The 72,089-nt window shown below is 42.2% G+C and overlaps 1 protein-coding gene across 1 annotated transcript; it reads right to left on the reverse strand.

Moving 5' to 3' along the window:
- Window positions 1–28,185: 28,185 nt before the first annotated feature.
- LOC123946690 (phytanoyl-CoA dioxygenase, peroxisomal-like) lies at window positions 28,186–48,493 on the reverse strand. The gene is made up of 9 exons (XM_046012338.1): window positions 48,419–48,493; window positions 45,238–45,296; window positions 43,416–43,526; window positions 42,614–42,782; window positions 39,790–39,871; window positions 38,209–38,390; window positions 35,258–35,407; window positions 31,893–32,027; window positions 28,186–28,389 (listed from the first exon to the last, which is right to left on the reverse strand). The coding sequence occupies exons 1-9, from the start codon at window positions 48,491–48,493 to the stop codon at window positions 28,336–28,338; spliced, it is 1,017 nt and encodes a 338-aa protein (XP_045868294.1). The 3' UTR covers window positions 28,186–28,335.
- Window positions 48,494–72,089: the final 23,596 nt, after the last annotated feature.

The following is a 72,089-nucleotide window of genomic DNA, read 5'->3' on the forward strand; positions in this document are numbered from 1 at the left end:
GAAGGTAGATGCGTAACTGCCTGAGCCACCCAGGAATCCTAAATAGCTACTTTTAAAATCCTCTGATCTTGGGGCACATGGCTGGTTCAGTCTAAGGAGCATGTGACTCTTTGTCTCGGGCTCATGAGTTCAAGCCCACGTAGGGTGTAGAGATTATTTACATAAACTTCAAAAAAAATCCTCAAATCTTACTAGCTAGGGTATGGATGTACAATATCGAGATTTTCAACATTCCAAAGATTAGTACTGAACAAAACTTAAGGTGAATGGACTGGAGACATTTGGGAATATCTTCAGTATTTATCTATATTTCAGCAACTGAGTATCCTGCAGCCATACAATGGAAAACCACAGGGGCGTCGGGGTGGCTGAGTGGGTTAAAGCCTCTGCCTTTGGCTCATGTCATGATCTCAGCGTCCTGGGATTGAGCCCCGCATCAGACTCTCTGCTCAGCGTGGAGCCTGCTTTCCTTCCTCTCTCTCTGCCTGCCTCTCTGTCTACCTGTGAGATCTGTCTGTCAAATAAGTAAATCAATCTATGATTGGGAATTATGATAGAAAATGATAGGAAGTTATGTCTAGGACATAGTAACTGAGAAGAAACACTTTGCACAAGTATATATGTATATATTATGTAAAACTAACTATATATGTGACTATATATATATATATACATAAGTATATGCCAATTTTTTAAAAAAGATTATTTTAGAAAGACAGATAACACAAGTGTGTGAGGGGAAGAGGGGGAGGGAGGGGAAAAGCAGACCTCCTACTGAGCACGGACCAGACTCAGGGCTCCATCTCAGGATCCTGAGATCAGGAGCTGAGCTGAAGTCTTAGATGCCCAACCGAATGACCCAACCAGGGGTTCCTATGCTAATTTTCTGAAAGTTGCTCCTCTCATTTGGTATTTCTCTTAGTTTAGCTCACCTCAGTGATTTTTTTTAAATACTTTATTTATTTATTTGACCGACAGAGATCAAAGTATGCAGAGAAGCAGGCAGAGAGAGAGGAGGAAGTAGGTGCGCCACCAAGCAGAGAGCCTGACAGCGGGCTTGATCCTAGGACCCTGGGATTATGACCTGAGCCAAAGGCAGATGCTTTAACCCACTTAGCCCCCCAGGCACTCCTTACCTCAATGATTTTATAGCTGGAAGTTCTTGCATACTATAAAATCTGCCATGGTAATGCTGTGGCTAGATTCACGGCACTCTGATCACCTGAAATAATTGATTGTCTGGGGATGTCCCCACCCGCCACTTGACAGTGTCACAATGTCTGCAGTTTACTTATGACAGTGACCCTACCAAAACAACAAAGGAATGTTTACGTCTATGTCCGTGTGTGTGCGTGTCTGTGTGCATATGTTCTACATACGCAGGTGTGGTAGGATATCAGCAACTTAACATTTCTAGAGGCATCTGTTCTACTATTTTGTTAGTTCTTGCTTAAACTTGCTCAAAATAAAAAGTTGGGAAACAGAAAGAAATGTCATCTGGATTTTAAGCACCCCACAAACTTACTGGAAGTCGATTTACTAGACTGATTTGACTCTCTGAGGTGGAGGATGGCTATTTAATTTAATTTTAAAATTTTTAAAGATTTCTTCATTTCTTAGAGAGAGACTCTCATGCACCTGTGCAGGGGAGTAGGGGAGGGGTAGAATGAGAGAATCCAAATAGACTTCCCGCTAAGTTCTGAGCCCAATGTGGGACTTGAACCCATGACCCTGAGGTCACAACCTAAATGGAAACCAAGAGTCAGACGCCCAACCAACAGAGCCACCAGGGTGCCCCTTTATTGATAACTTTCTAATGTCCTGGTTAACAGTCTCATATTAATACTTGAGAAATCCGTTATAGATATATCTGATTCGTGTGTGTGTGTGTGTGTGTGTTTTAGATTTTATTTATTTATTTGACAGACAGAGATCACAAGTAGGCAGCGATGCAGACAGAGAGAGGGGAGGAAGCAGGCTCCCTGCTGAGCCGAGAGCCCGACACAGGGGCTGGATCCCAGGACCCTGAGACCATGACCTGAGCTGAAGGCAGAGGCTTAATCCACTGGGCCACCCAGGTGCCCTTGGACCTCATTTTTTAAGATCTTCTTTGCTAAAGTGAAATCTGAGTAGATGTCTCAACAAACAATAAGAACAGGAAAAAATGTAGCCAATGCTCTTATTTCACTCCCTAACTACCCCCATGAGGCTCCATCTTGTAAATGAAGGAACTGAGGTCTAAGATGTGGAGGGACAGGCACAGCAAGTAAATAACACAGCTGGGATATCACCTCTGGCCTGTCTGAGGAGGATTCCTAAGGGAATCTCCAAGGAAAGCTGAGGACTGTTCTGGTTTTGCTTTGGCTTCTTTGGTGCTGTCACTGGTCTGGGACATCACCAGGAAATGCAGGTTTTAGACCATGAGGAGAGACTCCCAGGCACCTGGTGAGGAGAAAAGTGTTTCTTCAGACGGTAAGCCACCCCTGAAGGACTGAATCCCAAAGCACCCGGAGTCTGTGCTGAACTGTGTGCAGAACGGACTGTTCTGCCTCTACTCAGGACTGACTGGCACCACATGGCCCTGAAGGCAGGAGCACCCAGCTGTGGGCGGACTTCCTACGTGACCCCTTTCAAAATCTTTGCAAGTGGGGAGAAGCCTTTGCCATCAGATTATTAGGGTGGGGTGTTGCAACGGTCCCTCAAACAACGGATTACTTAAAATAGAACCCATGGGAAATTTTACTCTTACCAAGTATATTTAGATATAGCCTTAAGAAAAACACATACTGGGGCACCTGGGTGGCACAGTGGGTTAAAGCCTCTGCCTTCCACTCAGGGCATTAGCCCAGAGTCCTGGGATTGAGTCCCGTATTGGGCTCTCTGTTCAGTGGGGAGCTGCTTCCTCCTCTCTCTCTCTCTCTCTCTCTCTCTCTTTCTGTCAGCCTCTGCCTGCTTGTCATCATTGTCAAATAAATAAATAACATCTTTCTATTAAAAAAATAAGAAAAACACATACTGGCCTTTGGGAGAGACGATGATATACGGCCTTGAACCTGAGCAGCGGGGGATGCTTCATTTTCTCGGTATCTCCCCTTGCTCCAACGGAGAGCACCTGTGGCTATTTAGATAAGCCCTTTGAATGTGCTTGTTCAACTATAAACTTTCTACTGCTTGACCAGAAATATTTTGCCTTCCTTCTTGTTTATCTACAAGGCTAATGTTTGGCCTTTTTCGGCTCTTCTGTGGGTTACTGTTTCTATCTAATAAAAGAGGGACTGAAGAGTTGTTCAGGACAAAAGTCTTTTCTATTGCTGTCCCCTGCTCCCTTTCTTTGTAGCTGACTTGTTTGTGCCTCATTCTTCTCCCGTGCACCATCAGGAAGTAGAAAGGAGTGTATACTCCTTTCTAGTATCTTAGGACATTTGAGTGTTTTCTTTTTTCTGTATTAAAATTTTTTTATTTTGTTTTTTAAGATTTTGGTAAAATGCACATAATGGAGGAGTTACCATTACATTACCATTAAGGAAAAGTTACTATGAACGCCTCAACTGTTAGACTTAGCCCTTTCTACACCCATCACCCCATTCACGTAGGCCTCTCTCCATTTTCCCAAACTGAAACTCTGTCCCTATGAAACAATAACTCCCCATCCTCCCTGCCTCCAGCCCCTGGCCATTCTGCTGTCTCTATGAACGTGACTGCTCTAGCTACCTCATAGAGATGGACTCATGCACTGTTTTTGCTTGTGAATGGCGTTCTTTCTTTGGCATAACGTCCTCATGGTGCATCCATGTGGTCGCATGAGTCAGAATTTCCTCCCTTTTTAAGGCTGAATAATATTCCACGGTGTGTGTACCCACTGGTTTACCACTCACCTCTTGATATACAGTTGCTCCTGCCTTTTGGCTACTCTAAGTAATGCTGCTGTGAACACAGGCATACAGACATCTCTTGGAGACTTTGTTTTCAGTTCCTTTAGATATCCACTCAGAAATGGAGCTGCTAGATGGGATCAGTGCCTTTCTTTTTTTTTTTAGGATTTTATTTATTGATTTGAACATGAGAGCGAGAACACAAATGCAAGCATGAGTGGGGGGAGGGGCAGAGGCAGAGGGAGAAGCAGGCTCCCCGCTGACCAGGGAGTGTGCCGTGGGACTCGATCCCAAGACCCCAGGATCATGACCTTAGCTGAAGGCAGAAACCACTGACTGAGCCACTAGGTACCTCCAGTGCATTATTTAAGACTTTTTTAAAAAGATTTTATTTACTTGAGAGAGATCACAAGTAGGCAGAGAGACAGGAAGAGAGAGAGGGGGAAACTAGCTTCCCGCTGAGTAGAGAGCCCAATGCGTAGATCAATCCCCAGACCCTGAGATCATGACCTGGGCCAATAATGGAGACTTAACCCACTGAGACTCCCAGGCACCCCGCATTAGTTTTTAATGCAAGTTTCTTTCTTTCTTTCCTTTTTTAAAAAATTCAGTTAGTTAGTTCATTTGCTTTTAGTAGTCTCTAAACCCAATATAGGGCTCAAAATCCCAACCCCAAGATCAAGAGTTGAATGATCTTCCGATTGAGCTAGCCAGGTACAGCTGTATCAGTGCATTTTTTTTTCTTATCAGTGCATTTTTAATAGAGATGTGTTTCCTAGTGTACAGACTGTCCTAGCCACAGCTACATCGTCTGGTCAGCTTTTCTCCCTGCCTTTGCTTCACCTAACGCATACCTCTTGTTCCTCAACCTTCATCCCCCACATCCTGACATGCTTGACTGGGACTACTATCTATTGGTAACATTATTTAAGGGAGAAGCTGATCATGCTAAGAAATCATTGGATCAGGGCAGGGCACCTGATCTAAAATGAGCCAGTGAGATTCTTTACTAGGATCCTGGAATGTGTTTTATCTTAATTTATGTTCTTTTTCATTTATTTTACATTATTTTCATTCCAGTAGAATTAATATATAGTATATTAGTTCCAGGTGCACAATACAGTGATTCAGCTATTCTGTACGTCACTCGTGATGATCACAACAAGTGCATTACTTAACCCCTTCACCTATTTTACCCATCCCCACCCCACCCCCCAGTAAGCAGCAGTTTGTTTTCTATAGCTAAGAATCTGTGTCCTGGTTTGTCTCTCTTTTTTTACCTTTTGGTGTTTGTTACATTTCCTAAATTCCACATTTGAGTGAGATCCTATGGTATTTATTTTTCCCCGATGGACTGACTTTCTTAGCATTATACTCTCTAGCTCCATCCATGTCATTGCAAATGGCAAGATTTCATTCTTTTTTATAGATGGTTAATATTCCATTGTGTATACATATCGCCTCTTCTTTATCCCTTGATCAATTGATGGACACTTGGGCTCTTTCCATCCTTTGGCTGCTGTAAATAATGCTGCTATAAACAGGGGTGCACGTAACCCTTTTGAATTTGTGTTTCTGTATTTGGGGGGTAAATGCCCCAGTAGTGTGATTGCTGGATCTTAGGGTAGTTCTATTTTTAAAGTTTTGAGAAACTTCCATACTGTTTTCCAGAGTGGCTGTACCAGTTTTCATTCTCACCAATACTTGTTTTTCCATGCATTTTTTTTATGTTAGCCATTCTGAAAGGTGTGAGGTGATGTCTCATTGCCGTTTTGATTTGCATATCCCTGAGGATAAGTGATGTCCAGCATCTTTTTTTTTTAAAAAAAAGATTTTATTTTTATTTACTTGACAGACAGATATCACAAGTAGGCAGAGAGGCAGGCATGGGGGCGGGGTGGGGAGAAACAGGCTCCCTGCTGAGCAGGGAGCCCCATGTGGGGCTGGATCCCAGGACCCTGGGATGATGACCTGAGCCAAAAGCAGAGGCTTTAACACACTGAGTCAGCCAGGCACCCTGTTGATTATCTTTTCATTCGTCTTATTGGCCATCTGTATGTCCTTGGAGAGATTTCTCTTCATTTCTTCCCCCGTTTTTTTAGTTGGAGCATTTGTTTTGGGGCTATTGAGTTGCAGAAGTTCTTCATAGATTCAGGATACTAAACCTTAGTCGGATATGTCATTTGCAGATACCTTCTCCCATGCCATGTGGTACCTTTTAGTTTTGTTGTGTTTCCTTTGCAATGCAGGAGCTTTTTATTTTGATGTAGTCACAATACTTTATTTTTGCTTTTATTTCCCTCGCCTCAGGAGATGTATGTAGAAAAATGTTGCTATGGCTAATGTCAGAGAAGTTACTGCCTGTGCACTATGCTAGGATTTTAATGGTTTCCTGTCTCACATTTAGGTCTTTAATCCATTTCAAATTGACTTTTATAAATGATGTAAGAAAGTGGTCCAGTTTCATTTTTTTTGCATATAGCTGCTCAGATTTCACAGCACCATTTGTGCTGGAAAAAGAGACTTTTTCCCATTGGATATTTGTTCGTGCCTTATCCAAGATTAATTGACCATATAATTGTGGGCTTATTTCTGGGGTCTTTATTCTGTTCCATTGATCAGTGTGTCTTTTTTTTAATTTTTATTTATTTGACAGACAGAGATCACAGGTAGGCAGAGAGGCAGACAGAGAGAGAGGAAGGGAAGCAGGCTCCCTGCTGAGCAGAGAGCCCCATGCGGGGCTCGATCCCAGGACCCTGGGATCATGACCTGAGCTGAAGGCAGAGGCTTTAACCCACTGAGCCACCCAGGCGCCCCAATCAGTGTGTCTTTTTTATGCTGTACTATACTATTTTGACTACAGCTTTGTCATAAAATGTAAACTCTGGAATTGTGATACGCCCAGTTTTGTTTTTCTTTTTCAAAATTGTTTTGGCTACTTGTGGTCTTTTGTGATTCCATATAAATTTTAGGATGGTTCAAGGTTGGTGAAAAATGCTCTTGGTTTTGATAGGGATGGCAAGGAATCTGAAATTTAAACAGAGGTTTTTACTGTCTGACTACTCTGTTGGACTGGAGAGACATCAACTCAGCACTGTGGTGAAAGCCCATTTCTAGCATCAGCTGGGACCCAGGAGAAGCTAGTTTGTGGGGAGAGAGGTTGAAGCAGCTGCTGGAGAAGGGGTGACTTGGATTCCCTGAAGCACTATGTCCCTGGCCAGGGGGCCTGCGCTCCAACTCTCTCCATGTCATGGAGTGACCCAGGATCCTCATCATAAAGGTCCCCCTGTGTTCATACTGGTTCTGCAACCAAGGTCTGAACTTGTCCAACTCAAACAGATTCAGACTTAATGACTTGCTTCTGTACTGGTATCTGCTATTATTTGTAGGACAAAATAAAACAAAACAAAACAAAACAAAATTCCTCAAACCCCCTGGCTTATTAGCCAAGTGCAATAACACATTGTGGTTTTACCACCAAGAGTCCATTTGCATGAACTTTTAAAAATTAATTTTTAACTATTGGAATATATGAACACATTCTCTCTATAGAAATTAAATTATTATAGAAATTTCTATAGAACGGTTTATATATAACAGTAAAGTGCCATTTGGTGTTTTTAGTTCTGCTTTCTTTTCATTACCAATCAGTACATTGCAGACACATGTATAAGCCCAGAGACAACCCCCCCCCACCACCCTTTGAGTTGAGGATCTCATAGGCCAGAGGTGAGTTCCTTGAAGTCAGAAAGCCTGTCCTAATCATCTTTATGTGATTCACGTGCAGTGTATGCCTGAACACAGAGTGTGGATAATTGAATGAATGAATGAAATCAGGAGATTGGACTACATGATCCTTAAGACCTTCTCTGTTATGTCTTATGTATTCTGATTCTATAAACTATTCATTCCCCACTATTTATCAATGGATTGCTTGACACAGTTTCTGTGCATTCAATAGGATCCCTTTACAATGCCGACTACCATAAACATGATCAATATCTATATTAAGATTACTCTTACTGTTTGCCACTGTTGCATTTCATGAAATACAAGTTGAATTGTAGAATAGCTGAAATTTTGGAAAAATTTGAGGTTCTTAACATTGTATAGAGTAAAAGCATTCACTGAAATTGTATAAATGATCATTTAATGCGTTATTCCAATGACCAAGTGGCAAGGACTCTGCAGCCCAGTTGTTGGGGTTCCAATCATGGCCCCACCACTTGCTAGCCATGTGACTTTAGGAATGTTACTTAACCTTTCTGTGCTGAGTTGTCTCCTTTATAAAATAGGGATAATGATTGTGTTTCAACTGTAGAGTTGTTGCAAGAATTAAAAGCATCAATATGGGAAACATAGGTGGCTCAATCAGTTCAGTGCCCAAATCTTGACTTTGGGTCAGGTTAAGATTTCAAGGTTATGAAATCAAGCCCTGCATCAGGCTGTGCACTGGGCATGGAGCCTGTTTAAGATTCTCTCTCTCCTTCCTCAACCCCTCCTTCTGATCTCTCTTGTATATATATATATATATATATATATATATATATATATAATATGTATGTATATTAATAAATACATGTATATAGTTTTAAGCATCAATACAAGTTCAGGGCTTACAACAGTGCTTGGTGCATAGTAAGTCATAATACAGGTGTTAGCTGCTGCTGCATTTAGTTAAAGGAGAAATTGAAATTATACAAACATAATCAACTGCCAAGGCACCCCATACTTGGTACAGACTGGCCTCAGAGGAACCTCAGAGGTTTACTTCCTTAGCAGTGCTTGGAGGGCCAGAAACACAACCCAAAACACAGTGCGTCTGTACACTGATAGAAGGGGAAGACTCAGTAGTTCAATTGCTAAACTGCCTCCTCACTCTTTCTCCCACAGTAGTGATTCCATGAAGCCTCTGTGTAAATGCCCTAGGATAAAGGAGCAGACTGTTTGTGGTGACACACTGGCCATTTTCATGCACTCCCTGCCCTTTCCTGCCTGGTGTCCCTGTCCCTCTTTCTGGTCTCCTGGGGCAGCATTCCCCACTTAAGTGTTGGGACATTTGCACGTGCCTGTGGGGTTCGGTTGGCTAAGCATCTGCCTTTGGCTCAGGTCATGTTCCCATGGTCCTGGTATCAAGTCCACAGCGCGGGACTCTCTGCTCATTGGAGAGCCTACTTCTCCCTCCTCCCTCTGCCTGATGTTCCCTCTGCTTGTGGGTATCCCAACTCTTGTTAAAGATAAATAAATAAAATCTTTAACAAGAGTTGGGATATCCACTTCTGCCTGCAGCCCTGATGTTTAAGGAATTGCGACTAAGAGAGACATTTCCCACTGCATATCCTCCAAGCTTCACCAAGGAAAATAAACCACACCCCATGGTTTTCTTTGGAATTTTGAGTAAAGAGCATCTGTAAGGGGACGCCTGGGTGGCTTAGTAGGTTAAGCGTCCACCTTTCTCTCAGGTCATGATCCTAGGGTCGGTGGATCAAGTCCTGCATCCGGTCCCTGCTCAGCTGGGAGCCTGCTTCTCCCTCTGCCTGTTGCTCCCCTGCTTGTGCTCTCTCTGCGTCTCTCTCTTTGACAAATAAATAAAATCTTCTAAGAAAATAAAACAGAAAACATTGCTTTCCTTACCTTAAGTGGTGCTGTCTGATTTCTTCTCTGTCTTCTCTTCTTCATTCTGTTTTATTTTAAAGATTGTTTTCATTTGACAGACAGAGATCACAAGCAGGCAGAGAGTGAAGCAGGGAAAGCAGGCTCTCTGCTGAGCAGAGAGCCCGATGTGGGGCTCAATCCCAGGACCCTGGGATCATGACCTGAGCCAAAGGCAGAGGCATTAACACACTGAGCCACACAGGTGCCCCTCATTCTATTTGATTTTATAATTTTATTTAAAATTGAGGTTATGGGGCACCTGAATGGTGCAGTCAGTTGAGCCTCTGACTGTTGATTTCAGCTCAGGTCACAGTCTCAGGGTTGTGAGATCCAGCCAGCATTGGGCTCTGCACTGGGCATGGAACCTGCTTGAGTCTCTCCCCTTCTCCCTCCCCTCTCTATGCTTTCTTTCCCTCTCAAAGGAAAGAAAAACCAAAAAACTGGCGGTGTGACCTACTGCAGTATTGGCAGTGACTCCATACTTATTCATCACCGCAGCCCTATTCTATTGCACCAGGCCAGAGCGCCCAAGGGCCATGGTGTGCTTCCCACATGATCAGCGATGAGCCTTTCTCACTCTAGGACTGAGACAGGCACCTAAGACAGGCCTGAGAGAGCCAGTAGAGACATAGCCCTTCCCTTCATCAAGTTCACAGTGGGTTTTACTGTTCCCTGGCAGGCAGACTATGAAATCCAGATGTGTGGCTGTTGTAGCAGATGAAAACATTTTGTCCGTCTTCTTTCTTTTTGCTACCTGATCTTGCTTTGAGGCAATCCCACCCCACCATGAAGTGTGGTCTTAGGGAAGGTGGCAAACAGAACCAGGAAGACCCTTGCTCTGATTCTACCTCTGTGGCAGTCAGGCATGGCATGTAGCTCGGACTCTGTACCTGGGGCTTTGACTCCAAAGCAGGGGCCCCAAGGACAGGGCAGTGGATGGTGGGGGAGGACATCCATCACTGTAGCCACTGTGCTGTGCTCCTGTCCATGGAACACCTGTCCACATAGCATTTCTCTAAGTCCTAGAGAGCCTGCTAACACAGTCTGATTTCTGTTTCCCACACTTAGGGTCAGCCTCTGTCGTTTGCACCAAGCTTTCTGGTGGATACCAATGTGCATATTTAAGCAGTGTCCTGGAGTAATGTGTATCACCCACCCCATCTCAGAGCATCCTCCTTCTGGGCTACATGTTACACCAGAGGACTTGGGATAATTCTACACAGGGTGTCCCTAAAGTTACTCTACATCAACAATTGGTCACATCAGGGAAGAAAAAACAAACAGTTATGCATCACATAAGGAAGCAAGCTGTGCCTTGCATGGGGCAGGGCCAGGCTCCCAACACCTTCCTGTTCATCTCAAAAAAACAGGGAAGTGCTCTGAAGCATTGTTCCCTCACTGCCAGGTAGAGCTTTTTGTCAAGGACCATGACAATTGTTTGCTTTCCTAAATACACAGACTCATCCAGTTCAGGGTAGGCATAAAAGAACCCCAGGGTCAAGTCTGGCAGATATCTTGTTTCTGTGAATGGAGTTTTATTGGATCCTAGCCACACCTCTTTACTTAGCTGTTGTCCCTGACTGCCCTCCTGCTGTACAAGCAGAGCTGAGTCCATGCGACACAGAGAGTATAGCTTGTGAAGCAGAAAATATTTACTATCTGGCTCTTGATAGTAAAGAGCCAGATCCTTCACAGAAAAGGATCACCAGCTCCCAAGCAATGGCAGAAATACCTAAAATAACCAAGAGAAAGGATGTATTTCTGAGTGTCTAGTTTCTAGGTTGTTAACAGTTTCTTCCTGTTCTTTTTGTTGTTGTTAAGATTTTATTTATTGATTTGAGAGAGAGAGAGAGAGCACAAACTGGAGGAGGGCCAGAGAGAGAGGGAGAAGCAGACTTCCCACTGAGCAGGGAGTATGAGGTGGGGACTTGATCCCAGGACCCTGAGATCATGACCTGAGCTGAAGGCAGATGCTTCGTGGAATATTACACAGCCACAGAAAAGAATGAAATCTTACCATTTACGACAACATGGGTGGAATGTGAGAGTATAACGTTAAGTAAAATACGTTGGAAAAAGACAAATACTATATTTCATAATACTTTATTTCACAAGTACTATATTCCTATTTGAAATCTACAAAAAAAAAATAAAACAAAATAAAAACCCAAGAAACCCAAACCAAGAAAATTAATCTCAAAGATACAGAGAATACATTAGTGGTTACCAGAGGAGAAGGGGTAAATGGTATGAGGGAGGCAACTGTATGGTGATGCTTGGTAACTAGACTTGTAATGGTGATCACACTGTAGTGTATACGGATGTAGAATTACAGAGATGTACATCTGGACCTTACACACACATAGATATCTATATACATATGTATATATGTATATAAGTGAATAGGGGGACATCTTAGTGATGTCAAGCATCTTTTCAAGTGCCTTTGGCCACCTGTCTCCTTTGGAGAAATGTCTGTTAGGTTTCCACACATTTTTTAATCAGGTTGTTTGTCTCTTTGTTATTGAGTTGTATGAGTGCCTTATGTATTTTGGATATTAACCCATTATCAGATATACGGTTTGCAAATGTCGTCTCCCAATTGGTAGGTTGCCTTTTCATTTCGATGACGTTTTCTTTGCTGGGCAGAAGATTTTTGGTTTGATGGAGTTCCATTTGTTTATTTTTGATTTTGTTTTGCTTGCCTTTGGAGTCATACCCACAATGATGTCACTAAAGCACATGTCAAGGGGTTTACTGCCTTGGTTTCCTCCTAGGAATTTTATGGTTTCAGGACTTACATTCAAGTCTTGATTCATTTTGAGTTACTTTTTGTGTGTGGTGTAAGACAGTGTTCCACTTTCATTCTTTTTTTTTTTTCCTTTTATTTATTTATTTTATTTTTTTTAACATTTTTTTATTTTGTTTATTTTCAGCGTAACAGTGTTCACTGTTTTTGCACCACACCCACTGCTCCATGCAGTACGTGCCCTCCCTATTACCCACCACCTGGTTCCTCAACCTCCCCCCCCCCGCCCCTTCAAACCCCTCTGGTTGTTTTTCAGAGTCCATAGTCTCTCATGGTTCATCTCCCCTTCCAGTTTCCCTCAACTCCCTCTCCTCTCCATCTCACCATGTCCACCGTGTTCTTTGTTATGCTCCACAAATAAGTGAGACCATATGATACTTGACTCTCTCTGCTTGACTTATTTCCCTCAGCATAATCTCTTCCAGTCTCGTCCATGTTGCTACAAAATTTGCGTATTCATCCTTTCTGATGGAGACAAAATTCTCCATTGTGTATATGTACCACATCTTCCTTATCCATTCATCCGTTGAAGGGCATCTTGTTTCTTTCACAGTTTGGCAACTGTGGCCATTTCTGCTATAAACATTGGGGTATGGATGGCTCTTCTTTTCACTACATCTGTATCTTTGGGGTAAATACCCAGCAGTGCAATTGCAGGGTCATCAGGAAGCTCTATTCTTAATTTCTTGAGGAATCTCCACACTGTTCTCCAAAGCGGCTGCACCAACTTGCATTCCTACCAACAGTGTAAGGGGGTTCCCCTTTCTCCACATCCTCTCCAACACACGTTGTTTCCTGTCTTGCTAATTTTGGCCATTCTAACTGGTGTCAGGTGGTATTTCAATGTAGTTTTAATTTGAATCTCCCTGATGGCTAGTGATGATCAACATTTTTTCATGTGTCTGATAGCCATTTGTATGTCTTCATTGGAGAAGTGTCTGTTCATATCTTCTGCCCATTTTTTGATATGATTATCTGTTTTGTGTATGTTAACTTTGAGGAGTTCTTTATAGATCCTGGATATCAACCTTTTGTCTGTAGTGTCATTTGCAAATATCTTCTCCCATTCCGTGGGTTGCCTTTTTGTTTTGTTGACTGTTTCCTTTGCTGTGCAGAAACTTTGATCTTGATGAAGTCCCAAAAGTTCAGTTTCGCTTTTGTTTCCTTTGCCTTTGGAGACATATCTTGAAAGCAGTTGCTGTGGCTGATATCGAAGAGGTTACTGCCTATGTTCTCCTCTAGGATTCTGATGGATTCCTGTCTCACGTTGAGGTCTTTTATCCATTTCGAGTTTATCTTTGTGTATGGTGAAAGAGAATGGTCGAGTTTCATTCTTCTACATATTGCTGTCCAGTTTTCCCAGCACCATTTATTGAAGAGACTGTCTTTTTTCCATTATATATTTTTTCCTGTTTTGTCAAAATTATTTGACCATAGAGTTGAGGGTCCATATCTGGGCTCTCCACTCTGTTCCACTGGTCAATGTGTCTGTTTTTATGCCAGTACCACGCTGTCTTGGTGATCACAGATTTGTAGTAAAGCTTGAAATCAGGTAACGTGATGCCGCCAGTTTTGTTTTTGTTTTTCAACATTTCCTTAGCAATTCGGGGTCTCTTCTGATCCCAAACAAATTTTAGGATTATTTGCTCCAGCGCTTTGAAAAATACTGGTGGAATTTTGATCGGAATGGCATTAAAAGTATAGATTGCTTTAGGCAGTATAGACATTTTAGCAATGTTTATTCTTCTAATCAAGATCATGGAACGGTCTTCCATCTTTTTGTGTCTTCTTCAGTTTCTTTCATGAGTGTTCTGTAGTTCCTTGAGTACAGGTCCTTTACCTCCTTGGTTAGGTTTATTCCCAGGTATCTTATGGTTCTTGGTACTATAGTAAATGGAATCGATTTTCTAATTTCCCTTTCTGTATTTTCATTATTAGTGTATAAGAAAGCCACTGATTCTGTGCATTGACTTTGTATCCTGCCACGTTACTGAATTGCTGTATGAGTTCTAGTAGTTTGGGGGTGGAGTCTTTGGGGTTTTCCATATAAAGAATCATGTCATCTGCGAAGAGAGAGAGTTTGACTTCTTCCTTGCCAATTTGGATACCTTTTATTTCTCTTTGTTGCCTGATTGCCGTTGCTAGGATTTCTAATACTATGTTGAACAAGAGTGGTGAGAGTGGGCATCCTTGTCGTGTTCCTGATCTCAACGGGAAGGCTGCAAGCTTTTTCCCATTGAGGATGATATTTGCTGTGGGTCTTTCATAGATAGATTTTATGAAGTTCAGGAATGTTCCCTCTATCCCTATACTTTGAAGCGTTTTCATCAGGAACGGATGCTGGATTTTATCAAATGCTTTTTCTGCATCAATTGAGAGGACCATGTGGTTCTTCTCTCTTCTTTATTGATTTGTTCTATCACATTGATTGATTTGCTTATGTTGAACCAACCTTGTAACCCAGGGATGAATCCCACCTGGTCATGGTGGATAATCTTTTGAATGTGCTGCTGGATCCTGTTTGCTAGGATCTTGTTGAGAATCTTAGCATCCGTATTCATCAGCGATATTGGTCTGAAATTCTCCTTTTTGGTAGGGTCTTTGCCTGGTTTGGGGATCAGGGTAATGCTGGCTTCATAAAAAGAGTCTGGAAGTTTTCCTTCTGCTTCAATTTTTTGGAACAGCTTCAGGAGAATTGGTGTTATTTCTTCTTTGAAAGTTTGGTAGAATTCCCTAGGGAATCTGTCAGGTCCTGGGCTCTTGTTTTTTGGGAGGTTTTTGATCACTGCTTCAATCTCATGACTAGATATCAATCTATTCAGGTTGTCAATTTCTTCCTGGTTCAATTTTGGGAGTTTGTAGTTTTCCAGGAATGCATCCATTTCATCTAGGTTGCTGAGCTTATTGGCATATAACTGTTGGTAATAATTTCTGATGATTGTTTCTATTTCCTTGGTGTTAGTTGTGATCTCTCCCTTTTCATTCATAATTTTATTAATTTGGGCTTTCTCTCTTTTCTTTTGGATTCGTGTGGCCAGTGGTTTATCGATCTTATTGATTCTTTCAAAAAACCAGCTTCTACTTTCACTGATACGTTCTATTGTATCCCTGGGTTCTACCTCATTGATCTCTGCTCTAATCTTGATTATTTCCCTTCTTGCATGTGGAGTTGGTTTGATTTGTTGTTGATTCTCCAGTTCTTTAAGGTGTAGAGACAGCTGGTGTATTCTGGATTTTTCAGTGTTTTTGAGGGAGGCATGGATGGCTATGTATTTCCCCCTTAGAACCGCCTTTGCTGTATCCCATGGGTTTTGGACCGAAGTGTCTTCATTCTCATTGGTTTCCATGAATTGTTTAAGTTCATCTTTGATCTCCTGGTTGATCCAAGCACTCTTAAGCAAGGTGGTCTTTAGCTTCCAGGTGTTTGAGTTCCTTCTGAACGTTTCCTTGTGATTGAGTTCCAGTTTCAAAGCATTGTGATCGGAGAATATGCAGGGAATAATGTCAGTCTTTTGGTATCGGTTGAGTCCTGCTTTGTGACCCAGTATGTGGTCTATTCTGGAGAAGGTTCCATGTGCATTTGAGAAGAATGAGTATTCTGTTGTTTTAGGGTGGAATGTTCTGTATATGTCCATGAGGTCCATCTGGTCCAATGTTTCATTCAATGCTCTTATTTCTTTATTAATTTTCTGCTTCGATGACCTGTCTTTTTCTGAGAGAGGTGTATTAAGATCTCCTACTATTATTGTATTCATATCAATATGACTCTTTATCTTGATTAATAGTTTTCTTATGTAATTGGGTGCTCCCATACTGGGGACATAGATATTTACAATTGTTAGATCATCTTGGTGGATTGTCCCTTTAAGAATTATGTAGTGTCCTTCTGTATCTCTGACTACAGTCTTGAGTTTAAAATCTAATTTATCTGATATGAGGATCGCTTTCCTGGCCTTCTTTTGAGGGCCATTGGCATGAAAGATGCTTCTCCATCCCTTCACTTTCAGTCTGGGTTTATCCTTAGGTTCAAAATGGGTCTCTTGTAGACAATATATGCATGGGTCCTGTTGTTTTATCCAATCTGCTACCCTGTGTCATTTTATGGGTGCATTTAGGCCATTCACATTGTGAGTGATTATTGAGAGATAGTTTTATGTTGACATCGTGTTACCTTTGAAGTCTTTCTGTCTGTAGAATGTTTCTATATTTCTTTTTTTTAAGATTTTATTTATTTATTTGACAGAGAGAGAGATCACAAGTAGGCAGAGAGGCAGGCAGAGAGAGAGGAGGAATCAGGCTCCCCGCGGAGCAGAGAGCCCAATGCGGGGCTCGATCCCAGGACCCTGAGATCATGGCCCGAGCCGAAGGCAGTGGCTTAATACACTGAGCCACCCAGGTGCCCCAGAATGTTTCTATATTTCTGTTCAATGATATTCTTAGGATTTTTTCTCTTTTATAGGACCCGCCTGAATATTTCCTGCAGTGTCAGCTTGGTGGTTGCATAGTCTTTTAAGCCTTGCCAGCCTTGGACTTTTTATCTCTCCATCAATTTTAAATGTTAGTCTTGCTGGATAGAGTATTTTTGGCTGCATGTTCTTCTTATTTAGTTCTCTGAATATATTTTGCCAACCCTTCCTGGCTTGCCAAGGTCTCTGTGGAAAGGTCTGACGTTATTCTAATGGGCTTTCCTCTGTATGTAAGGAGCTTCTTTGTCCTAGCTGCTTTTAAGAGGGTCTGTCTTGAAACATAGTTCCTCATTTTAGCTATAAGGTGTCGTGAGGACTTTCGAGAATCTAAAATCTTGGGAGGAAATCTTTCTGCCTCTAGTACATGAACGTTGTTTCCATTCGTGAGATTGGGAAAATTTTCATAGACAACTTCTTCCACTATATCTTTTAGACTTCTTTCTTTTTCCTCCCCTTCAGGGATTCCAATAATTCTGATGTTGGAATGTTTCATGGCATCACTTATTTTCCTGATTCTGTTTTCATGGCTTCTGAGCTGTTTGTTCCAGGCTTCTTCCTGATCCTTTCTCTCTATCTGTTTGTCCTCCAGATCACTAATTCTATCTTCTTTCTCACTTACCCTAGCTTTTAGAGAGTTTAGATTAGATTGAACTAATGGAGAGCATTGAACATCATCCCTGGTGGCTTTCAGTTCTGCCCTAATCAATTCTGTTTGGTCATCCATGGCTTTCTCCAACCTAGCTATTGCCTGGATAATTGTTAGTCTGAATTCCTTTTCTGACATATTGTCTATGTCGATAGCCATTAGCTCTGTTGCAGAAGGCCCATCCTCTGTATTTTTCTTCTGTTGGGTATTCCTCCTCCTAGTCATTTTGGTAAGAGATGACTGAACAGATGCAGCTGGATTTATCGATTGTGGTGCAGTCAAGGTGCACCCTGGAACGCTTCTGTGCAATCAGGGTTCCCCACCCAAATGAGAGAAAAAAGAAAAGAAAAAGAAATAGAGAAGAAGAAAGAAAAGAAAAGGAAAAGAATAAAGGAAAAAAAAAAGAGAGAGAGAGAGAGAGAGGAAGAAAAAAAAAAAGGGAAGATAAAAGAGAAGGCTCAGCCCACATGGGCCCCAAGGTAAGATTTATGAAGTATACAAACAAAAACAAAGAAAAACTGATAAAAGTATATGACAATAGAAAAAATATATATATAAGCAAAAAAAGGGAAGAAACTCATCAGAAAGAACCCCAAGTATAAGATTTATATATTATCAGGACAAACACAAATTCACAGAAACACTGGCAGAGGGAAAAATTGGGAGAGTGGTTATAAATTCTCAGTGTGGGTGAGGAAGGTTATTTTGATTCTTCCTGGATGGATCTTGATGTTTTTGTTAAGGGACTCAACTTTCCTAAGTTACAGGGGGATTAGAAACTTGTTTGCGTATAGGGGTAGCATTGATTGGGGAAAGGGGATTACCTTGAAGTTTAACTCTATATGTATAGTAGAAAATAAAAATTAAAAAAGAATAAACTAGACTAAACTAAGTTAAAAATTTAAAAAGAATTAAAAAAATAGAAAAGCAAAAGAAAAACATGGGTGTATGTATCAAAAAATTCATGTTAGAAGGTTATTAAGGAATTTGATGTACTGGACATCTCAGTGTGATGGTAAAGAGGTTAAAAAATTTTCTGTATGGGAGGGAGGAGTCAAGATGGTGCAGAGGTAGCAGGCTGAGACTGCATCAGGTAGCAGGAGATCAGCTTGATAGCTTATCTAAACATTGCAAACACCTACAAATCCAACGGGAGATCGAAGAGAAGAAGAACAGTAATTCTAGAAATAGAAAATCAACCACTTTCTGAAAGGTAGGAGTGGCGGAGAACTGAATCTAAAATGATGGGAAGATAGACCCCGGGGGGAGGGGCCGGCTCCCGGCAAGCGGCGGAGGAAGGGAGCAGAAAATCAGGACTTTTAAAAGTCTGTTCCACTGAGGGAAATTGCTCCAGAGGCTAAACCAGGGTGAAGCCCATGCGGGGTTAGCATGACCCCAGGACCCGCAGGGTCACAGAAGGATAGGGGGTGTCGGGGTGTCACAGAGCTCGCAGGTCTTAGAACAGAGAAGCCGGCTACAGAGACAGAGCCGAGGACTGAACTCTCAGCTCGGGGTTACCTTGAACTGATCATGCACTGGGTGAGCTCGGAGCGGGGCTAGAGACTGGGGATACGGGAGTGATTGGGTGCTGTCCTCTGGGGGTGCACTGAGGAGTGGGGCACTAGGCTCTCGGCTCCTACAGGCTGGAGACTAGGAGGCCGCCATTTTCATTCCCATCCTCCAGAACTCTAAGGAAAGCATTCAGGGAACAGAAGCTCCCAAAAGCGAACCCGAGCCGATTATTTAGTCCGGCCCCCCGTAAGGGCGGTGCAATCCCGCCTCGGGCAAAGACTCTTGAGAATCACTACAACAGACCCCTCCCACAGAAGATCAACAAAATATCCAGCCAGGTCGAAGTTCTTCTATCAAGGAAAGCAGGTTCAATTCCTAAGACAGCAGCGCAATTCTAGAGGAGGAGAAAGCAAAGCACGGAACTCATGGCTTTCTCCCCATGATTCTTTAGTCTTGCGGCTAATTCAATTTTTTTTTCTCTTTTTTCAATTTTTTTTTCTTTTTTTCTTTTTTCTTCTTCTGCTAATTTTTTTAAAACTTTTACCCTTTTCTTTTTTAACGTTTTTTGACTAGTTTATCTAAATATATATATATTTTTCTTTCTTTTTAATATTTTTTCTTTATTTGTTTTTTTTTAACTTTTTTTTCTTTTTTTTTCTGAACCTCTTTTTATCCCATTTCTCCCCCCCACAATTTGGGGTCTCTTCTGATTTGGTTACAGAGCATTTTTCTGGGGTCTTTGCCACCCTTTTAGTATTTTATTTGATCCTTCATATCCTCTTAGCTGGACAATATGACAAGGCGGAAAAAATCACAACAAACAAAAGAACAAGAGACAGTACCAAAGGCTAGAGACCTAATCAACACTGACTTTGGTAATATGTCAGATCAAGAGTTCAGAATGATGATTCTGAACCTTCTAGCCGGGCTTGAAAAAGGCATGGAAGATATTAGAGAAACCCTCTCTGGAGATATAAAAGCCATTTCTGGAGAAATTAAAGAACTAAAATCTAACCAAGTTGAAATCAAAAAGCTATTAATGAGGTGCAATCAAAAATGGAGGCTCTCACTGCTAGGATCAATGAGGCAGAAGAAAGAATTAGTGATATAGAAGACCAAATGACAGAGAATAAAGAAGCCAAGCAAAAGAGGGACAAACAGCTATTGGACCATGAGGGGAGAATTCGAGAGATAAGTGACACCATAAGATGAAACAACATTAGAATAATTGGGATTCCAGAAGAAGAAGAAAGAGAGAGGGGAGCAGAAGGTCTATTGGAGAGAATTATTGGAGAGAATTTCCCTAATATGGCAAAGGGAACAAGCATCAAAATCCAGGAGATGCAGAGAACCCCCCTCAAAGTCAACAAGAATAGGTCCACACCCTGTCACCTAACAGTAAAATTTACAAGTCTTAGTGACAAAGAGAAAATCCTGAAAGCAGCCCGGGAAAAGAAGTCTATAACATACAGTGGTAAAAATATTAGATTGGCAGCAGACTTATCCACAGAGACCTGGCAGGCCAGAAAGAGCTGGCATGATATATTCAGAGCACTAAACGAGAAAAACATGCAGCCAAGAATACTCTATCCAGCTAGGCTATCATTGAAAATAGAAGGAGAGATCAAAAGCTTCCAGGACAAACAAAAACTGAAAGAATTTGCAAACACCAAACCAGCTCTCCAGGAAATATTGAAAGGGGTCCTCTAAGCAAAGAGAGAGCCTAAAAGGAGTAGATCAGAGAGGTACAGAGACAATATACAGTAACAGTCACCTTACGGACTAATAATGGCACTAAATTCATATCTCTCAATAGTTACCCTGAATGTTAATGGGCTAAATGCCCCAATCAAAAGACACAGGGTATCAGAATGGATAAAAAAACAAAACCCATCAGTATGTTGCCTACAAGAAACTCATTTTAGACGCGAAGACACCTCCAGATTTAAAGTGAGGGGATGGAAGAAAATTTACCATGCTAATGGGCATCAGAAGAAAGCTGGGGTGGCAATCCTTATATCAGATCAATTAGATTTTAAGCCAAAGGCTATAATAAGAGATGAGGAAGGATACTATATCCTACTCAAAGGGTCTGTCCAACAAGAAGATCTAACAATTTTAAATATCTATGCCCCTAACGTGGGAGCAGCCAACTATATCAACCAATTAATAACAAAATCAAAGAAACACATCAACAATAATACAATAATAGTAGGGGACTTTAACACTCCTCTCACTGAAATGGACAGATCATCCAAGCAAAAGATCAACAAGGAAATGAAGGCCTTAAATGACACACTGGACCAGATGGACATCACAGATATATTCAGAACATTTCATCCCAAAGCAACAGAATATATATTCTTCTCTAGTGCACATGGAACCTTCTCCAGAATAGATCACATCCTGGGTCACAAATCAGGTCTCAACTGGTATCAAAAGATTGGGATCATTCCCTGTATATTTTCAGACCACAATGCACTGAAGCTAGAACTCAATCAAAAGAGGAAAGCTGGAAAGAACCCAAATACATGGAAACTAAACAGCATCCTACTAAGGAATGAATGGGTCAACCAGGAAATGAAAGAAGAATTGAAAAAATTCATGGAAACAAATGATAATGAAAACACAACAGTTCAAAATCTGTGGGACACAGCAAAGGCAGTCCTGAGAGGAAAATATATAGCGGTACAAGCCTTTCTCAAGAAACAAGAAAGGTCTCAGGTACACAACCTAAGCCTACACGTGGAGGAGCTGGAGAAAGAACAAGAAAGAAACCCTAAACCCAGCAGGAGAAGAGAAATCGTAAAGATCGAGCAGAAATCAATGAAATAGAAACCAAAAAAACAATAAAAAAAATCAATGATACTAGGAGATGGTTCTTTGAAAGAATCAATAAGATTGATAAACCCCTGGCCAGACTCATCAAAAAGAAAAGAGAAAGGACCCAAATAAATAAAATCATGAATGAAAGAGGAGAGATCACTACTAACACCAAAAAATACGGACAATTATAAGAACATACTATGAGCAACTCTATGCCAACTAATTTGACAATCTGGAGGAAATGGATGCATTCCTAGAGACATATAAACTACCACAGCTGAACCAGAAAGAAATAAAAAACCTGAACAGACCCATAACCAGTAAGGAGATTGAAAGTGTCATCAAAAATCTCCAAACAAACAAAAGTCCAGGGCCAGATGGCCTCCCAGGGGAATTCTACCAAACATTTAAAGAAGAACTAATTCCTATTCTCCTGAAACTGTTCCAAAAAATAGACATGGAAGGAAAACTTCCAAACTCATTTTATGAGGCCAGCATCACCTTGATCCCAAAACCAGACAAGGATCCCACCAAAAAAGAGAACTACAGACCAATATCCTTGATGAACACAGATGCAAAAATTCTCGCCAAAATACTAGCCAATAGGATTCAACAGTACATTAAAAGGATTATTCACCACGATCAAGTGGGATTTATTCCAGGGCTGCAGGGTTGGTTCAACATCCGCAAATCAATCAATGTGATAGAACACATTAATAAAAGAAAGAACAAGAACCATATGATACTCTCCATAAATGCTGAAAAAGCATTTGACAAAGTACAGCATCCCTTCCTGATCAAAACTCTTCAAAGTGGAGGGACAGAGGGCACATACCTCAATATTATCAAAGCCATCTATGAAAAACCCCCCGCAAATATCATTCTCAATGGAGAAAAACTGAAAGCTTTTCCGTTAAGGTCAGGAACACGGCAGGGATGTCCATTATCACCACTGCTATTCAACATAGTACTAGAAGTCCTAGCCTCAGCAATCAGACAACAAAAAGAAATTAAAGGCATCCAAATTGGCAAAGAAGTAGTCAAACTATCACTCTTCGCAGATGATATACTATATGTGGAAAACCCAAAAGACTCCACTCCAAAACTGCTAGAACTTGTACAAGAATTCAGTAAAGTGTCAGGATATAAAATCAATGCACAGAAATCAGTTGCATTTCTGTACACCAACAACAAGACAGAAGAAAGAGAAATTCAGGAGTCAATCCCATTTACAATTGCACCCAAAACTATAAGATACCTAGGAATAAACCTAACCAAAGAGACTAAGAATCTATACACAGAAAATTATAAAGTACTCATGAAAGAAATTGAGGAAGACACAAAAAAATGGAAAAATGTTCCATACTCCTGGATTGGAAGAATAAATATTGTGAAAATGTCTATGCTACCTAAAGCAATCTACACATTTAATGCAATCCCTATCAAAATACCATCCATCTTTTTCAAAGAAATGCAACAAATAATCCTAAAATTTATATGGAACCAGAAAAGACCTCGAATAGCCAAAGGAATATTGAAAAAGAAAGCCAAAGTTGGTGGCATCACAATTCCCTACTTCAAGCTCTATTACAAAGCTGTCATCATCAAGACAGCATGGTACTGGCACAAAAACAGACACATAGATCAGTGGAACAGAATAGAGAGCCCAGAAATCGACCCTCAACTCTATGGTCAACTAATCTTCGACAAAGCAGGAAAGAATATCCAATAGAAAAAAGACAGCCTCTTCAAGAAATGGTGCTGGGAAAATTGGACAGCCACATGAAGAAAAATGAAATTGGACCACTTCCTTACACCACACACGCAAATAGATTCCAAATGGATGAAGGACCTCAATGTGAGAAAGGAATCCATCAAAATCCTTGAGGAGAACGCAGGCAGCAACCTCTTCGACCTCAGCCGCAGCAACATCTTCCTAGGAACAACGGCAAAGGTAAGGGAAGCAAGGGCAAAAATGAACTATTGGGATTTCATCAAGATCAAAAGCTTTTGCACAGCAAAGGAAACAGTTAACAAAACCAAAAGACAACTGACAGAATGGGAGAAAATATTTGCAAAGGACACATCACATAAAGGGCTAGTATCCAAAATCTATAAGGAACTTAGCAAACTCAACACCCAAAGAACAAACAATCCAATCAAGAAATGGGCAGAGGACATGAACAGACATTTCTGCAAAGAAGACATCCAGATGGCCAACAGACACATGAAAAAGTGCTCCACGTCACTCGGCATCAGGGAAATACAAATCAAAACCACAATGAGATATCACCTCACACCAGTCAGAATGGCTAAAATTAACAAGTCGGGAAATGACAGATGCTGGCGAGGATGTGGAGAAAGGGGAACCCTCCTACACTGTTGGTGGGAATGAAAGCTGGTGCAATCCTCTGGGAAACAGCATGGAAGTTCCTCAAAATGTTGAAAATAGAACTACCCTATGACCCAGCAATTGCACTATTGAGTATTTACCCTAAAGATACAAACATAGTGATCCGAAGGGGCACGTGTACCCGAATGTTTATAGCAGCAATGTCTACAATAGCCAAACTATGGAAAGAACCTAGATGTCCATCAACAGATGAATGGATAAAGAAGATGTGGTATATATACACATTGGAATACTATGCAGCCATCAAAAGAAATGAAATCTTGCCATTTGCAACGACGTGGATGGAACTAGAGGGTATCATGCTTAGTGAAATAAGTCAATCGGAGAAAGACAACTATCATATGATCTCCCTGATATGAGGACGTGGAGATGCAACATGGGGGGTTAGGGGAATAGGAGAAGAACAAATGAAACAAGATGGGATTGGGAGGGAGACAAACCATAAATGACTCTTTTCTCACAAAACAAACTGGGGGTTGCTGGGGGGGAGGTGGGGTTGGGAGAGGGGGAGAGGGTTATGGATATTGGGGAGGGTATGTGCTATCATGAGTGCTGTGAAGTGTGTAAACCTGGCGATTCACAGACCTGTACCCCTCGGGATAAAAATACATTATATGTTTATAAAAAAAAATTGGAAGGGGAGGCGAACCATAAGAGACTATGGACTCTGAAGAACAACCTGAGGGTTTTGAAGGATCAGGGGTGGGAGGTTGGGGGAACAGGTGGTGGGTTATAGGGAGGGCACGTTTTGCATGGAGCACTGGGTATTGTGCAAAAACAATGAATACTGTTACGCTGAAAAAATAAATAAATATAAAAAATTTTTCTGTATGTATTAAAAAAAAAAGAACCAGAATATTGCTAAAGAGTTAAAAATAAAAGTTGTATTTATGAAGTATTGGTGGTTGTTCTCTTGTAGTCTTCTTCTTTTTTTTTTTTTTTCCTTCCTTCCTGGTTGGTTTTCTGGGGGAGGGGCCTGCCACGTGGGTTTTCAGACGATGATGTTCCCTGTGTTAGGTCCTCCCACTCCCCACAAGGGGGTGGGCTCTGAGGAAACTTTTTTTTTTTCAGGCTTTTGTTCTCTGGGGGTTTTTATGTTCTTTCATCCGTTTTCTCTCGCCTTGACAGCTTTTGATGGTTTTTGGAGTTTTAGAGGAGAGCAAACTGCACCCTGACCTCCCTCTAAGAGAGAAGCTCAGAATGCTCTGCAGAGCTGCTGGCAGAGTCGGTTCTGGGTCATGGTCTCTGGGGATGTCGGAGCTCCTCGTTTTACCCAATACCAGGGCAGCAGCAGCTGTCTAGGCAGCTCCAGACCATCAGAGAGGTTCCAAGCAGAGATCACCCACTGAGATTTTCCCGCTATCCCGGGCTGGGAATGTCTGGTTTTTCTGGATGCCAGAGCTCCAGGATAGCATCTATGAGCACCTCTCCCAAGGGAGGGTGTGGGATGCACGTGTTTCAGGATTGCCGCCTGGCCAGGCTCCCAGCCCCTCACGGGAGCCGGACCCCACTTTTTCTTGGGCGTGCTGGCAGCTCAGGCGCACTGGCAGCTCAGGGACGGAGATCTGATTTCTCCGCCGCACTCTCTCTGGCTCAGCGCCAGGGGAGACTATCCTGGGTCCGGGGACTTAGGTCCCTGTCCCTAACTGCCCAGATTCCCACTATTTTCCCCCGCGATCCTTTGCTCTTTGTTTTTTGAGTGCTTTCAACCCGACTCCAAGTTAATGCTGGTTCCCAGACACAGGGCAAACTCGTATTGGGGTATTACTTTCCTATGCATCACCTCTGGTGGCTCCCTCCCCCTTTTGTTTATCTTCCGATATCAGTCTGTAGTTCCGACTCTGCTTTACCTGCCACTGGCGTCTTCTGCTCCTGTAGAGATCCAGACGTGTATAATTCTGATCTCAGGCTGATTTCATGGGTGGTCGGTGTTCTTTGGTAGGGAATCAGCTCACTTTAAGGTACAGGTTGAAACGGTGCCTCCTCCTACTTCCCCACCATCTTGACTCCTCCAGTTTCATTCTTGTGCATGCGGCTCTCCAGTTTTCCCAACAGCAGTTGTTGAAGAAACTGTCTTTTTTCCATTCTATGTTCTTGGTTCCTTTGTCATCATAGATGCATTGTTCATATATGTGTGGGTCTTTTCTAGACTCTCAATCTGTTCCATTCTTCTGTGTTCATGTTAGTGCCAGTAACATATAATTTGACTATAGCTTTGTGATGTAGTTTGAAATCAGGGAGGGTGATACCTTTCCTTTTTATTCTTAAGATTGCTCTGGTAGTTTGGGGATATTTTCTGATTCCATACAAATTTTAGAATTATTGCTTCTACTCTGTGAAATATGCCAGTGGAATTTTGATAAGTATTGCACTGAATCAGTAGATTTCTTTGGGTAGTGTGGACATTTTAACAATATTAATTCTTCTCATCCATGAGCACAAAGATTCATTTCATTTATTTGTGTTCACAAATAGAAGAGGATCCTTCCTATTTGCTTTGGTAGAAGGGGACCCTTTCTATTCTCTTTGGTTTGCACTTTGAGTACCTCCTATAGTACTTTGAGGTTCCTCTCCAGGCAAATAAAACACTCTGCCAGGGTAAATCGCCTTTACACCCAACGGATGGTTGGGTGTTTTTGAAATGAATGAATGCACAAGAGGGACACAGATAAAATGGGCGATGAATTGTTTCCTGATTGATTCATTGGCATGTGCTCAAAAATGAATGAGGGAAGTAACAAATTGTGCTATCTGGTTTTCCTATTGAAGTTTATTTTTGTTAATTTATTTTACATTTGAAATTAGTTTTAAAGGCTTTTTGGTGGAACAGGGCTCCATATATGCTGTTTACACAGGCTTTCCTCACGTACATTTTATGTCCAATTATTCCATAATCCATTTCCTTAAGCCCGGTCAGGGATAGTCTTGCCTTCTTCAGTTTCCAGCTGGACCTGAGCTTAAACAGGCTGCCCTCACAAAGAAACGGACAAAAACAGTGAAACTTGATTTAGGAAAACCTGTGCTTAGCACATTAACAAGAAAGGGACTCTTGTTATTTCTTAGCAAATTGTTACTTTTAAAAATCAAGACTATGTCGCTTTGCTGCCCCAACTTGTGTACAAATCTGGCGCTGAATAAAATAAAACCCCCCGCCATGATGCCCAAGGTGGCTCAGTGGATTAAGCCTGTGCCTTAGGCTCAGGACTTGATAACAGTGTCCTGGAATTGAGCCCCTTATGGGGCTTCCTGCTCATCAGGCTGTCTACCTCTGCCTCCGCCCCTCCCCACTGCTCAAGCCTCTGTGTGTGTGTGTGTGTGTGTGTGTGTGTGTAGGTCTCTCTCAAGAATAAATAAATAAATAAATAAATAAATAAATAAATAAATAAAATCTTCAAAATAAAATAAATTCTCCCAGTTCATGCCCATTAGAATCCTAAATGATCTAAAATTGTCCCTGTAGTTTGAAAGAGTTTAGGTTTCATTCATAAATGCTGAGGGTTTTCAGCTGTCTTACCCAATAAAAAATACCAGATGAAGCCACCTTAGTCTTCCTTCTTCAGTAACAGAGAAAAACAACTTGGAAAGATCCAGTCTTTTTTTTTTTTTTAATTAGGCTGCCTGGGTTGGAGAAGTCATGCAAGGAATCCTGTGTCAGAGCACAAGCATCCCCCTTATTTCTACTCCACAATGCCCTTCATTACATGTGCCTGTGTTAGACGGTGTTCTAGATCTGAGAAGTCTCTCATGCCATGAAGTCAGGGGGTGGTGGGATTTCCAGAAGAGGGATGCAAGAGTCCATGTACCCTGAGTTTCAAAGGATACCTTTCTGCTTGGGCAAAGAGCTAACGGAATGAAAGAAACTGAGGGAACACACTTAAATTAGACATGAAACACATTTATTAGTTGCAACCCTCAGTTTGCCTGAAAACAGTAATCAGCCACTGTTACATATCTTCCTCCATGGAAGCAACAGCTCTGCACGCAGAACTAATCACATATCAGCAAGTACCTCATCCTCGTGTCATGATTTGGAGAACAACAATAGAAAAGATTAGGATAGCTTGTTAAGAAAACATTTTCCCCAGGCACGTTGATTTGTTCTGGTTTTCTCTCAAAAAGCTCAGCGGACGGCTACCTCATAGGTTGATCCTCTTTCCTTTCACCAGCCGCACTCTAAATCTAAACACATCCTGGAAATAAAACCGAGCACAATCAGTTGATGGAACACAGGGATCTGTTCAGCACGAGGCAAAGTAGATTTCTAGCATCTACCAACAGTTAAATGGAAAAACTCTGCACAGTAGTCCTCTCAACGGGTAAATCAACCATATTCTAAGACTCCAAATAATGTACTTGCCCACATCTAGAATACTGTTGACCAAACTAAGAGAGCAAGTCCCCAGAAGGTCAGCCTGTGTTATTTGGCACTGCTGTTGACGACAGGTTTCTTCAACCGGCTGAGCACAGTGTTTGGTCACAACAGTCCACACTGCCCCTTGTCCTGCATTCCTTTAGACACTGCCCCATTTTCAGTGATCTGCTCCTAAGTGCAAATGATGGCATGAGTTATGGCTTGATTTGTTTTTTTTTCCTTTGTTCTTAATAAAACAATTCAGACTTTTTTTTCTTGTTTATTTTTGAGCCAATAGCTAGAGAAGGTGGAAAAAACGGTTTTGGAATTGGACCTGACTCCAAAATGTAGCTCTGTCACTTACATCACTCAGGCCAGCCTCTTGGACTTTTCACGTTCTCCTTAAGAGCGCGGAGTGAGGGGTTTCTGGGTGGCTCAGTCAGTTAAGTGTCCAACTCAGGTCATGATCTCAGGGTGCTGCGTTCGAGCCCTGTCTCGGGTTCCTCGCTCCGTGAGGAGTCTGCTGGAGATTCCCTCCTTTTCCCTCCTTTCTGCCCCCACTTCTGTGTACTCTCTCTCTCTCTCTCTCAAATAAATAAATAGATCTTTTAAAAAAAGTGAGAATGGAATCTATCAGAATCCTAGAGGAGAACATAGGCAGTAACCTCTTCGATATCAGCCACAGCAAGTACTTCCATGATATGTCTCCAAAAGCAAAGGAAACAAAAGTGAAAATAAACTTTTGGGACTTCATAAAGATCAAAAGCTACTGCACAGCAAAGGAAACAGTCAACAAAATCCCACGGAATGTTTGAAGATATTTGCAAGTGAATGTACAGACAAAAGGTTGATATCCTGGATCTATAAAGAACTCCTCAAACTCAACACATGCAAAACAGATAATCATATCAAAAAATGGGCAGAAGATATGAGCAGACACTTTTCCAATGAAGGCATACAAATGGCTATCAGACACACGAAAAAATGTTCATCATCACTAGCCATCAGGGAGTCTCAAATTAAAACCACATTGAGATACCACCTCACACCAGTTAGAATGGCCAAAATTAGCAAGACAGGAAACAACGTGTGTTGGAGAGGATGTGGAGAAAGGGGAACCCCCTTACACTGTTGGTGGGAATGCAAGTTGGTGCAGCCACTTTGGAGAACAGTGTGGAGATTCCTCAAGAAACTAAGAATAGAGCTTCCTTATGACCCTGCAATTGCACTACTGGGTATTTACCCCAAAGATACAGATGGAGTGAACAGAAGGGCCATCTGTACCCCAATGTATATAGCAGCAATGGCCACGGTCGCCAAACTGTGGAAAGAACCAAGATGCCCTTCGACAGACGAATGCATAAGGAAGATGTGGTCCATATACATGATGGTGTATTATGCCTCTATCAGAAAAGATGAATACCCAACTTTTGTAGCAACATGGACGGACTGGAAGAGATTATGCTGAGTGGAATAAGTCAAGCCAAGAGAGTCAAGTATCATATGGTTTCACTTATTTGTGGAGCATAACAAAGAACGCGGAGGACATGGGGAGATGGAGAGGAGAAGGGAGTTGAGGGCAAGTGGAAGCGGAGGTGAACCATGAGAGACTATGGACTCTGATAAACAACCTGAGGGTCTAGAAGGGGCGGGAGGTGGGAGGTTGGGGGGACAAGGTGGTGGGTATTAGTGAGGGCACATGTTGCATGGAGCACTGGGTGTGGTGCAAAAACAATGAACACTGTTATGCTGAAAAGATAAAAAAATAAAGTGATATATGTTTAAAAAATACTTTTTTAGGACTTTGAGCAAACAATAAATTTCTATTATGGTTGAACATTAAAAAAAGTGAGAATGACTGATGTGCTGGATTTGGTGAAGAAAGTAAGACTAGAGATATGAAAGAGCTCTCATTACTCACATAGAACTATGTAGCAGAAATTAATATCATTATTCTAAGTAAAGCCGAGGAACTATATCTGCAAGACTAACATTTTCAAATAAATACAGGTGGGGCACTAGGATGGTTCAGTCCATTAAGCATCGTTCTTTGGCTCAGGTCATGATCTCAAGGTTCTGGGATCCAGCCCCTCATTATGTTTCCCACTCAGCAGGGAGTCTGCTTCTCCCCCTTCCCTTGCCTGCCACCCTTACTGCTGGCCCTCTCACTGTCTCTCTCTCTCAAATAAATGAAATAAATACAGAAGACAGTCACTTACCAAAACCTGACAAACCACAAACATAATATATGCATTTTTTTCCTGCTTTAAAATTCAGAGTGTTGCACGGAAGCCCCACTTGACAAAATATGATGCATTTTAAGCACTGGACCAAGGGAGAAGGACAAGATGGTCTACCATCTACAGTGTGAAATGAGAGCCTTTGCAGATATGGGATAAAGTCATAGATGCTAAAGGGAGAGGGGCAAGGGAGATGTCAGAATCTTAAGCTGGGAAGGAGTTTCAGAAGATGACTCCTCATGGCACAGTAGCTTAGTGCTGGTGTATGGTACTCTTCAGAGTACTAGAAGGCTCTGAAGTTATCACGATACTCCGTCTCCTTGGGAGTCTCCCCCATAGGAAATGCATGCATTTATGATTAATGCAAAATAAATCATGGGATCGGCTTCTTGGTTCAGCAGCTAAAATGGACTCATTTACAAAGTCAAATGCTTATTTTTGCTTTGACTACAGTTTGTCTGGTGACCATCATCATCAGCTTTGAATGTTCTAGTTACAAAGAATTTACAAGTGATGTGTATTAAGTAGAAAGGGGTATGAAATTATGCCTCCATCCCCATTAATAAGCCTCAGGGGTTTCTGAAGTCTGCTCCATGAAACTCCAGATGCCAACTGACCCAAACAAAACCTGCTTAGGAATGGCTTTCTGGGAGTCTCCTTGGATTTGTAGATATGTAAATACTCTGCCCTATACGAATAAAGGAGGCCTATGGGTGAGAGCCCAAGACTCTTAACTTTCCTTCTGTGCATTCAGAAGGTAGCCTTTGTCATTCACTTGCTCTCCTCCAGATCTGTTTTCTGTTTCCACCTGTCCATCCTGGAACAGAACAGCCCGCATACCACAGAGTGGCCAAAGACATAAAAAAGCCCGGGGTGCTCAGAAGCCCCAGGTGTGGAAGCACGTGCAAGCTGAAATTCACTGTCATTCTTCTTCTTTTTTTTTTTAATTCAGTGTCATTCTTATTGGGTCTCAGTAATGCTTCTGCAAGGCACCCTAAACAAAGCACATTATCCTTCTAAATTACAATAGGTATGAGAGTTGTTAAGCATCTGAAGAAAAGAAGACAAAAAAGTCTTAACCTATCATCTCAGAAAAACATACCTGCAGGCTGGTGTCATCTCGAATTCCATATAATGTTTTTGCCATCTCTGAAAATTCCCTCTCAATGACTTCTTGACTGGTGCCTTTCACATCAATGTAGTGGCAGTCCGCACCGGCGTAATGGCAAGAAATTGACTGTGCAGAGTGACAGGGTTAATACTGGAGAAAACCCATTCCATTAACACCAGCAACCGAACAGGGAGACTTCTTTTAGAAAGTCAGCTATTTCACTCAGCGTTTGATTTCTAGAATGTTCCATGCTGTCCTGTATTAGTCTCTTCAGGGTTCAGTATCTTTTTTTCCCCAGGCACAGATTAAATCTGACTGAGAAATACAAGAGGTTTTTAGCTCCCTGTGATACTTGTTTGTAAAAGGGGCGGGGAACATAATGACATGAGTAAGAGGACTTTGTAACTTTTTAACATGTGATTTTTCTAGTGTGTGGATGTCCTCAAGTCCTAAACAGGCATGTGTTCCAGGGTTCTTCACCATTTTCTTAGTCAGGGAAGTTAGTTACTCAGTTGAGTTTGTGGTGGGTTGTCCTTTCAATGGCTACGGATCATGAAAACAAACAACCACCCACCCACAAAAATACCTTGCAAAGGACAATAATATACACACTACCCCCTTTGAAATAAAATGGACACTTTGAGTCCAATAGCATCACATACGATCCCCATCTTGTTTCTGTCTGAAGATAAGATGGAGGTTACTTGGTTCTCCCCATTCTTGAAAAAGTTACAAGCTAATCTAAACTTAAAACTCACTGTCCTAGTTTCAGGTTAGTTCTCTTGAGGTGACTGTCTATGGAAGGGACAGCCTGCTTTGCCCAGAACATCGAATTTCTATGAAGCGGAGTCACAAACTCCATTTCCCACAGAAGCCCCCACATCATGCCAAGGAGGAGTAACACTGGAGGCCAAAGAGGAAAAGGGCACACCTATATACAAGTGTTTTTTTTTTAAGGGTTCATAGTTTCCCAAACATTTAACTAGTTGAAAAACTATTGAAAAATTTGAAACGTGGGGGAATTAGCATTCATAGTACTTGGGGTGTTTCATGTTATATAACTTTCATTTTCATACAGTAATCATTTCATACTCAACTTTTTAACATGGAATCTTTTAATATGTAGCTATCATATCTCAGTTTATGATCCTGATCATGTAGCACGTGTTGTAACTCTCTGACACATGTAAACTCTCAGATTATTGCCTTGGCTTCTGTTTTTTATACACACACAAACAGATAAATTTCCATTTTTCATTCCAAGTTGAATTTTGGGGCCAAGGATACATGATAAAGGGCCCAAATTAGGGGCACCTGGGTGGCTCAGTTGGTTATGTGTCTGCCCTCAGATCGGGTTGTGATCCCAGGGTCCTGGGATTGAGACCCTTATCAGGCTCCCTGCTCAGTGGGGAGCCCGCTTCTCCTTCTCCAGCTCTCCCCTTGTTTGTGTTCCCTCTCTTGCTATCTCTCTCTGTCATAAATAAATAACATCTTTTTTAAAAAAGGTCCAAATTAATGAAACTCAGGAACACTCAAATTATTTATGTCACTGTGGCTATACCTCCTGCTTGCACACTTCTGAGGGCCATGTTGGTAGAGAGTCCATTCTAGTCTTTCTTTAAAATGTTGGCATTGTGCCCATCAGGCATATTTTTTCTTTTTTTTATTGTTATGTTGGTCACCACCGAGTACATCATTAGTTTTTTGATGTAGTGTTCCAAGATTCATTGCTTGCGTATAACACCCAGTGCTCCAGGCAGTCTGTGCCCTCCTTAATACCCATCACCAGGCTCACCCGTCCACCCACCCCACCCTCTGCCCTTCTAAAACCCTCAGTTTGTTTCCAGGAGTCCCTAAACTCTCATGGTTCATCTCTCTCTCTGATGTCTCTCCCTTCATTATCCCCTTCCTTCTCCTAATGTCTCCATGCTATTCCTTATGTTCCATAAATAAGTGAAACCGTATGATAATTGACTTTCTCTGTTTGACTTATTTCACTCAACATAATCTCTTCCAGTCCCGTCCATGTTGATGCAAATCCTTTCGGATGGTGGAGTAATATTCCATTGTGTATGTGGACCACATCTTTTTAATCCATTCGTCTGTTGGAGGCCATCTTGGCCCTCCGACTTTTTGGCAATTGTGGACATTACTGCTATGAACATTGGAGTACATGTGGCCCCTCTTTTCACTACATCTGTATCTTTGGGGTAAATGCCTAGTAGTGCAATTGCACGGTCATAGGACAGCTCTATTTTTAGTTTTTTGAGGAAACTCCACATTGTTTTCCTAAGTGGTTGCACTCATCTGCATTCCCCCCAACAGTGTACGAGTGTTCCCCTTTCTCTACAACTTCTCCAACATTTGTTGTTTCTTGCCTTGTCAATTTTTGCCATTCTAACTGGCAATCTTCTGGAGGATTCGGAGATACCTCCTCACATCATGGATATTTTTTCAATTAGTTTTGATTTTCTAAATACTGCCCTAATATTTCATTGAACTTGAATGCTGAGGGTTTTTTTTTTTTTTTGCACCGTTCTCCCACCCTCATTAAATTTTGATCCAGAACAGTGTCTTCCTGCCTCATCTTCATCATATCCCTCTCAACTTGATGGAAATATGAATAAATAGAGGATGAAAACTGGAATCTAACCCTTGACCTCGGGGAGACAGTGGTAGATGGTGTGAAAAACTGGAAGGTTTCACTCAGCCCCCCAACACTCCCCAATATTTAGTATGGAGAGCCATGTTCTATGGGGAAATGTAAGTCCACAGTACTGTCAGATCTGTTGAATTTTTGAGAAGCTAGAAATCTGGGACTATGAGAAATTTTGTCAGTTTAAAATCATTAGGTGTTTCAAACATTCTGAAGCTAAAAACAACTTCTGGGACTCAGGGATGAAAAATATGGCTGCCTGTGAAATCTGACGTCTGGGCAGCCAATTCAAAATGTTTGCTTAGAATTGATCATGGTTTTCCAAACAACAAAGCTATTATAAACCTTCCTCTTAGTGGTTACTGTGAGCTATATACATTCCAAATTTTATGATTTTTATAGGTCAGCCTTTGTTTCTGCCTCCAAATGCACAGGCTATGGGCTCCCAAGTATGTTCTTCTTCTGATGCAATTCTATGAATGTTCATAATTCATTATCAGCAGGATGAGGATCCTGAGCTCACCTGGCTTCTTACTGATATGAGAAAAAAGCATGAGGTAGCAAATAGATTTCCTGGTAAATAAACCAGACTAAACGCCAGTTTCGTCCAATGTCACAAATCTCATGAAGTTTCACATATCTTGACATTTTTGGTTCTAATGTATTCATCATTGGAAACTACATTGATGTGAATGCATACCTTCCGGTATCCTTGAGTTCTGTTCCAACCAGATCCATGGATGAGCAAAGGATGAAAGAAAACAGTGTCTCCCTTCTCCATCACAAGATGCACTCGGGGGCAGTTTTCATCATAGTCCTGAATCCCGTAGAACATCATGTTAACTCCTCCCTAGATCACATAAGAGAACCAAAACTATACTTGAGGAACCCAATGATTAAGAATTTTATCAGTGACTCATTAGGAAAAGCAAAGTTTTCCTACGTTCTGCCAAGAGAAAGACATAAAAAGATTCTTTTTTTTTAAAAAAAAGATTTTATTTATTTATGAGAAAGAGAGAGAGATCACAAGTAGGCAGAGAGGTAGGTGTGGGTGGTGGGGGAGCAGGCTTCCTGCTGAACAGAGAGCCCAATACGGGGCTTGATCCCAGGACCCTGAGATCATGACCTAAGCCGAAGGCAGAGGCTTAACCCACTGAGCTACCCAGGTGCCCTGAAATAAAAAGATTCTTTTTTTTAATAAAAAGATTCTTAAAAGCAACTGTAAATATCCAAACCCTTGGGGCACCTGGGTAGTTCAGTTGGTTAAACCCTCTGCCTTCTCTCAGGTCATGATCCTGGGATCCTGGGATCAAACCCCAGGTTTGGTTCTCCGCTCAGTAGGGAGCCTGCTTCTCCCTTTCCCTCTGCATCCCTCTCTGCCTGCTTGTGATCTCTCTGTCAAAGAAATAAATAAAATCTTAAAATATATATATACAAAAACTTCTCAGACATCTGGTTGTAAAAATCATGGATTTGGGAAACCAAATGAAGAATCTCAAATTTCTACTTATCCGTCATTACTGAATCATATTGAAAATCTAGACCAACTTTGCATTTTGCAGTTAACATGGGAGATCCCCTTTCCAGCATGAATCTGTAATCACACTTTCCCAACATGATATTCTTCTCCCCCAGAACTTTGCCGAAATCATTCTTCTATTATTCAGGAGTACCTCTGGGAAGCAAACTCTTTTCTCAAGCCAGAAGAGACAAAATGTTCAAGTTTCCTCAGCTCAGAAAACACATATGTCACAACCGGAGTAAAGAAAGAATAGTAAATTACAACAACTGTGCTTTTTTAGAACTACTTCCAATGTTAGTTATTGCTTTAAGTAATGGTTATGGGGGGACCACAGTATCCCAGTCCCCTTCATAAGACTGTCCCACATTCTTCTGGGGGAAGGATTCTTTCTTGAGGGACTGTGTTGGGCCTTTCATCCAGTGTACTTCTCTCCTGGCTAGGTGGATATGTAACCTCTGCTAAGTCAATCTGACCTCCCACTGTCATCACTTTGTATCTGAACAGAGGATCGATCAAAGGCATCGGTCATGGTCAAGGTTCAACTGCCCCCACCAGGTGTCCCATCCCGACTTCCCACTGCCATACTCCCACTTTCCTGCTTACCAGAGTCAGCCAGCCTTTCCATGGACTCAGCATGTACCTGCACCCCTCCAAGACACTCTCTTTGGCTTAAATCAGCCACAGCCCACTTCTGTTGCGAGCAACAAGCTTTCCCTATACCTCAACTCAGTTTTTCCATAAACCTCAACAGTTTATGAATCTCACAATTTCCGATTTTGTATCAGAATCCAGACTCAAAGAATTTCAGTTGGCACTATTCTTCAGAGTAAGAATTCTAACTAATTGAGACAGAAGTCCTGAAAGCCATATTCTTTACTTCCTACAAAAAACCCACATGCATTCTTCCCACCTGAACACACGTGCTCTTCTGGGGTTTTCAGACTTTATTGTCTGAGGCCTAAAATACTCATCATCTCCTCTCTAGTTACTCTGCCTCTGGACTCCTCACTTCCAGTACCTCCTGCTCTAGATCTCAAGATTATCATTCTTAAAGAGCTGATTTGATCTCACCATTCATGGGTTCAAATGCATTCAATAATTCAATCAATAAACCATGCAACAGGCAGGCAATGGAATACTACTGATCCTTCCCCAGAGCCTTCGCTGGTCTCTCTACAGGGAGGAGATGATTCCTCCGTCATCTTTATCCTGACATCTAGCAATCAGTGGGTAAGAATTACTTGGCAGCTGATACATGCATCTGGTGTTGTGGGTGTTTATATCTGACCTCTGCAATGAGGCTTGATGATTTTAGGTCCTAAACAGCGCCTACCAGAGATCCCCACACTGGTCAGCTTTCCAAAACTTGTTGAAAGAAAAATGATTATTCTACCTGACATCTTTGAATTTTCCCTGATCCTGGTTGCAAAACCTAAAACAATGTTTTGCTAAGAAAGGAGATGCCATCACATTGTTAAAGGTCTGTATGGAATCTGATCTAAAATTAAAACAAAAGGGCACCTGGGTTGCTCAGTGGTTTAAGCCTCTGCCTTCGACTCAGGTCATGATCTCAGGGTCCTGGGATCAAGCCCCGCATTAGGCTCTCTGCTCAGTGGGGAGCCTGCTTCCCTCTCTCTCTCTGCTTGCCTCTCTGCCTACTTGTTACCTCTCTCTTTCTGTCAAATAAATAAATAAAATCTTTAAAAATAAATAAATAAAAATCAAATCAAATCAATAAATATCCTGTAAAGATTTATCTTCTAGGGGAACCTTGTTGGCTCAGGGAGTCAGATATCAAACTCTGGATTTGGGGATCAGGTTATGATTTCAGGGTCACAAAATCAAACTGCACGTTGAGTTAATGCTCACCAGAGACTCCATGTCCGTGTTCCTCCCATCTGCCTCTCTCGGCCCACGCTACCTCTTGCAAGTATCATGACCAAATATCATGAGCTGTCTCCCTTTATCCCTGTCTCTCTCTGTGTTTGACTCAAATAAATAAATAAATAAATAAATAAATAAATATAATCCTAAAAAAGAAAAGGGGGGAGGAAGTAAGGGAGGATGGAAGAAAGGAAGGAAGGAAAGAAAAAGATATGGAATGAAGGAAGGAAGGAAGGGATTTATACCTCCCACTTGGGATAAGCATGTGGCTTCAGGTCGCCTTTGTGACTGCCTGGGATCACACACAGGCATCCATTGTTCCGGTCAATGTGCTCCATGGCTGTCCAAACAGCAACTATGTTATTGCTGGGCCTGACGGGGAAATAGTGCAGATCCTGATGCAAGGGGTGGCGGGATGTCTTCTTGCCTAAAACAGAACCTGCTGTTAAACCACTCTTGAACCTCAGAATTCATCTCCTTTGCCTGAACATCAGATCAGTGACTATCCCTCCAAAACTCAAAGACGTGAAACCACACTACAGACAATCAGCCTGGAGAGATAAGCACCAAACTGGAATATCAAATCGACAGGGTGACTCCAGATCCTACACTTTTCTTCTGGGTCTCTGACAGCCAGGGATTCACACCATTCTCTGGCAACTCATAACATGTTATGATCTCTATTGTGCTTTATTCCTTTGTAACTCTGGTTGGTGGACAACCAGGATGTTCCCAGAAAAGTTTGGTCAACTGAAGAGAACCACCAAATTTGAAATTCCCCATTAGCCCTCTAAGTGGCTGACCCAAACACTATCAAGTAACTAAATTAATAAAAAGCTTCCAAGAAATTCTTTCCGGAACTAAGAGCACTTGGCGGACAGTCACTATGTAGAATCAGAGATCATAGAACCACATTTACGTGGTTCCCTGTTTTGCACTCTGAACTTGGTACTGTTCCCCTATGCCCAACCCCAACCTCTCTAAGCAAGGCATCCAGGGTAGGGATATTTCGTGGTGCTACACTATAGTCTAGTCACATAAAGCTCTCCTGGCCTCTTTTTCTCCAGAAAAAGTGGAAAACAATAAAGAATTCTGAAGGACCAATTTATTACTGCTAGTAGAGTAGAATTTCTCAGCGTGGACCAAGAGCTGTTGGCTTTAAAATGGCTTATTCTTGGGGGTGCCTGGGTAGCTCAGTCAGTTAAGCATCTCTTGATTTCAGCTCAGGTCTTGATCTCAAGGTTATTAGTTCAAGTCCCATGTTGGGCTCCACGCTGGGCATGTAGCCTATTTAAAAAAAATTTTTTTTTCGTGCACATATCTGGGTTTTAGCTTCCAAATCAGTTTTTCTGGGAGTGAAATCTTAGAACCTACATTTTAGCAAGCACAAGACATTTTAAGTCAAGTGATGTATGTGATTTATAAGAAAGCTTTAATTTTGATAATAATAATATCTTCAATCAGGAAAACAGAATTCACACCATCATTGGTGAGAATAGTTAACAAAGCTTCAGGATGATAATTATAATAATAGGAGCCTAGGGTATATGAGCAGTCATGTATATAAAACCAAACTTTTGAGCAGCAAGCTAGTCAGTTGTCCAGAAATCGAACAATAACCCTACAGTTAACATCTGAAATCGCTATTCTACCTCACTATTGTTATGATGTATGCTACTTTGAGACAAATAAAAGGACATATATATTTAGTTATCCAAATTTAGCTGTTACACACACAGCGAGAGTTAGAACACCTTAAACTCTCTCATTTCCTCTTTTTCTTTTTGTGGTGGGGGGGCTTTTTTGTAACAAATAAGAGCCCTTACCAGAATCTGGAGGTTTGTTTATCAGCATTGTATGCAGGGCCACAATATCAGGTCCAGTGAAGCACTCCACATATTTCAGAATCTAAGGGAAAAGAAGAAAAAAAGTTTGATGAGAAATCCAATGCACAAAAGTGGCACAAAGTACAATTATCTGTACAAGAGCCAAGATGCCTTCTTTCAACACCTGGTAGGAGCACCTGGGTCGCTCAGTCGGTGAAGCTTCCAACTCTTGATTTCTGCTCAGGTCATGGTCACACAGTCACAGGATCAAGCCCTGCACTGGGCCCTTTGTTCAGTGGGGAGTCGACTTGAGATTCTCTCCCTCTGCCCCTCACCTCCAAACAAACAAATATATATATATATATATATATATATATATATATATATATATATATATATATATATTTAAAACCACTAAGTATTTCACAGCATTGCAAACAAAGCTTGAAAGCAGGAAAAAGTTGTAACAGCAAGTCTGCAACACTCTGAAATAAACAGGCTTTTCCAAGCCTCTTTGGAATCCTAGCCAATTCAATGAAATAGATGGTATTGAATCTCCAATTCTATCTGACTCCAAAAATGAAGCATATTCTACTGCTTTCTCATTGTTTGATCCTGTGTAGAAGGAATATTAGCAACTTGAGTAGGAAATGCTTGAAATGAAACCAAAATCCTAGAAGTCAGGTCTCCTATTTATTTGTTTATAAATCATGTTAACTTTTGCAATTTTCTTTGGCAGTATTTTCTTTCTTTCTTTTTTAAATCCCTAATCCCACCATGGGGCTTGAACTCAGGACCTTGAGATCAAGGGTCTCATGGTCCCACAGGTAAGCCAGCCAGTTGCCTCTGACCAGTATTTTCTCAACCTCAGTGACACTCTTGAGCCATTTTACCATTTCTATCCTACTTTACAGAGGTGCCCAGTAGAGTTAGTCAATAATTTTTCCAAAATAACTTACATCTTATCCTGATTAATAATATTCCTGAGGTCATAGGTTGGATGTGATGGTTATTTTTTCCAATACACATGAAAATAAATGCCTAACTACTAAAAGCATGACCTACTGCCTAAAAATCATTGCATGAACCAGCAAGAGCATGGTTCAGATTTTAGAGGGGTAGGAAACCTGGATGTCCCAGTCATGCTTAATCTACCCTGTGCTGCCTCTAACTTCAAGATTTTCCTCCTTTATGGATGCATACAACTTCCATTTCCAGAGCAGGACTAGAGGTTGGGAAGTCATATCCCCTCCTGTCCCCAGCCCACGGGGCTGGACATCATAGTTGGCTTACCTGTACACAGTCTTTTTTCTGAGGCAAATTTTCTTTCTTTTTTAAAATTATTTTAAATGTGTTTTATTTTTAAGATTTTATTTATTTGTCAGAAAGAGCAAGAAAGAAAGCAGTAGGTAGAGGGAGAAGCGGGCTCCCTACTGATCAAGGAGCCTGATGTAGGACTCCATCCCAGGCCTGAGGGATCCTGACCTGAGCCCAATGCAGATGCTTAACCAACTAAGCCACCCAGGTATCCCATTTAAAAAAAAAAATTAAGTTATAAGTAACCTCCACAACCAGCCTGGGGTTCAAACTCACAACCCAGAGATCAAGAGCCACATGCTTGGGCCACTTGGGTGGCTCAGTCCGCTAAGCAACTGAGTCTTGGTTTCAGCTCAGGCCATGATTTCAGGGTCCAGAGATCCAGCCCTATGTCCGGTTCTGTGCTCAGCAGGGAGTCTGCTTGAGATTTTCTCGCTCCCGCTCCCCCTGACCCTCCCCCTCACCCCACCCTCTCTCTCTCTAAAATAAACACATAAATCTTAAAGAAAAAATAGTAGCAATTTCTACCAATGGAGCCAGCCAGGTTCCCCCATGGGCAAATTCTCTAATAGCACTTGGGTTTATAATTTCTAGCATGTACTGTATGTAATGTGTCTTTTAAATCCATTCTAAAGAAATTGTTCATAAACTGTGATAAATTTATGCAACGCGATGTTACATAAGAGTTTATAAGTATGATATAGATTAATGTATATGTGATATAGAAAGATGTGTAAGATGGACTATAAGTGTAGAAACTAACTTGTAAAGTGGACAACCAGTATGTTCCCACGTGACAGGAAAGGTGGGGGTAGACAGATGAACCTGCATAGCCACGAAAGACTTCTAGTTGAATACACCAGAAAGCTCAGCCCTGAGTGGGTCTGGAGTGGGAGACTTTTCTTTTCATCTCATGCCCTTCTGGACTATGTGGATGCCTTGTAAATTGAACCACTCTTAAAGAATATTGATTTTTTAAAATGAGTTAAAATCTGAACACAAATCTTAACCCCTATCGACCAGTTCATAAGACAAAAGAAACAATAAATGGATGTCCAGTGAATAGGATCTGCAATGTCCCTCCTGTTGATTTGCCCATAGCCACAGTGAGAGAGGCTCTGTCTCTTAAGGCAGAATTCCCGCCCTTCTGAACAAAGAATTAATGGCCAGACTCCAGAGGAGGGTTCTCCATCTGCCTACTACTGACATTTGGAGCTGGATAAGTCATCATTTGGGGGAGGGGACTATTCTGCACAGTACAGGATCCCTGGGCTCCATGAGCATCTCACCCATCCACCATGCCCACGTCTACCCTGAGAGAAGCACACAGCCTCCACTGTGTGCCAACCCAACATGGCTCCAGGCACTGCCAAATGTCCGTCTCCATTTGAGGACCATGGCTCACCAGCCACAAAAGAGAGGGGCCAGATAAAGTGTAGGCAATTCCAGAGGCAAGCATGCAGGTGTGTTATTCACTTAAAATGAAAACGCAGTAAAGTTCTCGAACCTCAGGGAGAGTGCAGTATCTGAAGAGTTCCTTATGTTCTTGGAAATCTTGGATCTTTGAAACCATCTTTTCACTTGGAGTAAATTCCGATTTTGCAATGGTTACATCTCTCATTATCATCATTCGCTCTGGTTTCACCTCCCCTTTGCAGATCCTTTCAAACTCATTCCTAGAGAATTAAATTGGCAGATGATGTCATTACTGCAGGCTCCAGGCACCTGTCTGGCCAGTTCTGGGCAAAGAGTCTCAGAGATTGAGGAAGGTGGTGTCTCTGCACCAGACTGACCTCCAGGTCAGACTGAGTAGTTCTGAGGATGGAGAGGAGAAAATGACCAGCACAGCAGCCCCTGTCTCCTCACTGTGAGGCTGGAGCTCACTGCGCGGACTCACCTATTTCTTAGCCTAGCAGAACAGTAAGGAACCGTCTGTGATGTGGTGTACCTGAGTAACAATGGCAAATAACTTCTCTCACGCTTACCATGGGCCAAGCCCCGGGGTTCAAAGGCATCTGTGTGTACTTCACCTCATCCAGTCCTCACAACAACACTAGGACATAAATATGATTATCATCCCCATTTTACAGGTATGAAAACAGAAGTGTAGAAAGTACGTTGCTCCAGGACACACAACAGAAGAAGTCTGGCTAACATTAAAGCCAGCCAGTCTGGCTGCAGAGCTCATGTTCCTAACTACTTCCCAATGAACCAATCACCGAAAAATATCTGAACACACATGCTAATCTTACTCACATTCCCACTTCAGACACAACATTTTTTTGTAAAACAACTGAGGGTTACTGTACCGAAAGCGTTCAATATCAGCATCAGACACCAAATTCTTAATGACAAGAAACCCATTTTCTTCATAAAATTTTCTCTGTTCTAGGCTTAGAACATTATTATCCCGAGTATACCTAAAGGAGAAAAAGGAATTACAAATAAGTGTAACTGAAAAATCATAACCCAACAACATGTATCAAGAGCCTGAGAAATGTTCATACTCTTCCACCCAGCATTTCTATTTTTTATTTACTCTCAGCAAATAGTCTGAACTTTTTTCTTTAAACAAGTCTAGGGGTGAGGGTCTATTTTTTTAAGTAATCTCTATACCCAATGTGGGGCTCCATCTCACAAACCAGAGGTCAAGAGTCACATGCTCTTCTCACTGAGCCAGCCAGGCCCCTAATCTGAACATTTCTTAAAAAGTTTAAAACTAAAATGTTAACTACTACTGTTACCAAAAAATAGAAGAATCATTAATTATATCCACTCAATGGGATAGGACTCGGGCCTTAGAAATGAAGAGGTTGGGGCCCCTGGGTGGCTCAGTCAGTTAAGCATGGGCTGGTTATTTCAGCTCACGTCATGACCTCATAGGTCTGAGATGGAGCCCCCAAATGGTCTGTGGGCTCAATGGGGAGACTGCTTGAGATTCTCTCCCTCAGCCTCTCCCCCAGCTTGCAATGTGTGCACTTTCTCTCTTAAGTAAATGAATCTTTTAAGAAAATGAAGCACATATACTATGTATAGTACTTATTATAATAAAATACACCTAGATTTGTGTAAAACCAAGACACAGGGTACCTGGGTAGTCAGTGGGTCTAGCATCTGCCTTGGGTTAGGTCATGATCCCAGGTTCATGGGACCCCACATCGGACTCCTTGTTCAGCAGGGAATCTGCTTTTCCCTCTGCCCCTCCCCCCTGTTCCAGATCTCTCAGGGGCACGCGGTCTCTCTCTCTCTCTTTCTCAAATAAATAAGATCTTAAATAGGGTACTTGAAAAAAATGCAAATAAATTTAAAAACCACATTTTTTAAGTGATTACTTTTATGTAATAGAATTGTGAATGATTTTTTTAATTCCTTTTCTTCACTTTCAAATTTGTTGGATAATGACTATGTATGGTTGTTCGGGTAGGAGACAAATTCAATAGATTTTATCCTTTAAATTGTCTAGATCATATGCTCTCAGAAGAAATGAAAGGGACAAAATATGCACAAACTCAGATCACCCAGTCCATTCTTCTCGTTTGGAAATGTGGCTCTATGAGAATACTCCATGGAGATCGATGTCTTCCCTCACAAAGGTAATTTAAGATAAACCAAAGACACTAGCTAAGATAGCAATAGGACCACAAGCCATTGGCTAACTCGAATGAGGTATAACATGTCTGAATTTGAAGGAAATCAGATTATACACCTCTGATATTATTCCTCTTTTTGAACTTTAAGATACATATAGAATTAAACTCGTCTTCAAATTTTTTGCTACTTCTAATTAGAATTTGTCCTGGCAACACATGATTTGTGTAATGAATTTTTGGTAAGAATTTATTTATTCTCTGTAGAGGTAGGGAGAGAGAGAGAGGGCAGGGGCAGAAGGAGAGGGTGAAGCAGATTTCATGCTGAACACAGAGCCTGAGCCATGACAGATCCCCTAGCCCATGAGATTCATGACCTAAGCCACAATCAAGAGTTGGATGCTTAACCCAGTGGCCACCCAGGTGCCCCTGCGTAATGAATTTTCATCAGACAACATAAGATGTTGTATTTTATATCTTAATTACCACTAGGAACTGCTTTATACACATTGTATGGTTAAGAATGACAATTCGATCTACTTACTGGAATTGTGGAGGATGGAAACTGTTAGGAGAAACAGCCCCTGAAGTGGAGTGGGCTACCTAGGCAGTGAATTAAGGCAAATAAAATGAAATTTACGAGTCAACCTTTTCTAGAAACAACAGTCTGCCCAGAATTAGCTCTCATCAGGGAAGACTGGGTTACACACATAGCTGCAGACAGGTACGCATGGTTGCTTACATCATCTCATTTCACAGAGCCCAGAGCAGGGGCTGGAAGTCTCAAGACCTTCATCACCTTTCCTGCTGCCCAGAGCAGGAGAATGAGACTCACAGGGCTCAGTAACTGGGTCCAAGATCATCCAGCAGAAAATGCCTCAGGCCAGACTCAACCCATATTCTTTACTTCATAGCTTTCACCAGTTTCTTCCACATACTATTCCTTCCACTAAACTGCCGAACAAATAAAAATTGTAAGGTTCAAATTTAACAGTAAGAAGAAATGTGCTCTTCCAAAGAGAAATTGAATTTAATGGGAATCCATTCAGAAATACCAGAAACCATTAGGCTTGTTACTCTTAAAAAAAAAAAAGTCTATTAAATAGTGGCTAGGCTCTATGAAAAGTATGATCCACATAGTTTAGTATAATTTTACCTATCTTAAAGAGCTAGAAATTCTTTGTAGTTTTCTATCCAGAGAATGACAGAAAATTTATTTAGCTTCTTCTCAATTGTTTTCATTGTTTCTTTAGCTTAGGAGTGAGCGTAAGAATGTCATAGCTCATTTCTTTCATGTTTTTGTCATGTCTTTATGTAACTGGGGACAGTATAATCCTATTTTCCTAGGCAAAGGGTTAATGACCTTTGTCAGCTACTAGCAAGATATGGTGGCCAGAAAGCAATATTTCAGTCCACAATTCTTCTCCTTACCATTGTGGGTTCTGGTGGTGGTGACTGCTTTCCTCGGAGAGTTTGTTTAATGATGTGGAAATGTTTCACGTCCTAACTACATAATATTAGTAAACATGAAAAAATGGGTGCAAAAAGCTATCTCTACAGGATGGCTGTAATTATGTAAATGCACAGAAAAGAAACACACCAAAACATTGACTGATGGTCCATGAGAGTTAGAATTATAGGTCATATTTGTTTTCTTCTCGATGCATCTCTGCATTTAAAAAATGCATTGTGTTTTATGCATTAAGACCCCTGCCTTATGTCAGAACCCACATCTCTTTAGAACCAGGTAAGGCTGGGAAGAGAAGTCCACATGATTTCCAGGATTGTTTTTAAGCCCCAACCACATGCAAGTTCACTGACTGTTTCAGCAGAGTTGTCCAATACCAGAGTCCCTGGCCTCGTCTGTCTCTTTAAATTGAAGAGAATGATGGAGCGTCTGGGTGGCTCAGTGGGTTAAAGCCTCTGCCTTTGGCTCAGGTCATGATCCTGGGATCTTGGGATCAAGACCTGCATTGGGTTCTCTACTCAGCAGGGAGCCTGAATCCTCCTCTCTCTCTGCCTGCCTCCCTGCCTACTTGTGATCTCTCCCAAATAATTAAATGAAATCTACAAAAAAAAAAAAAAAAAAAGGAGAATGAAAAGGAAAATGTCCCTAGCCATATTTCAAGTCCTCAATGTCCACATGGGGCTCGTAGCAATGGATCTGGATAGTGCTGGTGTAGAACATCTCCACCATGGCAGAAGGTTGATAGGAGAGTGCTCCTCTAGGAAACACAGATGAAAAAGAAGCTCTAACCTCAACACTATTAGACAAGTACCAGCAGGATCCGAATATTTTTTAATTATTATTATTTTTTAAGTAGGCTCACTGCCCAGGATGGAGCCCAGTGTCAGGCTTGAAGTCACAACCCTGAGATCAAGAGCTGAGCCAGAATCAAGAGAGGTCTCTGGGACTGAGCCACCCAGGCACCCCAGAATTTTCATGATAGTCCCAGACTGGACTTGGAAACCTTCATTCTGGTTCCAGTTAACCCGTCCCCATGCGTTGGTGGTTCTCAGTGGTGGCCATGTATCAGAAACAAGTGAGAACAGATTGCTGGGCCTCACTCCAGGGTATGTGGAGTCCACATGAGCCTGGGAATCCGCATGTCTAACCAGTTTCCAGGGGATGTTATTGTTGCGGGTCCTGGGAAAACACTTTGTCAACCACTGGTTCCGTCAATTAAATGTCTTTGGTCAAAGTTTTAATGTCTCCTGGCCTGGGTTTCTGCGTTTCCACTGGTCAAATGAGATTACATAATCACCTTGATCCGCGACAGATTTTAGGTTGACAGTGGTTCTGCAACATCGTGACTGGTATTAAAAGTGAAATAAAAGTAACAAGAGACATTCGTAGAATCATTTTTAGGAAGGACGTCAGGATCCTGCACACAGCAACATAGAGCCTAATCCCATCACTTACGGGGAAATCCCACGCAGTGTCCTCCTCGCCCCCAAAGTACCCCCTGAAAGAGAACACTGAATCGAAGAAGGAGAAACAATTCATAAAGCATCTGATCCCGCGTCCCATGGTGACATTTTCCGGGATCCGACACGGATGGCGCACACATCGCCTCCCAGAGTAACACCGAAAGGCCAACCGGGAGAGATCCTATCCACTCCTGCGGGGTTCATGGACACCCTGGCTGAGCAGCACACACAGCTCTCCTCAAGGAAGAGCCAGAGGGTGCCTGCCCGCGCCTCCTTCCCAACCCCCGCCAGAGGGCGCTGCTGCCTGAGTTTCCGCCTGCCCGCCCGCCCAGGGCGCTCCTGGCAGCCTTGCGTTCCTGTTTAAGAGCGGCTTGACTGTGCTTCGCGTGCCTCGGGTTCTGGGCGGTCGGATCACGCGCGGCCAAGTGCAGAAAACGCCTCACTAGCTGAGAGCAGGCCCTCAGGAAGAACTTCCATTATCCTGGGCAAGGCACGGAAACAGGCCCTAGGAGGGCCGCGAAGTCTGGGGCAGCGCCACATTAGCCCCTGAGGCCGGCATTGTCACGAGGCATCCCTGCGGGCACGCCGGGTCCCCCGCTGGGAACTTGGGGCTCTCCGCGCTGGGAACCCTCTAGCCCAGGCTCCCCTGCCTCCCCGCCCCCGGGCGCCTGGAACTGCTGACACCAATACCGGACAGGGGCGTGGAAAAAGGGGAAGAGTCGCTGGGCGGCTGTGCCATGAGCCCTGGAGGCCACCACACTTGCAGCCCGAGACCCGGGCAGACCAAAGGATACACCGACGTCGGCCGAGCGCCGGCCCAGGTGTCCCAGCACCATGCGAAGGCGAGTGCCTGCGTGGGACTGGTTCATGTCTCCCGCGAGGATACGAGTCAGCCCAGCCTCAGTCTTCACTCCGACCGGCGGGCGGGGGACAAGCCAAAGGTGCCTGGCCCAGCGCTGGGAACTCCAGGGATTCCGCCTTCTGCGGGGATGCACAGTGCTTCACGGTCCACGCACTGGGACCTTCCGGAGCGGACTTCGTGTCCGCGCGTCCAGCTCCTCCGCGATCACAGAGATCCTGCCACACGCAGGGAAACTGATTTTGGAGGGTTTAGCAACAGGGTTAAGGTCGCCCAATGAGAAACGAGCCAAAACATGACCCACATTTCCAAACTCTTCAGTCTAGTTTACCCCACGTGTCTGTCTCTCTGCTGCTGAAGTAGCAATTCAGATGTTCAGCCCTATAAGTAATGTGCTGTTCAGAAAATGCGTTTAATGTATTGGGAATCCAGTGTGAAATATTAGAAACCTGTAACGTGCTGTTCAAAAAAGGCGTTTAATTTGTTGGGAATCCAGTGTGAAATATTAGAAACACATTGGCTTTCATTGAAAAAGGAAAAAAGGTACATGAAATAAATGACTTTGTGAAATGCGTCTGATCCACATAGTCTAATATTATTTTAAATTTCCTTAAGAATTACAAGTTCTAGGGGCGCCTGGGTGGCTCAGTGGGTTAAAGCCTCTGCCTTTGGCTTGGTCATGATCCCAGGGTCCTGGGAGAGAGCCCTGCATCAGGCACTCTGCTCTGCAGGGAGCCTGCTTCCTCTCTCTCTCTGCCTGCCTCTCTGCCTACTCTTGTGACCTCTGTCTCTCAAATAAATACAATCTTTTAAAAATGGGGGAATAAAAAAGAGCTACAAGTTCTTTTTCTTTCTTTCTTTTTTTCTAAGTTTATTTGAATAATCTCTACACCCAACTTGGTGTTGGAATTCATGATCCCAGCGTGAGGAGGTACCTGTTCCACCAACCAAGCCAGCCAGAAACTCCTTCCTTCTTCCCTTCCTTTCTCCCTCCCTTCCTTTCTCTTTCTCCCCCTCCCTCGCTGCTTTCCTTCCTTTCCTCCATCTTCCCTCCTTTCCCTAACCCTTCCTCCTTCTTTCTCTCATTTTTTCTCTTTTTCCTTTTTTTCTTTTCTCTTCTTTCTTTCTTGTTTTCTTTCTCTTTCTCTGTCTCTTTTTCTTCTTTTTCCAACAGTTTAAATACTTCAGGGACAAGTAACCAGGATTCCGGCCACCATCATCAAGGTCATACACATCCATCACCTCTCAAAGTTCCCTCCCACACTCTTGCCCTCATTATTTTGTGTGTATGTGGTAAGGACACAACCATAAGATCTACTCTCTTAGCAAATTTTCAGTAGATAATGCAGCATTGCGAGCTAGGGACACTATACTGTATTGTAGATCTCCAGAACTATGTACCTAGCATACCTGAAACTTGGTAGCCTAAAACCATTCCCTCTCTATTCTCCCCTCCCTTCACCTCTAGTAACCACCATTTTCTCTGCTTCTAGGAGTTTGGCTCTTAAATTCCTCCCATAAGTGGTAGCAGGTAGTACTAATCCTGTGATTGGTTTATTTTGCTTAGCATTGTGCCCTCAAGCTAAATCCATGTTGTCACAATGTCATTTGTTGTCACAAACTGCAGGATCTCTTCCCTAATTAGGGTTGGATCACATTCCATTGTGTGTACCTACAGTATTTTCTTTATCCTTTCACTTGATGACAGACACTGAATTTGTTGCCATATCTTGGGTCTTGTGAAAAGTGTTGCAATGAACATAGGAGTGCAGATATCTCTTTGAAATCTAATTTCAGTTCCTTTGGAACTGGAATCCAGTGGGATTCCTCAATCATATGATAGATCTATTTTTAATTTTTTGAGGACCTTCCATATTGTTGCCCATAATGTCTGTAAGAACTAGAAATTCTATCTGCAAAATCTTTCCCATCCAGTCTCTGCAGGTGACTGACACGGCATGTCACTGTTTCTTTGCTCTCCCTCATTTTTCTCATTATTTCTTTGTCTTAAAGAGTAACTTCCAGAATGTCTCACCTTATAAACATGTTTTTTCTTCTTTTCTAAGATTTTATATATTTATTTATTCATTTGAGAGAGAGAGAAAGCAGAGGGAGGAGCAGAGGGAGAGGAACTGGCAGAGTCCTTGCTGAGTGCTGAGCCAGAGGCCAGGCTCGATCTCAAGACCCTAAGACCACCACCTGAGCTGAAGTCAAGAGCCAGCCAGTTCACGCATTGAGCCACCTGGATGCCCCTAAACATGTTAGAGTTTCTTAAGGGATGTCTTTATGGAATGTGGTGAAACTGCCATACTCACGGAGAAAAGCAGGCCAGGACTCAGAAGAGAGTTTCTTAGCTGCTACCTATTTCCTCTGAGGCAGGGTGGACTATCGTCAACACCCAGAGCAAGACTAGCCCTTTGGCCTTCATCTTTGGGTTCTCTCTCCTTTTTCCATGATTCCTCCCCACCCAGACTCTCAGATTTGTTTAGGTTGACAGAAATGTCCTGGGCCTTCCCTCATTAGTGCTTCACCTCATCGCCCACAAATTGATCATCCCAGGGTGGAACATGATCCTGAACTCATTGGCTAGATTGCCAGGGGTCTTCAGGAGAGGCGCTTATGTTTATCATAGTTTAAAGTGAAGTATCTTGCCTTTGGCAGGTAAAGGAAAGGGATTCTCCATCTTTCTGCTTCTGAGAAAAAGGGCTCCTGGACCTGGCATGGGTGAATCTGTGAGTCCTTACCGCCCTCGGTGGAAAGTGGGCACTGCAAATGTAAATTAAATTCAGGCCAACCCAGATTATTTAAAGGTCAAGGCATTTACCCACACAGGCCCTGAAAGTTATTGACTTCCCTGACCAATTGGAAAGACAGTGAGATGAGATTACCTACAGCTGTATTTTTAATGCCCCCCGCAACCAAATTCCTCTTTTTACAAGTGTGTGAATATCCCTGCTGCTCTACTGTGAGCTGGTTTAAGTGGATGTTTTTTAAGAGAGATGAAGGAAATTGAATGCTTCCAATTGTTGTCCTCCTCTTTTAAATTAAAGAATTATGGGTTTAAAATGTCTCATTGAAGATCCCATGGGGGAATTAGAACAATAATTTCTCCCTAGGTAATTTGATGAATGTACCCAGTTTTAAAAACAGTGATTTGGATTATGTGGAATTTCCTTAAGTTCACATCTTTAATAATTGTGCCATTAAAATAAAAATATCTGAGAACATTTGAAATGGAAACACTAATGAAACCAACATTATCACAAGAATGATCATTTCTTTCTCCTTCAGCATTTGGTATTTATTCTTATTAAAGTTGGAATTTTGAAGATCACTTCAAAATCACCTTTTCCCATCCTCTTTAAGCAATGTGCTATGTTTCCCCAAGAACCGAAAGTATCCTTGAAGACAAATATTGAAACACAACAGTTTTCAAAACCATATGAGGAGTAATTCTCCCCACATGTGTAAGAAGTTAAAGAAAATGATTTTTAAAGAATAGATTATTTGAGCAGTTAAAAAAATTAGCAAAACCAAAGAAACTTGAATTAAGTTGTTTAAGAGTTGTGCACACTTATGACCATTTTTTAAAGATTTTATTTTTAAGTAATCTCTGTACCCAGCTCAGGCCAAAGCTCACATCCTGAGACCAAGCATTTCATGCCCCACCAACTGAGCCAGCCAGGTGCCCCCAAACTCTTTCATTATATGAAGGAGAAATTGCAATCAATCCCAGATTCCAATATGCCATTCTTCCCTGAGAAGAAGAGATGATCATATTCCAGTAATTCAGGACCAAGGTTTAAAGTTGGTCAGATTCATTCATGCATCAAACAGAAGCCAGCATCTTGGCCATTACCTGCAGCTCTCCCCATCCTGGACTGTCTCAGCTCTGGGGGCAATTCAGCACTCCCAGCGAAGGCCAGCCCTCCCCTTGGGCAGTGACACCTATCTCCTGTCTTGACTATTCCAGAACCTTGTGCAAGTGATTCTCCTTTTCTTTTCCACCCTGTTGGATCCCCTCTTCCACCATTAACATAGAAGTCTTCTGTCAGCTTCCCATCTCTTCGAGGCTCCCTGCCTTCAAGATGCCAGTTCCTCCATCTCTCACTCACACATTTCTGCATTCTTTCTGCAGCAAAGCTTGAAAAAATTGTGTACATTTCCTGTCGCCAGTTTTTCTCCTCTCCTTTTCTTTGGAAGCCCATCCATCTCCCATTCTGCCCAAAGTGCCGGTCAAAGTGGACCAGCGATTACCATGTGGTGCTCCCAAAGGTCGATTCTCATTTTGAAGCTATTAGACCCCAAGCATCACAGAACTCAGCAAAACACGCACCCAACTTCCCTCCCTGTTCCTTCTCAGCCTCCTTCACTGGGTCTCCCTCACGCCCAGGGACCTTTGACAATTCTTTTCTATACACACCGCTTTCCTAGTAATCTCCCTCTTGTGACTTTAATTTCCTTCTGTAACCTGATGATCCCCAAAGTTATATCTTTGGCCTGAACTCTCCAGAGGATTCCAGACCCTGCTTCCACATCGTCTAACCGACATCTCAAAACAGAATTCCTGAACTTCTCCCCTCAACAGTCATGCTCACCCACACAAAAAAATGTATATTTATGTCCTAACCCCCAAAAAGGGTGAAAGTGACCTTGTTTGGAAAAAGTATCTTTGTGGGTATGATTAAGGATCTCAAGATGAGATTATCCTGGATAATTTGGGTGAGCTCTCAAACCCAAGGAAATTATCTCTCCTGGTGACGACATCTGACCATCCCCACTCCCTTTCTGCTAGCACCCCTGATGTCTCGTATTTTGTGATGAAACAGAGAGGCAGGAAAGAAGCAAAAAAATTGGAGGAAAGGAAGACACACACACACACACACACACACACACGTACCCAAGCAAACAAACACTCCACTCATTTCCATTCCTTTGGACTCGAATTACAATTTTAGAATCTGTCCCATAAAGATCATGGTCTTCGCACACTCCTTGAGCACCTCATTTGTGCAGGGCTGTCTGCAAAGAAGAGGAAAAGAGTGGACAGCCACCCTTCCTGTGAGCAGAGCATTGACGCCCTAGCTGGGGAGAAAGACAGTAAGACTCTCGCAAGGGCAGGCATGCTGCAGGCGGAACTTCTCCCCTGGGTGTGTGTGCAGCCAGAGGAGAGGGAGACAGGCACCAGGAGACTCTGCTGGGGGAAGCAGGTTAACGGTCCTGATGCCAAATTGCCCAAGAATGAAGAGACCTGTCAGTCCTGCTGGAACATTCAGCCTTCCATGGCCCCTTGTGTATATTCCAGCTCGGCATTTATAATTTTCATATATGTACACATGTTCGGGGGCGTCTGGGTGGCTCAGTCACTTAAGCATCTGTCTTGGGCTCAGGTCGGGATCCTGGGGTCCCAGTGGGGAGTCGGCTTCTCCCTCTGCCTCTTCCCTCCACCCGCTTGTATTTTCTCTCACTCACTCTGACATGAACAAATAAAACCTTAAAATATATATTTAAAAAAATATATGTATGTATATACATATATATATATATTTAAGGTCTGATGTTTTGTGATCAAATGTACACAGGCATTGTAGAAAAATGGAAACTAGAGAAATAATTTTTTAAACTAAAATTCACTCATGATCCTGCTCTCCGGGAGAAAACTTGTGTTAAAATCCCTTGTATTTTTCCCCATTCCTATATAGTTGTAACAAGGAGCCTGACGAGGGACTGGATCCCAAGACACTGGGATCAAGCCCTGAGCTGAAGGTAGATTCTTAACTGCCTGAGCCACCCAGGAATCCTAAATAGCTATTTTTAAAATCCTCAGATCTTGGGGCACCTGGCTTGCTCAGTCTAAGGAGCATGAGACTCCTTGTCTCAGGCTCATGAGTTCAAGCCCACGTGGGGTGTAGAGATTATTTACATAAAGTTCAAAAAAAATCCTCAAATCTTACTAGCTAGGGTATGGATGTACAATATCGAGGTTTTCAACATTCCAAGTATTAGTACAGAAAAAAACTTAAGGTAATGGACTGGAGATATTTGGGAATATCTTCAGTATTTATCTATATATGAGCAACTGAGTATCCTGCAGCCATGCAATGGAAACCACAGGGGCGTCGGGGTGGCTGAGTTGGTTAAAGCCTCTGCCTTCAGCTCAGGTCATGATCTCAGGGTCCTGGGATTGAGCCCTGCATTGGACTCTCTGCTCAGCGTGGAGCCTGCTTTCCTTCCTCTCACTCTGCCTGCCTCTCTGAATTCTGTCAAATAAGTAAACCCTACATTAGGGTTAACATGAATGTGAATATTTCTGTGATCTATGATTGGGAATTATGATAGAAAATGATAGGAAGTTATGTCTAGGACATAGTAACTGAGAAGAAACACTTTGCACAACTATATATGTATATATTATGTAAAACTAATTATATATGTGACTATATATATATATACATAAGTATATGCCAATTTTTTAAAAAAGATTATTTTAGAAAGACAGATAACACGAGTGGGTGAGGGGAAGAGGGGGAGGGAGGAGAAAAGCAGACCTCCTACTGAGCATGGACCAGACTCAGGGCTCCATCTCAGGATCCTGAGATCAGGAGCTGAGCTGAAGTCTTAGATGCCCAACCGAATGAGCCACCCAGGGGTTCCTATGCCAATTTTTTGAAAGTTGCTCCTCTCATTTGGTATTTCTCTTAGTTTAGCTCACCTCAGTGATTTTTTTTAAATACTTTATTTATTTATTTGACCGACAGAGATCAAAGTATGCAGAGAAGTAGGCAGAGAGAGAGGAGGAAGTAGGTGTGCCACCAAGCAGAGAGTCTGACAGCGGGCTTGATCCTAGGACCCTGGGATTATGACCTGAGCCAACGGCAGATGCTTTAACCCACTTAGCCCCCCAGGCACTCCTTACCTCAATGATTTTATAGCTGGAAGTTCTTGCATACTATAAAATCTGCCATGGTAAAGCTGTGGCTAGATTCAAGGCACTCTGATCACCTGAAATCATCTGATCGTCTGGGGATGTCCCCACCCGCCACTTGACAGTGTCACAATGTCTGCAGTTTATTTATGACAGTGACCCTACCAAAACAACAAAGGAATGTTTACGTCTATGTCCATATGTGTGCGTGTCTGTGTGCATATGTTCTACATACGCAGGTGTGGTAGGATATCAGCAACTTAACATTTCTAGAGGTATCTGTTCTACTATTGTGTTAGTTCTTGCTTAAACTTGCTCAAAATAAAAAGTTGGGAAACAGAAAGAAATGTCATCTGGATTTTAAACACCCCACAAACTTACTGGAAGGGGATTTACTAGACTGATTTGACTCTCTGAGGTGGATGATTTCTATTTAATTTTACTTTTAAAATTTTTAAAGATGTCTTCATTTCTTAGAGAGAGACTCTCATGCACCTGTGCAGGGGAGTAGGGGAGGGGGAGAAAGAGAGAATCCAAATAGACTTCCTACTAAGTTCTGAGCCCAATGTGGGACTTGAACCCATGACCCTGAGGTCACAACCTAAATGGAAACCAAGAGTCAGATGCCCAACCAACAGAGCCACCAGGGTGCCCCTTTATTGATAACTTCCTAATGTCCTGGTTAACAGTCTCATATTAATACTTGAGAAATCCGTTATAGATATATCTGATTCGTTTGTGTGTGTGTGTGTGTGTGTATGTGTTTTAGATTTTATTTATTTATTTGACAGACAGAGATCACCAGTAGGCAGCAATGCAGACAGAGAGAGAGGAGGAAGCAGGCTCCCTGCTGAGCCGAGAGCCCAACACGGGGCTCGATCCCAGGACCCTGAGACCATGACCTGAGCTGAAGGCAGAGGCTTAACCCACTGCGCCACCCAGGCGCCCTTGGACCTCATTTTTTAAGATCTTCTTTGCTAAAGTGAAGTCTGAGTAGATGTCTCAACAAACAATAAGAACAGGAAAAAATGTAGCCAATGCTCTTATTTCACTCCCTAACTACCCCCATGAAGCTCCATCTTGTAAATGAAGAAACTGAGGTCTAAGATGTGGAGGGACAGGCACAGCGAGTAAATAACACAGCTGGGATATCACCTCTGGCCTGTCTGAGGAGGATTCCTAAGGGAATCTCCAAGGAAAGCTGAGGACTGTTCTGGTTTTGCTTTGTCTTCTTTGGTGCTGTCGCTGGTCTGGGACATCGCCTGGAAATGCGGGTTTTAGACCATGAGGAGAGACTCCAAGGCACCTGGTGAGGAGAAAAGCGTTTCTTCAGAGGGTGAGCCACCCCTGCAAGACTGATTCACAAAGCACCCGGATTCTGTGATGAACTGTGTGCAGAACGGACTGTTCTGCCTCTGCTCAGGACTGACTGGCACCACATGGCCCTGAAGGCAGGAGCACCCAGCTGTGGGTGGACTTCCTACGTGGCCACTTTCGAAATCTTTGCAAGTGGGGAGAAGACTTTGCCTTCAGATTATTAGGGTGGGGTGTTGCAACAGTCCCTCAGAACAACGTATTACTTAAAATAGAACCCATGGGAAATTTTACTCGTTACCAAGGATGATTAGATATAGCCTTAAGAAAAACACATACTGGGGCACCTGGGTGGCGCAGTGGGTTAAAGCCTTTGCCTTCCACTCAGGGCATTATCCCAGAGTCCTGGGATCAAGTCCCATATGGGCTCTCTGCTCAGTGGGGGGCTGCTTCCTCCTCTCTCTTTCACTCTCTCTCTGCCTGCCTCTGCCTGCTTGTGATCTCTGTCAACTAAATACATAACATCTTTCTTTATTAAAAAGAAGAATAACACATACTGGCAACAGGCCTTTGGGGGAGACGACGATATAGGGCCTTGAAGCTGAGCAGCGGGGGACGCTTCATTTTCCCGTTATCTCCCCTTTCTCCCCGGAGAGCTCCTGTGGCTAGTTAGATAAGTCCTTTGAATGTGCTTGTTCAACTATAAACTTTCTACTGCTTGACCAGACATATTTTGCCTTCCTTCTTGTTTATCTACAAGGCTAATGTTTGGCCTTCTTTGGATCTTTTGTGGGTTACTGTTTCTATCTAATAAAAGAGGGACTGAGGAGTTTTTCAGGACAGTCTTTTCTACTGCTGTCCCTTGCTCCCTTTCTTTGTGGCTGACTTGTTTGTGCCTCAGTCTTCTCCCGAGCACCGTCAGGAAGTGGCAGAGTGTATACTCCTTTCTAGTATCTTAGGACATTTGAGTGTTTTCTTTTTTCTGTATTAAAATTTTTTTATTTTGTTTTTTAAGATTTTGGCAAAATGCACATAATAGAGGAGTTACCATTACACTACCATTAAGTCAAAGTTACTATGAATGCCTCAACCATTAGACTTAGCCCTTTCTACAACCATCACCCCATTCACGTAGGCCTCTCTCCATTTTCCCAAACTGAAACTCTGTCCCTATGAAACAATAACTCCCCATCCTCCCTGCCTCCAGCCCCTGGCCATTCTGCTGTCTCTATGAACGTGACTGCTCTAGCTACCTCATAGAGATGGACTCATGCACTGTTTTTGCTTGTGAATGGCGTTCTTTCTTTGGCATAACATCCTCATGGAGCATCCATGTGGTGGCATGAGTCAGAATTTCCTCCCTTTTTAAGGCTGAATAATATTCCACGATGTGTATACCCATTGGTTTATCCACTCACCTCTTGACATACAGTTGCTCCTGCCTTTTGGCTACTCTAAGCAATGCTGTTGTGAACACAGGCATACAGACATCTCTTGGAGACTTTGTTTTCAGTTAATTTAGATATCCACCCAGAAATGGAGCTGCTAGATCGGATCAGTGCCTTTCTTTTTTTTTTTAGGATTTTATTTATTGATTTGAACATGAGAGAGAGAACACAAATGCAAGCATGAGTGGAGGGAAGGGCAGAGGCAGAGGGAGAAGCAGGTTCCCCGCTGACCAGGGAGTGTGTCGTGGGACTTGATCCCAAGACCCCAGGATCATGACCTTAGTCCAAGGCAGAAAGAACTGACTGAGCCACTAGGCACCTCCAGTGCATTTTTTTAAAGATTTTTCTTTTTAAGATTTTATTTACTTGAGATATTACAAGTAGGCAGAGAGACAGACAGAGAGAGAGGGGGAAACTAGCTTCCCACTGAGTAGAGAGCCCAGTGAATAGCTCGATCCCCAGACCCTGAGATCATGACCTGGGCCAAAGACAGAGTGTTAACCCACTGAGACTCCCAGGCACCCCGCTTTAATTTTTAATGCAAGTTTCTATCTTTCTTTCCTTTTTTAAAAAATTCAGTTAGTTAGTTCGTTTGCTTTTAGTAGTCTCTAAACCAATGTAGGGCGCCAAATCCCAACCCCAAGATCAAGAGTTGAATGCTCTTCCAATTGAGCCAGCCAGGTACACCTGCATCAGTGCATTTTTAATAGAGATGTGTTTCCTAGTATCCAGACTGTCCTAGCCACAGCTACATCATCTGGTCAGCTTTTCTCCCAGCCTTTGCTTCACCTAACCCATACCTCTTGGTCCTCAACCTTCATCCCCCACACCCTGACACGCTTGACTGGGACTATTATCTACTGCTAACATTATTTAAGGGAGAAGCTGATTATGCTGAGAAATCATTGGATCAGGGCAGTGCACCTGATCTAAAATGAGCCAGTGAGATTCTTTCCTCGGAATCTGGAGTTTCAGTTGCACAATACAGTGATTCACCTATTCTGTACGTCACTCATGATGATCAAAACAAGTGCATTCCTTAAGCCCTTCACCTGTTTTACCCATCCTCACCCCACCCCCCAGTAAGCAGCAGTTTGTTTTCTATAGCTGAGAATCTGTGTCTTGGTTTGTCTCTCTTTTTTTACTTTCAGTGTTTGTTACATTTCCTAAATTCCACATTTGAGTGAGATCCTATGGTATTTGTTTTTCCCTGAGGGACTGATTTTCTTACCATTATACTCTCTAGCTCCATCCATGTCATTGCAAATGGCAAGATTTCATTGTTTTTTATAGTTGGTTAATATTCCATTGTGTATACATATCGCCTCTTCTTTATCCCTTGATCAATTGATGGACACTTGGGCTCTTTCCATCATTTGGCTGCTGTAAATAATGCTGCTATAAACAGGGGTGCACATAACCCTTTTGAATTCGTGTTTCTGTATTTGGGGGGTAAATGCCTCAGTAGAGTGATTGCTGGATCTTAGGGTAGTTCTATTTTTAACGTTTTGAGAAACTTCCATACTGTTTTCCAGAGTGGCTGTACCAGTTTTCATTCTCACCAATACTTGTTTTTCCATGCATTTTTTATGTTAGCCATTCTGAAAGGTGTGAGGTGATGTCTCATTGCCGTTTTGATTTGCATATCCCTAAGGATAAGTGATGTCGAGCATCTTTTTATTTTTTTAAAATATTTTATTTTTATTTATTTGACAGACAGAGATCACAAGTAGGCAGAGAGGCAGGCATGGGGGCGGGGCGGGGCGAAACATAATCCCTGCTGAGCAGAGAGCCCCATGTGGGGCTGGATCCCGGGACCCTGGTGTGATGACCTGAGCCAAAAGCAGAGGCTTTAACCCACTGAGCCAGCCAGGCACCCTGTCGTGTGTCTTTTCATTCATCTTATTGGCCATCTGTATGTCCTTGGAGAGTTGTCTGTTCATTTCTTCCCCCCATTTTTTTAGTTGGATCATTTGTTTTGGGGCTATTGAGTTGCAGAAGTTCTTCATAGATTTAGGATACTAAACCTTAGTCAGATATGTCATTTGCAGATACCGTCTCCCATACCATATGTTGCCTTTTAGTTTTGTTGTGTTTCCTTTGCAATGCAGGAGCTTTTTATTTTGATGTTGTCACAATACTTTATTTTTGCTTTTATTTCCCTTGTCTCAGGAGACATATGTAGAAAAATGTTGCTATGGCTGATGTCAGAGAAGTTACTGCCTGTGCACTCTGCTAGGATTTTAATGTTTTCCTTTCTCACATTTAGGTCTTTAATCCATTTCAAATTGACTTTTATAAATGATGTAAGAAAGTGGTCCAGTTTCATTCTTTTGCATATAGCTGCTCAGTTTTCACAGCACCATTTGTTGAAGAGACTTTTTCCCATTGTTCGTGCCTTATCCAAGATTAATTGACCATATAATTGTGGGCTTATTTCTGGGGTCTTTATTCTGTTCCATTGATCTGTGTGTCTTTTTTTGTGCAGTACTATACTGTTTTGACTACAGCTTTGTCATACAATGTAAAGTCTGGAATTGTGATATGTCCAGTTTTGGTTTTCTTTTTCAAAATTGTTTTGGCTACTTGTGGTCTTTTGTGATTCCATATAAATTTTAGGATGGTTTAAGTTTGTTGAAAAATGTTGTTGGTATTTTGATAGGGATGGCAAGGAATCTGAAATTTAAACAGAGGTTTATACTGTCTGACTACTCTGTTGGACTGGAGAGACATCAACTCAGCACTGTGGTGAAAGCCCATTTCTAGCATCAGCTGGGACCCAGGAGAAGCTAGTTTGTGGGGAGAGAGGTTGAAGCAGCTGCTGGAGAAGGGGAGACTTGGATTCCCTGAAGCACAATGTCCCTGGCCAGGGGGCCTGAGGTTCAACTCTCTCCATGTCATGGAGTGACCCAGGATCCTCATCATAAAGGTCCCCCTGTGCTCATACTGGTTCTGCAACCAAGGTTTGAACTTGCCCAACTCAAACAGATTCAGACTTAATGACTTGCTTCTGTATTGGTATCTGCTATTTTTGAAGGAGAAAACAAAATAAAACAAAACAAAACAAATTCCTCAAACCCCCTTGCTTATTAGCCTAGTGCAATCAAACACATTGTGGTTTTACCACCAAGAGTCCATTTGCATGAACTTTTAAAAATTAATGTTTAACTACTGGAATATATGAACACATTCCCTTTATAGTAATTAAATTATTATAGATGTTTCTATAGAACGGTTTACATATAACAGTAAAGTACCATTAGGGTTTTTTTTGTTGTTGTTGTTTGTTTATTTTCATCGTAACAGTGTTCATTGGTTTTGCACCACACCCAGTGCTCCATGCAGTACGTGCTCTCCCTATTACCCACCACCTGGTTCCTCAACCTCCCCCCACCCTTCAAAACCCTCTGGGTGTTTGTCAGAGTCCATAGTCTCTCATGGATCATCTCCCTTCCAGTTTCCTTCAACTCCCTCTCCTCTCCTTCTCACCATGTCCACCGTGTTCTTTTTTGTGCTCCACAAATAAATGAGACCATATGATACTTGACTCTCTCTGCTTGACTTATTTCGCTCAGCATAATCTCTTCCATTCCCGTCCAAGTGGCTACAAAAGTTGGGTATTCATCCTTTCTGATGGAGGCATAATACTCCATTGTGTATATGTACCACATCTTCCTTATCCATTCATCTTTTGAAGGGCATCTTGGTTCTTTCCACAGTTTGGCGACCGTGGCCATTGCTGCAATAAACATTGGGGTACAGATGGCCCTTCTTTTCACTCCACCTGTATCTTTGGGGTAAATACCCAGCAGTGCAATTGCAGGGTCATAGGGAAGCTCTAGTCTTAATTTCTTGAGGAATCTCCACACTGTTCCATTAGGGGTTTTTAATTCTCCTATCTTAGTTAACAATCAGTACATTGCAGACACATGTATGAGCCCAGAGACAACCCCCCATCACCACCCTTTGTGCTGAGGGCTCTCATAGCCCAGAGGTAGTTCCTTGAAGTCAGAAAGCATGTCCTAATCATCTTTATGTGATTCATGTGTAGTGTATGCCTGCACACAGTGTGTGGATAATTGAATGAATGAATGAAATCAGGAGATTGGACTACATGATCCTTAAGACCTTCTCTGTTATGGGGCGCCTGGGTGGCTCAGTCAGTTAAGTGTCTGCCTTCGGCTCAGGTCATGATCTCAGGGTCCTGGGATCGAGCCCCACATTGGGCTCCCTACTCATCGGGAAGCCTGCTTCTCCCTCTCTCACTCCCCCTGCTTGTGTTCCCTCTCTCACTGTGTCTTTATCAAATAAATAGATAAAAATCTTTAAAAAAAAAGCTTCTCTGTTATGTCTTATGTATTCTGATTCTATAAACTATTCATTCCCCACTATTTATCAATGGATTGCTTGACACGTTTTCTGTGCATTCAATAGGATCCCTTTACAGTGCTAACTAACATAAACATGATCAATATCTATATTAAAGATTACTCTTGCTGTTGCCACTGTTGCATTTCAAGAAATACAAGTTGAATTGTAGAATAGCTGAAATTTTGGAAAAATTTGAGGTTCTTAACATTATATGGAGTAAAATCATTCACTGAAATTGTATAAATGATCATTTAATGCGTTATGCCAATGACCAAGTGGCAAGGACTCTGCAGCCCAGTTGTTGGGGTTCCAATCGTGGCCCCACCACTTGCTAGCCATGTGACTTTAGGAATGTTACTTAACCTTTCTGTGCTGAGTTGTCTGCTTTATAAAATAGGGATAATGATTGTGTTTCAACTGTAGAGTTGTTGCAAGAATTAAAAGCATCAATATGGGAAACATAGGTGGCTCAATCAGTTCAGTGCCCAGATCTTGACTTTGGGTCAGGTTATGATTTCAAGGTCATGAAATCAAGCCCTGCATCAGGCTGTGCACTGGGCATGGAGCCTGTTTAAGATTCTCTCTCTCCTTCCTCAACCCCTCCTTCTGTTCTCTCTTTTATATATATATATATATATATATATATATATATATATATATAATATGTATATATATTAATAAATACATGAATATATATATATATTAATAAATACATGAATATCGTTTTAAGCATCAATACAAGTTCAGGGCTTACAGCAGTGCTTGGTGCATAGTAAGGCATAATACAGGTGTTAGCTGCTGCTGCTTTTAATTAAAGGAGAAATTGAAATTATTCAAACATAATCAACTGCCAAGGCACCCCATACATGGTACAGACTGGCCTCAGAGGAACCTCAGAGGTTACTTCCTTAGCAGTGCATGGCCAGAAACACAGCCCAAAACACAGGGCGTCCGTATGCTGAAGGAAGGGGAAGACTCAGCAGTTCAATTGCTAAACTTCCTCCTCACTCTTCCTCCCACAGTAGTGACTCCAGAAAGCCTCTGTGTAAATGCCCTAGGATAAAGGAGCAGGCTGTTTGTGGTGACACACTGGCCATTTGCCATGCACTCCCTGCTCTTTCCTGCCTGGTGTCCCTGTCTCTCTTTCTGGTCTCCTGGGGCAGCATTCCCCACTTAAGGGTTGGGACATCTGTACGTTCCTGGAGGGCTCAGTTGGCTAAGCATCTGCCTTTGGCTCAGGTCATGATCCCAGGGTCCTTGTGTCAAGTCACTGGCACGGAACTCTCTGCTCAGTGGATAGCCTGCTTCTGCCTCCTCCCTCTGCCTGATGTTCCCTCTGCTTGTGCACTCTCTGTCAAATAAATAAATAAAATCTTTAACAAGGGTTGGGATATCTACTTCTGCCTGATGTTTCAGGAATTGCGACTAAGATAGACATTTCCCATTGCATATCCTCCAAGCTTCACCAAGGAAAATAAACCACAGCCCATGGTTTTCTTTGGAATTGTGAGTAAAGAGCATCTGTAAGGGGACGCCTGGGTGGCTTAGTAGGTTAAGCGTCCACCTTTCTCTCAGGTCATGATCCTAGGGTCAGGGGATCAAGTCCTGCATCCCGTCCCTGCTCAGCTGGGAGCCCGCTTCTCCCTCTGCCTGCTGCTCCCCTGCTTGTGCTCTATCTGCGTCTCTCTTTGACAAATAATTAAAATCTTCAAAAGAAAATAAAACAGAAAACATTGTTTTCCTTACCTTAGTGGTGCTGTCTGATATCTTCTCTGTTTTTTCTTCTTCATTCTGTTTTATTTTAAAGATTCTTTTCATTTGACAGACAGACATCACAAGCAGGCAGAGAGAGAAGCAGGGAAAGCAGGCTCTCTGCTGAGCAGAGAGCCCGAAGTGGGGCTCATCCCAGGACCCTGGGTCATGACCTGAGCCAAAGGCAGAGGCATTAACCCATTGAGCCAAGCAGGCGCCCCTCATTCTATTTGATTTTATAATTTTATTTTAAAATTGAGGTTATGGGGCACCTGAATGGTGCAGTCAGTTGAGCCTCTGACTGTTGATTTCAGCTCAAGTCACAGTCCCAGGGTTGTGAGATCCAGCCAGCATTGGGCTCTGTACTGGACAGTGAACCTGCTTGATTTTCTCTCCTTCTCCCTCACCTCCCTATGCTTTCTTTCCCTCTCAAAGGAAAGAAAAACCAAAAAACCGGAGGTGTGACCTACTGCAGTATTGGCAGTGACTCCATACTGATTCATCACCGCAGCCCTAAGAATGCTGCAGCAGGCCAGAGCTCCCAGGGGCCATCGTGTGCTTCCCAGATGATCAGCGATGAGCCTGTATTGCTCGAAGACTGAGACAGGTACCTAGGACAGGCCTGAGAGAGCCAGTAGAGACACAGACCTTCCCTTCATCAAGTTCACAGTGGGTTTTACTGTTCCCTGGCAGGTAGACTATGAAATCCAGATGTGTGGCTGTTGTAGTAGATGAAAATATTTTGTCCATCTTCTTTCTTTTTGCTACCTGATCTTGCTTTGAGGCAATCCCACCCCACCATGAAGTGTGGTCTTAGGGCAGGTGGCAAACAGAACCAGGAAGTCCCATGCTCTGATTCTACCTCTGTGGCATCCAGGCATGGTGTGTGGCTCAGACTCTGTACCTAGGGCTTTGAATCCAAAGCAGGGACCCCAAGGACAGGGCAGTGGATGGTGGGGGAGGACATCCATCACCATAGCCACTGTGCTGTGCTCCTGTCCACGGCACACCTGGCCGCATAGCATTTCCCTAAGTCCTAGAGAGCCTGCTAATACTGTCTGATTTCTGTTTCCCACGCTTAGGGTCAGCTTCTGTTGTTTGCACCAAGATTTCTGGTGGATACCAATGTGCATATTTAAGCAGTGTCCTGGAGTACTGTGTATCACCCACACCATCTCAGAGCATCCTCCTTCTGGGCTATATGTTACACCAGAGGACATGGGATAATTCTACACAGGGTGTCCCTAAAGTTAATCTACATTAACAATTGGCCACATCAGTATAACAAATGACATGGAGGACATTGGGAGATGGAGAGGAGAAGGAAGTTGAGGGAAATTGGAAGGGGAGGCGAAGTGTAAGAGACTATGGACTCTGAAAATCAACCTGAGGGTTTTGAAGGGGCGGGGTGGGAGGATGGGGGAACCAGGTGGTGGGTAATATGGAGGGCACGTATTCCATGGAGCACTGGGTGTTGTGCAAAAACAATGAATGCTGTTATGCTGAAAAATAAATAAATAAATAAAAAATCAGATTAAAAAAAATTGGCCACATCAGGGAAGAAAAAACAAACAGTTGTGCATCACATAAGGAAGCAAGCTGTGCCTTGCATGAGGGCAAGGCCAGGCTCCCAACACCTTCCTGTTCATCTCAAAGAAAAAGGGAAGTGCTCTGAAGCATTGTTCCCTCACTGCCTGGTAGAGCTTTTTGTCAAGGGCCATGATAATTGTTGCTTTCCTAAATACACAGACTCATCCTGTGCAGGGTAGTCATAAAAGAACCCCAGGGTCAAGTCTGGCAGATATCCTGTTTCTGTGAATGGAGTTTTATTGGATCCTAGCCACACCTCTTTACTTAGCTGTTGTCCCTGACTGCTCTCCTGCTGTACAAGCAGAGCTGAGTCCATGCGACACAGAGAGTATAGCTTGTGAAGCAGAAAATATTTACTATCTGGCTCTTGATAGTAAAGAGCCAGATCCTTCACAGAAAAGGATCACCAGCTCCCAAGCAAGGGCAGAAATCCCTAAAATAACCAAGAGAAAGGTTGTATTTCTGAGTGTCCAGTTTCTAGGTTGCTCACAGTTTCTTCCTGTTATCTTTTTTTTTTTTTTTGGTTAAGATTTTATTCATTGATGTGAGATAGAGAGAGAGAGCACAAGCTGGAGGAGGGCCAGAGAGAGAGGGAGAAGCAGACTTCCCACTGAGCAGGGAGTAAGAGGTGGGAACTCGATCCCAGGACCCTGAGATCATGACCTGAGCTGAAGGCAGATGCTTCGTGGAATATTACACAGCCACAGAAAAGAATGAAATCTTACAATTTGCGACAACATGGGTGGAATGTGAGAGTATTACGTTAAGTAAAATACGTTGGAAAAAGACAAATACTATATTTCATAATACCATATTTCACAAATACTATATTCTTATCTGAAATCTAAAAAAAAAAAAACAAAAAAAAAAACAAAATAAAAACCCGAGAAACCGAAACCAACAAAATTAATCTCAAAGATACAGAGAATACATTAGTGGTTACCAGAGGAGAAGGGGTAAATGGTATGAGGGAGGCAACTGTATGGTGATGCTTGGTAACTAGACTTGTAATGGTGATCACACTGTAGTGTATACGGATGTTGAATTACAGAGCTGTACATCTGGACCTTATACACACATAGATATCTATATACATATGTATATATGTATATAAGTGAACAAGGGGACGTCTTAGTGATGTCAAGCATCTTTTCAAGTGTCTTTGGCCACCTGTCTCCTTTGGAGAAATGTCTGTTAGGTTTCCACACATTTTTTAAAAATTTTTTTAAAGATTTTATTTATTTGAGATCAGAGGAAGAGTCAAGATGGCGGAGAAGTAGCAGGCTGAGACTGCATCAGGTAGCAGGAGATCAGCTCGATAGCTTATCTAAACATTGCAAACACCTACAAATCCAACAGGAGATCGAAGAGAAGAAGAACAGCAATTCTAGAAACAGAAAATCAACCACTTTCTGAAGGTAGGACTGGCGGAGAAGTGAATCTAAAACAATGGGAAGATAGACCGTGGGGGAGGGGCCGGCTCCCGGCAAGCGGTGGAAGAACGAAGCACAAAATCAGGACTCTTAAAACTCTGTTCCACTGAGGGACATTGCTCCAGAGGCTAAACCAGGGTGAAGCCCACGCGGGGACAGCGTGGCCCCAGGTCCCGCAGGGTCACAGAAGGATCGGGGGTGTCAGAGTGTCACAGAGCTCGCAGGTATTAGAACAGAGAAGCCAGCTACAGAGACAGAGCCGAGGACTGAACTCTCAGCTCTGGGTTACCTTGACCTGGTCACGGGCTGGGTGAGCTCGGAGCCCGGCTAGAGGCTGGGGATATGGGAGTGATTGGGTGCTATCCTCTGGGGACACACTGAGGAGTGGGTCCCTGGGCTCTCGGCACCTCTGGGCCGGAGACTAGGAGGCTGCTATTTTCATTCCCATCATCCGGAACTCTATGGAAAGCGTTCAGGGAACAGAAGCTCCCAAAAGTGAACCCGAGATGATTACTTAGTCTGGCCCCTGGTAAGGGCGGTGCAATCCTGCCTCGGGCAAAGACACTTGAGAGTCACTACAACAGGCCCCTCCCCCAGAAGATCAACAAAATATCCAGCCAGGACGAAGTTCTTCTATCAAGAAAAGCAGGTTCAATTCCCAAGACAGCAGCGCAATTCCAGAGGAGGAGAAAGCAAAGCACGGAACTCATGGCTTTCTCCCCATGATTCTTTAGTCTTGCGGCTAATTCAATTTTTTTTTTCAATTTTTTTTCTTTTTTTCTTTTTTCTTCTTCTGCTAAGTTTTTTAAAACCTTTACCCTATTCTTTTTTAACGTTTTTTGACTAGGTTATCTAAACATATATATTTTTTCTTTCTTTTTTATATTTTTTCTTTGCTTTATTTTTTAAATTTTTTTCTTTTTTTTCCTGAACCTCTTTTTATCCCGTTTCTCCCCCCCACAATTTGGGGTTTCTTCTGATTTGGTTACAGCGCAATTTTCTGGGGTCTTTGCCACCCTTTTAGTATTTTATTTGATCCTTCATATCCTCAGCTGGACAAAATGACAAGGCAGAAAAAATCACCACAAACAAAAGAACAAGAGACTGTACCGAAGGCTAGGGACCTAATCAACACAGACATTGGTAATATGTCAGATCAAGAGTTCAGAATGACGATTCTGAACGTTCTAGCTGGGCTCGAAAAAGGCATGGGAGATATTAGAGAAACCCTCTCTGGAGATATAAAAGCCCTTTCTGGAGAAATTAAAGAACTAAAATCTAACCAAGTTGAAATCAAAAAAGCTATTAATGAGGTGCAATCAAAAATGGAGGCTCTCACTGCTAAGATCAATGAGGCAGAAGAAAGAATTAGTGATATAGAAGACCAAATGACAGAGAATAAAGAAGCCGAGCAAAAGAGGGACAAACAGCTATTGGACCACGAGGGGAGAATTCGAGAGATAAGTGACACCATAAGGCAAAACAACATTAGAATAATTGGGATTCCAGAAGAAGAAGAAAGAGAGAGGGGAGCAGAAGGTCTATTGGAGAGAATCATTGGAGAGAATTTCCCTAATATGGCAAAGGGAACAAGCATCAAAATCCAGGAGATGCAGAGAACCCCCCTCAAAGTCAACAAGAATAGGTCCACACCCCGTCACCTAATAGTAAAATTTACAAGTCTTAGTGACAAAGAGAAAATCCTGAAAGCAGCCTGGGAAAAGAAGTCTATAACATACAGTGGTAAAAATATTAGATTGGCAGCAGACTTATCCACAGAGACCTGGCAGGCCAGAAAGAGCTGGCATGATATATTCAGAGCACTAAACCAGAAAAACATGCAGCCAAGAATACTCTATCCAGCTAGGCTATCACTGAAAACAGAAGGAGAGATCAAAAGCTTCCAGGACAAACAAACACTGAAAGAATTTGCAAACACCAAACCAGCTCTACAGGGAATATTGAAAGGGGTCCTCTAAGCAAAGAGAGAGCCTAAAAGAAAGGTACAGAGACAATATACAGTAACAGTCATCTTACAGGCTAATGATGTCACTAAATTCATATCTCTCAATAGTTACCCTGAATGTTAATGGGCTAAATGCCCCAATCAAAAGACACAGGGTGTCAGAATGGATAAAAAAACAAAACCCATCAGTATGTTGCCTACAAGAAACTCATTTTAGACGCGAAGACACCTCCAGATTTAAAGTGAGGGGGTGGAAGACAATTTACCATGCTAATGGGCATCAGAAGAAAGCTGGGGTGGCAATCCTTATATCAGATCAATTAGATTTTAAGCCAAAGACTATAATAAGAGATGAGGAAGGACACTATATCCTACTCAAAGGATCTGTCCGAACAATTTTAAATATCTATGCCCCTAACGTGGGAGCAGCCAACTATGTCAACCAATTAATAACAAAATCAAAGAAACACATCAATACTAAGACAATAATAGTAGGGGACTTAAACACTCCCCTCACTGAAATGGACAGATCATCCAAGCAAAAGATCAACAAGGAAATAAAGGCCTTAAATGACACACTGGACCAGATGGACATCACAGATATATTCAGAACATTTCATCCCAAAGCAACAGAATACACATTCTTCTCTACTGCACATGGAACATTCTCCAGAATAGATCCCATCCTGGGTCCTAAATCAGGTCTCAAGCGGTATCAAAAGATTGGGATCATTCCCTGCATATTTTCAGACCACAATGCTCTGAAGCTAGAACTCAATCATAAATGGAAAGCTGGAAAGAACCCAAATACATGGAGACTAAACAGCATCCTTCTAAAGAATGAATGGGTCAACCAGGAAATTAAAGAAGAATTGAAAAAATTCACGGAAACAAATGATAATGAAAACACAACAGTTCAAAATCTGTGGGACATAGCAAAGGCAGTCCTGAGAGGAAAATATAAAGCGGTACAAGCCTTTCTCAAGAAACAAGAAAGGTCCCAAGTACACAACCTAACCCTAGACGTAAAGGAGCTGGAGAAAGAACAAGAAAGAAACCCTAAACCCAGCAGGAGAAGAGAAATCTTAAAGATCAAAGCAGAAACCAATGAAATAGAACCCCCCCCCAAAAAAAAGAAAAAAGAAAAAAAAGAGAAAAAAGAAAAAGTCAATGAACTTAGGAGATGGTTCTTTGAAAGAATCAAAAAGATGGATAACCCCCTGGCCAGACTTATCAAACAGAAAGGAGAAAGGACCCAAATAAATAAAATCATGAATGAAAGAGGAGAGATCACAACTAACACCAAAGAAATACAGACAATTATAAGAACATACTATGAGCAACTCTCCGCCAACAAATTTGACAATCTGGAAGAAATGGATGCATTCCTAGAGACATATAAACTACCACAACTGAACCAGGAAGAAAGAGAAAACCTGAATAGGCCCATAACCAGTAAGGAGATTGAAACAGTCATCAAAAATCTCCAAAAAAACAAAAGCCCAGGGCCAGACAGCTTCCCAGGGGAATTCTACCAAACATTTAAAGAAGAACTAATTCCTATTCTCCTGAAACTGTTCCAAAAAATAGACATGGAAGGAAAACTTCCAAACTCATTTTATGAGGCCAGCCTCACCTTGATCCCAAAACCAGACAAGGATCCCACCAAAAAAAAGAACTACAGACCAATATCCTTGATGAACACAGATGCAAAAATTCTCACCAAAATACTAGCCAATAAGATTCAATAGTACATTAAAAGGATTATTCACCAGGACCAAGTGGGATTTATTCCAGGGCTGCAAAGTTGGTTCATCATCCGCAAATCCATCAGTGTGACACAACACATTAATAAAAGAAAGAACAAGAACCATATGATACTCTCCATAGGTGCTGAAAAAGCATTTGACAAAGTACAGCATCCCTTCCTGATCAAAACTCTTCAAAAGTAGGGATAGAGGGCACATACCTCAATATTATCAAAGCCATCTATGAAAAACCCACCGCAAATATCATTCTCAATTCAGAAAAACTGAAAGATTTTCTGCTAAAGTCAGGAACACGGCAGGGATGTCCATTATCACCACTGCTATTCAACACAGTACTAGAAGTCCTAGCCTCAGCAATCAGACAACAAAAAGAAATTAAAGGCATCCAAATTGGCAAAGAAGAAGTCAAACTATCACTCTTCGCAGATGATATGATACTATATGTGGAAAGCCCAAAGGACTCCACTCTAAAAATGCTAGAAATTGTATAGGAATTCAGTAAAGTGTCAGGATATAAAATCAATGCACAGAAATCAGTTGCATTTCTGTACACCAACACCAAGATAGAACAAAGAGAAATTCAGGAGTCAATCCCAATTACAATTGCACTCAAAACTGTAAGATACCTAGGAATAAACCTAACCAAAGAGGCTAAGAATCTATATGAAGAAAACTACAAAGTACTCATGAAAGAAATTGAGGAAGACACAAAGAAATGGAAAAATGTTCCATGCTCCTGGATTGGAAGAACAAATATTGTGAAAATGTCTATGCTACCTAAAGCAATCTACACATTTAATGCAATCCCTATCAAAATACCATCCATTTTTTTCAAAGAAATGGAACAAATATTCCTCAAATTTATATGGAACCAGAAAAGACCTCGAATAGCCAAAGGAATATTGAAGAACAAAGCCAAAGTTGGTGGCATCACAATTCCGGACTTCAAGCTCTATTACAAAGCTGTCATCATCAAGACAGCATGGTACTGGCACAAAAACAGATACATAGATCAATGGAACAGAATAGAGAGCCCAG

Source organism: Meles meles, chromosome 7, assembly GCF_922984935.1.
Source record: "Meles meles chromosome 7, mMelMel3.1 paternal haplotype, whole genome shotgun sequence".
Classification (NCBI taxonomy): Eukaryota; Metazoa; Chordata; class Mammalia; order Carnivora; family Mustelidae; genus Meles; species Meles meles.

Excerpts from the sequence above, each read along its gene's own strand:
- LOC123946690 (XM_046012338.1), bottom strand. The coding sequence starts at position 48,493 with ATGAACCAGTCCCACGCAGGCACTCGCCTTCGCATGGTGCTGGGACAC. Across the intron at positions 45,297-48,418 it reads GGCGCTCGGCCGACGTCGGT|GTAGCCCACTCCACTTCAGG; the intron begins GTATCCTTTGGT and ends TTCACTGCCTAG. Across the intron at positions 28,390-31,892 it reads GAGATGACACCAGCCTGCAG|GATGTGTTTAGATTTAGAGT; the intron begins GTATGTTTTTCT and ends TTTTATTTCCAG.